At 36.1% G+C, this 62,340-nt stretch overlaps 6 protein-coding genes and 1 long non-coding RNA gene across 12 annotated transcripts; 3 read left to right on the top strand and 4 right to left on the bottom strand.

The window, feature by feature from the left end:
* The first annotated feature begins 2,731 nt into the window (after positions 1-2,731).
* On the top strand, positions 2,732-20,154 carry LOC121975401 (condensin complex subunit 2-like). Its single transcript, XM_042527028.1, has 9 exons — positions 2,732-2,835; positions 2,920-3,117; positions 3,199-3,485; positions 3,554-3,698; positions 3,782-4,035; positions 4,112-4,142; positions 4,881-5,011; positions 6,040-6,150; positions 19,730-20,154. The coding sequence occupies exons 1-9, from the start codon at positions 2,742-2,744 to the stop codon at positions 19,934-19,936; spliced, it is 1,458 nt and encodes a 485-aa protein (XP_042382962.1). The 5' UTR covers positions 2,732-2,741; the 3' UTR covers positions 19,937-20,154.
* An 852-nt stretch (positions 20,155-21,006) lies between these two features.
* Positions 21,007-32,492, bottom strand: LOC121975400 (putative D-cysteine desulfhydrase 2, mitochondrial). 6 transcript variants are annotated; one of them, XM_042527022.1, is made up of 10 exons: positions 32,282-32,492; positions 28,609-30,593; positions 28,215-28,305; positions 27,254-27,510; positions 26,339-26,787; positions 26,203-26,245; positions 25,783-26,115; positions 24,572-24,701; positions 23,645-23,806; positions 21,007-21,533 (listed from the first exon to the last, which is right to left on the bottom strand). In XM_042527022.1, the coding sequence occupies exons 4-10, from the start codon at positions 27,477-27,479 to the stop codon at positions 21,287-21,289; spliced, it is 1,590 nt and encodes a 529-aa protein (XP_042382956.1). In that variant the 5' UTR covers positions 27,480-27,510; positions 28,215-28,305; positions 28,609-30,593; positions 32,282-32,492; the 3' UTR covers positions 21,007-21,286. The 6 variants fall into 6 exon arrangements, with proteins under 6 accessions (XP_042382956.1, XP_042382960.1, XP_042382961.1 ...); XM_042527026.1 differs by lacking the exon at positions 32,282-32,492 and having other exon boundaries at positions 21,007-21,171; positions 21,336-21,533; positions 28,609-28,660; XM_042527027.1 differs by lacking the exon at positions 32,282-32,492 and having other exon boundaries at positions 25,783-25,846; positions 25,931-26,115; positions 28,609-28,660.
* Positions 32,493-33,399: 907 nt separating this feature from the next.
* On the top strand, positions 33,400-34,715 carry LOC121978366 (mitogen-activated protein kinase kinase kinase 18-like). The gene has a single exon (XM_042530721.1). The coding sequence runs from the start codon at positions 33,432-33,434 to the stop codon at positions 34,713-34,715; it is 1,284 nt and encodes a 427-aa protein (XP_042386655.1). The 5' UTR covers positions 33,400-33,431.
* A 2,104-nt stretch (positions 34,716-36,819) lies between these two features.
* On the bottom strand, positions 36,820-37,332 carry LOC121978365. Its single transcript, XM_042530720.1, has one exon. The coding sequence runs from the start codon at positions 37,330-37,332 to the stop codon at positions 36,820-36,822; it is 513 nt and encodes a 170-aa protein (XP_042386654.1).
* Positions 37,333-41,251: 3,919 nt separating this feature from the next.
* On the bottom strand, positions 41,252-42,847 carry LOC121977678. The gene is made up of 3 exons (XR_006110996.1): positions 42,342-42,847; positions 41,662-41,723; positions 41,252-41,588 (listed from the first exon to the last, which is right to left on the bottom strand). It is a non-coding gene; the product is annotated as an uncharacterized LOC121977678 (long non-coding RNA).
* Positions 42,848-49,927: 7,080 nt separating this feature from the next.
* On the top strand, positions 49,928-50,248 carry LOC121978364. Its single transcript, XM_042530719.1, has one exon. It carries the CDS (start codon positions 49,928-49,930, stop codon positions 50,246-50,248), a length of 321 nt encoding a protein of 106 aa, XP_042386653.1.
* Positions 50,249-50,927: 679 nt separating this feature from the next.
* On the bottom strand, positions 50,928-56,674 carry LOC121975399 (U3 small nucleolar ribonucleoprotein protein MPP10-like). Its single transcript, XM_042527021.1, has 13 exons — positions 55,955-56,674; positions 55,115-55,170; positions 54,447-54,591; positions 54,229-54,336; positions 53,929-54,066; positions 53,156-53,224; positions 53,018-53,059; positions 52,849-52,917; positions 52,213-52,284; positions 52,085-52,138; positions 51,858-52,008; positions 51,394-51,456; positions 50,928-51,305 (listed from the first exon to the last, which is right to left on the bottom strand). The coding sequence occupies exons 1-13, from the start codon at positions 56,630-56,632 to the stop codon at positions 51,289-51,291; spliced, it is 1,662 nt and encodes a 553-aa protein (XP_042382955.1). The 5' UTR covers positions 56,633-56,674; the 3' UTR covers positions 50,928-51,288.
* Between the last annotated feature and the right edge of the window lie 5,666 nt (positions 56,675-62,340).

The raw sequence follows: 62,340 nt of genomic DNA, 5'->3' as shown, positions 1-62,340 counted from the left end.
TCTCGAGAGTGTTTTTCATTACTCTACTACGATTATTAAAAGCAAGAATGCTTATCCTTCATCTAGTCACTGATTCATCGGATCGTTATCCCCACAGTGATTGTCTTTCAATTCAATGTAGTTAGGTTGTCCCTTTAAACCTAGTTTTTTGGATCTCTAATCAACATAGGTTGAGTTTCCTTTGCAACTATAGTTGGCATCGGCATTAACATCAAGCTCATTCCTTCCAATGAACTTACAATTAACTCTCTGTTTAATCCTTTGGTTAGTGGATCCACTAGGTTATCTTTTGACCGTACATAGTCAATAATGAGAACTCCCGTTGAGAGTAGTTGTCTAATGATATTATGTATATGACATATATGTCGAGACTTACCATTGTACAAATGACTGTGCTCAACTAATTGTCGACACAGGTTTCGGCCATCTAAGAACATTTTGTAAGAATTATCATAATTTCTCCATATTTTTCAAGAGCTACAAACTCTGACTCTATAGTGGACTTGGTTATTATGGTTTACTTAAAAGATTTCCATGAAATGATTGCACTTCCCAAAGTGAATATATATCCATTTGTGGACTTAAAGTCATTATGTCTAATATCCAATTTGCATTGTATTCTTTAATTACGGTAGGATATCTCGTGTAGTTCATAATCACGAGTATACCACAAGTATCTCAGTACTCTTGTTATCCCTTTCCAGTGCTCAATACCGGGATTACTTGTGTATTTGCTCAATTTACTTATTGTGTAGGCTAAGTCTGGTTGTGTACAACTTATTAAGTATATCAAACTTCCAATCACCCTGAAGTACTCTATCTGAGAGATACTCTCATCTTGATTTTTCGATAGATGTTGACTGATATCTATCGGAGTCCATCTCAACACAGTATCACTTTTATTGAATTTATCAAGAATCTTGTCCACATACTGAGATTGACTAAGAATAGATTATTCTGTTCTAAGAATTTTAATTCTTAAAATCACATCAGTTAGGTTCATATCTTTTATGTCAAATCTTGAGTTCAACACAGCTTTAATGAATTTGATTATCTTATTATTATTTTCAATGATAAGTATGTCATCTAAATAAAGATATAAGATGACATAATTCACCTCAATGTCTTTCACATAAACACACTTGTCACATTAGTTGATCTTAAATCTGTAGGATCGAAAACAAATGTGAGTGGGGTGAATCACGTTTTTAAAACTCTTCCTTTTTTCATTTAAAAACTCATCGGAAAACTAAGTACACAACAGAAATAAAAAAAACATAACGGAAAATAAATATACTTTTGGTTTTATTTGGTTCGAAGCCTTCGAGGACTCTTAATCCAAGGCCCACGATCCTCCAGAACGTATTGATTAAGCAATCCACTAAAATCTCCTCCAAAAAAACTTTAGATAGAGAGGTTGATTACAGAAATGAGGTGTAACAACCTATACTTTCATATGCAAGAATAATAATAATTGAAAATATAATGTTATCGACATTTGTTATAGTTGTAGTTCGTAGTTTGAGGTTGATGTTGCTTTGACTGCAGCAATTAGGCATAGCAGGGTCACAGCAGAGCGATAGCACAAAGACATCGCACCATAACAATCGAGGAAGCTCGTAGAAAAGTTATGTATTTGCTCTTGGTTGAAATTGCCTTATATAGGTCATTGGAGGCACTTCCAATGACCTAGAGCGCCTTTGGTCTTATTTGATGTAAAAGAAATAAAACTTTTGATCCGAGGTGCCTCCAACCCATCTGATCTATCTGAGGCATCTCCAATCACTGGTTTGACACAACAATCTTCCGGAGGTCATATCTTTTGACTCCAGATTCAAAATTAGGCTCTGTTAGTGGCCATGCGTGCAGTGATTTGAAGATTTACGTATGTATCTACAATACATGGTTATAAACATATATGCACGAATATTTTATATATATTTATAAGTTAGATCCTGTCTTATCAAGATTAGGATCTAGTTTCAACTAGGATTTTTAAAATGGATCTAAATTAGACCAACGTCTATAGTTTCACTGGGACTCGTCCTCACTGGATATTTCTCCTTTGGTGCTTACTTCCACTTATCATCTGCAGATTTACTTGATTTTGATATCTTGACCCACTAGGTCTTCTTGTTAGATGCATCATCTGGACTTTAGCTAGTCGTCTGATCCTCCCTGACCCGACTAGACTTTCTACTAGATATCTGGTCCTTTCTAACCCAGGTGGACTTCCTGTCAGTTGTCTGGTCCTCCCTGACCCGACTGAACTTTAATCTGATGTCTGGTCCTCTAGATCCATTAAGTTTTTCAGTCTTGTACACTTGGTAAATAGATTAGATCACATATAATTTAACTTTAACCATTTTTTATGCATCAAAATCTGAGTTTGATTATTAGTGTTGGCTGCACCAACAAAATCCACTTTTCTTTATGTCAGTATCAAACTTTTCATGTCACTACTTTGGAGTTTATTGCAAGACGTATAATGATTTTATTAATCAACAAACCTTGTTTTTTACCTTGGTGCAAAAACCCTTCATATTGTTCCATGTAGATTTCCTCTTCTAAATCTTCATTTAGGAAAACGGTCTTTACATCCATTTGATATATTTTCAAATTCCATAGAGTAACAATAGCCAACAACAATTTGATGGAAGTGATTCTCGATATTGGAGAATACATATCAAAGTAATTAAGTTTTCGCGTTGTCGTACCAGCTCTAGAACTTTCTCTTGCAGATGTTTTCAGCTTACGCTATTTATGAACCACAGCTTTCGCCCTTATCAACATTGGAATCATCTTTTGAAGCCCTTAACATAAAAAAGTTTGATGGTATGACTGAGTGCTATGTTGTGTTTCCTGTTTCAGAATATTTGATGCCCGAGTAGAAATTAATTTAGCAAATTTCATTTTCAGAGGCATTTATTGTGGATCCTCTGTATCATCAGACTTCTGCACAATTTGATGAAGGTGGTGCTAAGGGTCTTCTATTGAACAACCTTGGGGTTTATGGTGGTTGCCGTGTACTTTTTGATTCATTTGAATGTCCAGAAAGGAGCATGTCAACAGTTGAAACTGAGGGACCTGAACTAATTGATCTTTCTTTTGCTAAAGGCATGAATATTGTGACTGTTATGTCTATACATATAATATATAATGTTCACTAATTGGATGAGGACTTCTTTTTTTGTACAGATTACATTGAGAAAATGATGATCTGTATGCTCACGGCAAATGATATTTCACCCACTCTAAAGGATATCCTGAATCAATTTGATGAAGAAAATCGTAGGCCAGATATAAATTATTCACCTCAGGAGCCAATTTCTGAGGATTTTCCCGAAGGAAATGACCAAATCGATGTTGGAGAGAATGGATTTGATGATGATTGTGGAGCTTGGAACCTTGATCATGATGATCGTCTTAGTGTAGCTGATGACAACTCAACTAACATAAACCTAAATTATGCAAATGATCTGGAGGTATGCTTTTTCTGGCTTTGCTTTAACCCATAGAATTTGGTTGTATAAACTTTATCTTTGTGATGCAGGAGGATTTTGAATGCAACTTTAATGGACCTAATGTGGAAGAGAAGTTTGAAAAAATTACTGATTTCTTGTCTGTAGGATTGGGGTTTACTTCAAAATCAAATGCATGGGCAGGACCTGATCATTGGAAATATAGAAAAGCAAAGGGTAGACAGAGAAAAAAAAAACCTCAATTTTATTTTGTCATTCTTTGTATCACATGTTCAATTATTGGAAGAAAATGATTGCAGGTTTAGATCAAAAACAATCATTGGATACGAACACTGAATCAGTAAGCAAGAAATCAAAGAACCGGAAGGATGCTAATGATATTGATTTTACAAAATCACTGGAAATTGATATGCCAAATATCTTTGCACCTCCAAAGAATCCAAAGTCATTGCTATTGCCTGCAAACAAAGCAACATGTATTACTTCGCTCCCTGAAGATTGTCACTATCAACCAGAAAGTCTTGTCAAATTGTTTTTATTACCAAATGTTATGGTAAGACAAACTCAATTGGTTTCTTTGTCAGAATGTTTCATTTCTCTGTATTAATAGAAATTCCTCCATTTTTTAGTGTCTTGGAAAGAAAGGAAGACAGCTTTCTGGTAAGATTGCAATTTCCTTGTAACTCGTGGTCTTTTGCTCTTTGCTTCTATGATTCTTATGATCTTTCTGCTCCTGTGGTTGACAAATCGCTGTACTGGAATCTCTTTATTCTCTTCTATGAAAATGTGCTATTTTAGCTATCTATTGACGAAAGGTATCCAAATCACGTGATTTAGAGATGTGAATATTAATTATTGTCTATTAGTTTGATTAAAATTGATTTTTGGTTCAGGTAAGTTGCTGGTAATAAGCTAAATGATTTGAAGGACCCAACAGAATGCATTTGCATACAAAATATTTCTTCAAATCAACATGGTGTTAGTTGTCATTTCAGTTCTCTTGAATGGAGCTTTTGGCGATATATTTAGAAAAGAAAATACATGGTGTTTTGCTTTCTTTTTTATGCGCTGTAATATGAATCTCATTTTCTTCTTAGAAGTTTTTGAACAACTGCACTCCCGTACATACACCTAGATATGCTATAGTCATTCTATGTGCTTAATCAAAGATCTTTTAAAACAATTGGCTGTCATAAACACCCCAATCCGGAAACACAGTATATTTATTTACTTTTAGTTTTTTCCAAAGGAAAGGAGAGTTCAGTTAGGAATTTGGAGATTCATGTAAAAGGAAAGTCATTCATTCAACTATTCTGGCTGCTGTATTTTTATACGATTAATTCTAATTTACACCTTTTCTTCATCTCAAAGATTATACATCTATTCCCTATTATACAGATGAACCAAGACAAAATGATGGGAGCTATGTGGCATCATGGGAAAATGATAGTACATGTGATAACTTTGATGATGGACTTGCCTTCGGTGATACAGATGATCAAGGGAGTCTTGTTCGTCAACCTCGCCAGGTGCATACATGTTTCTATATTATGGCACAGATCTCTTTGTTGAAAATCATCAAGTTGACCAATATATTAAGTGTGCACTAGTTTACTAGTAGAGAACTTGAGGTTAATGCATGAGTCACAATCACATGCAGCAATACAACCATAGTATCACAGTGTGTACGCAGGCTATGATTCAACTAAAGACTCAGAAATAATACAAGTTCGGAGGTCATCATAACACAAAGTTGATAAATAATTAATAATTAAACAAAACAGAGACCTTCATTATTAAATTATTTAATGTGAGAATGTGTGGATATGGAAGCGTTTATAATCCAAATGAGATTCCAAGAGAAAAAAAAACACAACTACAGCAAAATAGACAATAATATCGTATTACACATGCTACAAATCATTTTTTATTATGTTCAATGAAATCCTCTTAGAAGATAGTTTCAAAGGACCAAATCTGAGTCATGTCAATAGTGGGCATTCCACTTGTGTTGCATCTTTTAAAATTAGGTTTTTTGTTTGACTCTCAATGTCAAGGTTGGAGGGAAATGTGTCTTGTTCGAAAATGACTCATGAAAAACACAGAACGGTTTCTATGGCACATCATCAAAATTATTTGTTCTCAGTAAACCTTCATAGGAGATATTGTTTCAAAAGATCCCAATCAAAATCATGTCATCAGTGGATGCTATCACAGATATTGTTTAACTACCCCATAAATTTTGGCACTAGTTGTATTTAACTCTGCCAGCGTCATGGTTGGGTAGAAGTACGTTTGATGTGAAAATGATATCCGAAAACTAAACATTTCCTAATGGCAAACTAGTGGATGTCCATGTGACAGTTGCAAGTAAGCTGTGCTTAAACAGATCACCAACTCAAAAATTAAAAGAACTTAGGATGTGAAGGCTGTCTTCTTCATTTGGCCATTATATACTAACATAGTTGACATTTAATATTACATTTCCAGGACCACTCCCTTAGCTTTGTAAAAATAATAAAATTTTATACTGACATTTGTCTGTTTTAAACTGAAGGTAAGCAAAATAGACATCCAGTATGACAAAGTATCGAAACAAGTTGATGTTCATGCACTGAAAAATATGCTCTGGAATCATATGCAAAAATCAGTGCAAGTCTCTTATGAGGTAAGTCTTTTCTCCATTATGTATTTTGAACTTAAATTAGTGTAGTGAGGTTGTATCCCTTTTTAGCAGGGTACCTTTAGCTTCAGTCTTGACAATTTTTTGTTGATCCTTTCTTTCTTTTTTCATAAAGAACCCGTATATACCATAGTGTTTCTTAAATGTTATATGCAACTATTTCTTATATAAATCCTCAAAAACGATAAGTAGTCACATATAATCAATGGTGTCTAGCTTCTTTGATTCCTTAATGAGCCAAAATCATGCAAAGCTTCACTACTTTTTAGTTTCTTCTCGGGAAGATTGTATTAGAGCTCTATCCACAATCGTCGGAGGGACGGAGGAACAATGATTACTTATATGTCAAGATGACTTGAGCTGATTATTTTAAGTTGTATGCCTAGCTGAGTAGGTTGATTGTCAACTTCGTTTGGAGCTGCTCAAGTCCGAGTGGGAGAGGGACTTTGTTGAGTCGCCAATTCATCAAATTGTCGAGTCAGTGAGTGCTCTCAGTGTCGAGTCGATGAAGTTGATGCTAAAGGTGTGAGACGGATGTCGAACAAACCCAAAACCTGAGTCCAAGTGGATTGAGTGAGGAGCGTCGATCGAGGAACAAAGATGTTAAGTCCTGCAACGAGACAATCTCCTTAAAATAGATTTATCCCCTTCGATAATGCTAAGAGATCACATTTAAACGTCTATTTTCTAGGATAAAAATGATGAAATCACAAACACAATCTAGCATAGGTCGACGTAACGACCTAAGCGTATACTTGAACACTATCACGGGTATCTCTCTAACAAAGAATTACATAGTAGAATTAAAGAAAAAAAAAAAAGAAATGAGGGGAATTAAAGTCTCTTTCCTTTTGACACTTTCTCTCTTGCTTTATTCTGTATGAAGAACTTCTGCTTTCTTTTGCACACTGAATTGCTTCTGCCTTTTCTTTTGTATGAAGAAAGCTTCACAAGCTTTTCTCATTCATGTTCTACTCAAGATCAACGTGCTTCTCTTTATAAGAGCTTCTTGAGCTACATGTTATGACATGTGGCACACATGTGACATTCTCATGCAAAAGTATATGACAACATGTGGCATCCTCATACAAAAGCATAACATGTGACATGTGTCATTGAGCATGCAAAAGTATGAGGTAAGAAACATGCAAGGCATGTGGCACGTCAGGTGGCACACTCCTACTGAGCCACGCGGCTGAGCACGCAAAAGAGACTCGTGGTAAATTCGGACTAAAGTCACATGGACACACTATCCCCGATCGTGGTCCATTGCGTGCAATAGCATTCACACGAGAACCCTTTGGGTTAGTGTAATCATCCCCTTTTTGCACTATATATCAGTCTTAATGTCACTTTTTCGTTGCGAGACTAATAATCCATGAGTTGTGTTTCCATTCATATTTTTCCAACAATCTCCTATATGAATGTAAACAAGGTGTGTAATAGCCTTCAACAATTAAGTCATGTATAGGATAGGTAGGTATTACCTTTTAAACTTTCCCTTGTGAAAATACGTTTGCTCACCGGTTGATCAGTAGACATAATATTTTTGAACTGTTTTATCGTTTGTGTAAGCATAGATAGATCTCATTTAGGACTCTCCCTAATATAGCTCAGGTTTTATGGGTGTGTTTGTTTGTGGTCGTAAACATGTCTGGTTTTGTGAGAAGTGTTAAGAATTATTTCCAATTCTCTTCAATGCGACCCCACTTCTTTCTTACATAGGTGATCTCTCGAGAGTGTTTTTCATTACTCTACTACGATTATTAAAAGCAAGAATGCTTATCCTTCATCTAGTCACTGATTCATCGGATCGTTATCCCCACAGTGATTGTCTTTCAATTCAATGTAGTTAGGTTGTCCTTTAAACCTAGTTTTTTGGATCTCTAATCAACATAGGTTGAGTTTCCTTTGCAACTATAGTTGGCATCGACATTAACATCAAGCTCATTCCTTCCAATGAACTTACAATTAACTCTCTGTTTAATCCTTTGGTTAGTGGATCCACTAGGTTATCTTTTGACCGTACATAGTCAATAATGAGAACTCCCATTGAGAGTAGTTGTCTAATGATATTATGTATATGACATATATGTCGAGACTTACCATTATACAAATGACTGTGCTCAACTAATTGTCGACACAGGTTTCGGCCATCTAAGAACATTTTGTAAGAATTATCATAATTTCTCCATATTTTTCAAGAGCTACAAACTCTGACTCTATAGTGGACTTGGTTATTATGGTTTACTTAAAAGATTTCCATGAAATGATTGCACTTCCCAAAGTGAATATATATCCATTTGTGGACTTAAAGTCATTATGTCTAATATCCAATTTGCATTGTATTCTTTAATTACGGTAGGATATCTCGTGTAGTTCATAATCACGAGTATACCACAAGTATCTCAGTACTCTTGTTATCCCTTTCCAGTGCTCAATACCGGGATTACTTGTGTATTTGCTCAATTTACTTATTGTGTAGGCTAAGTCTGGTTGTGTACAACTTATTAAGTATATCAAACTTCCAATCACCCTGAAGTACTCTATCTGAGAGATACTCTCATCTTGATTTTTCGATAGATGTTGACTGATATCTATCGGAGTCCATCTCAACACAGTATCACTTTTATTGAATTTATCAAGAATCTTGTCCACATACTGAGATTGACTAAGAATAGATTATTCTGTTCTAAGAATTTTAATTCTTAAAATCACATCAGTTAGGTTCATATCTTTTATGTCAAATCTTGAGTTCAACACAGCTTTAATGAATTTGATTATCTTATTATTATTTTCAATGATAAGTATGTCATCTAAATAAAGATATAAGATGACATAATTCACCTCGATGTCTTTCACATAAACACACTTGTCACATTAGTTGATCTTAAATCTGTAGGATCGAAAACAAATGTGAGTGGGGTGAATCACGTTTTTAAAACTCTTCCTTTTTTCATTTAAAAACTCATCGGAAAACTAAGTACACAACAGAAATAAAAAAAACATAACGGAAAATAAATATACTTTTGGTTTTATTTGGTTCGAAGCCTTCGAGGACTCTTAATCCAAGGCCCACGATCCTCCAGAACGTATTGATTAAGCAATCCACTAAAATCTCCTCCAAAAAAACTTTAGATAGAGAGGTTGATTACAGAAATGAGGTGTAACAACCTATACTTTCATATGCAAGAATAATAATAATTGAAAATATAATGTTATCGACATTTGTTATAGTTGTAGTTCGTAGTTTGAGGTTGATGTTGCTTTGACTGCAGCAATTAGGCATAGCAGGGTCACAGCAGAGCGATAGCACAAAGACATCGCACCATAACAATCGAGGAAGCTCGTAGAAAAGTTATGTATTTGCTCTTGGTTGAAATTGCCTTATATAGGTCATTGGAGGCACTTCCAATGACCTAGAGCGCCTTTGGTCTTATTTGATGTAAAAGAAATAAAACTTTTGATCCGAGGTGCCTCCAACCCATCTGATCTATCTGAGGCATCTCCAATCACTGGTTTGACACAACAATCTTCCGGAGGTCATATCTTTTGACTCCAGATTCAAAATTAGGCTCTGTTAGTGGCCATGCGTGCAGTGATTTGAAGATTTACGTATGTATCTACAATACATGGTTATAAACATATATGCACGAATATTTTATATATATTTATAAGTTAGATCCTGTCTTATCAAGATTAGGATCTAGTTTCAACTAGGATTTTTAAAATGGATCTAAATTAGACCAACGTCTATAGTTTCACTGGGACTCGTCCTCACTGGATATTTCTCCTTTGGTGCTTACTTCCACTTATCATCTGCAGATTTACTTGATTTTGATATCTTGACCCACTAGGTCTTCTTGTTAGATGCATCATCTGGACTTTAGCTAGTCGTCTGATCCTCCCTGACCCGACTAGACTTTCTACTAGATATCTGGTCCTTTCTAACCCAGGTGGACTTCCTGTCAGTTGTCTGGTCCTCCCTGACCCGACTGAACTTTAATCTGATGTCTGGTCCTCTAGATCCATTAAGTTTTTCAGTCTTGTACACTTGGTAAATAGATTAGATCACATATAATTTAACTTTAACCATTTTTTATGCATCAAAATCTGAGTTTGATTATTAGTGTTGGCTGCACCAACAAAATCCACTTTTCTTTATGTCAGTATCAAACTTTTCATGTCACTACTTTGGAGTTTATTGCAAGACGTATAATGATTTTATTAATCAACAAACCTTGTTTTTTACCTTGGTGCAAAAACCCTTCATATTGTTCCATGTAGATTTCCTCTTCTAAATCTTCATTTAGGAAAACGGTCTTTACATCCATTTGATATATTTTCAAATTCCATAGAGTAACAATAGCCAACAACAATTTGATGGAAGTGATTCTCGATATTGGAGAATACATATCAAAGTAATTAAGTTTTTCGCGTTGTCGATAACTTTTAATTACCAATCTTGCCTTTTACTTATTAATCGTGCTATCTGATTCTATTTTCTTCTTGAAATCCACTTACAACTGAAGTAGTAGTTTACTTCCTGTAGGAAGTCACAAGTTCCCAAGTATGATTTTGCAAGATAGAGTCAATTTCAGATGTAATTGTGGCTTTCTATTAGGTCCTTCAGAATAAATTACTGCTTCTGAATAACTTTGGGGATCATTTTCCAATATGAAGGTGATAAAATCTGTTCCGAAGGATTTTTCCACCCGAACTCTTTTTCTTCCTGTGAACTCAACCTCAACAGGTTCATCAACTTCTTCTTGTGATTCCAATGCCCATTTGGAGGAATTTTCTTCCTCTTGAGTCTTATATGGCAATACATGTTCACGAAGCATTTCTCAATTTAATAATCGAGTTCTTGTGTATATTCGGTATTTAAGATTTAAACACAAGGAACTTATAGGCATTGTTGTTATGAGCATATCCAAGAAATATGCAATCAATATTTTTTAATCCTATCTTAATCCTTTTCAGATCGAGAACCAACATTTTGCAAGACAACCTCACATTCGCAAGTATTTGTAGGATAGTTGTCTTCCAGTCCATAACTTATAAGGGTTCTTTTCTATTTTTTTCAAAATACCTTATTTAAAATGTAATTAGCCATTAGCACAACTTTCCCCTTATTTGCTCTAGCAATTTAGAGCTCAATAGAATAACATTTATCATATCATTTGGAGTGTGATTCTTTTGCTAAGCAACACATTTTGTTAAGGAGAAGGAAACTGTTGTTTCATGTCTAATTCCGTGTTTAGCACATAACTCAGCGAATGGTGATATATATATTCACCTCACCTTAATTTTCGTATTAAGTTGGTTTTAACCTTATTCTTATATAGTTTAAATTTATCTATAACTTCATCCTTACTTTGGAGAAGATACATATAACTGTGTTTTGTGTGATCATTTATAAAAGTGATGAAGTACTTATTCTCACTACTTGTTTGTGTGAATTAGGTCGAGTGCTTTAGTGTTTCTTTCACCGTGTTGAAAGGTTGACTTTGTTATTTTTGCTTCAACACAAATCTCACACTTGTGTTTCAGGTCAAGGTGGAATATAGGTATGCTTTGTATGTTAATTAATCTACTTAAAATATCGTAGTTAACATGTTTTAGTCTACCATACTATAAATTGGAAGACTCGAGCATATACATAGAAGAGATTTCGATTTTATTTATCTTAGGTCAAATGGTTATTACATTGAATTTAAACAACCCATCATTTATATAGCCTCTTCCTATAAACATTCCATATTTGGACAACACAATCCAATCTCACTCAAACATAATTCGGAACCCATGCTTGCTAAGAAGCAATACGGATACTAGATTCTTTCAAATCTCTGGAACATACAACACTTTGTTTAGAGTTAGTTCCTTACCTGAGATCATCTTCAACATCACTTTCCCTTGGCCTTTTATGTCCGAGGTTGTTGAATTTCTCATGAATAGCTTGTCTCCATCTTTGACTTCTTTAAAGTTGTGGAGTAGCTCTTTGTTGTAGTAAACATGTCCGGTGGCACACTAATATCAGTCCACCATTATCGTAGGTTTGAACCTATTAGGTTCACTTCAGAAACAACGAAATAGAGGTCCATGTCTAGTTCCTCATTCAGATTGACCTCCGCTTCTTTGACTTTTTACACTCCAAGATGATGACTAACTCGGTCACAATTGTAGCACTTTCCAAAGAATTTCTTTTTGAAATTGTCTCCTCTATGTCCCATCTTTGAAGATTTGGGATTCTTTTATTTTGAGCTTTAACTATGCTTGACAACGTTGGCATTCACAATAGCCTGAACTCTTGTTGTCTTCCTCATTTTAAGTCTAATAATGAATTCTTCCACATTTATCTCCTTTCGCTTATGTTTCAGATAATTCTTGACGTCCTTCCAGTTGGAAGATAGCTTCTCAATGATCGTTGCCACATGTAGTGTTTCACTAGCATCATGCCTTCTGAGTAAATTTCTTACAAGATTAACACAAGCTCTTAGATTTGGTTAATTACCGTCTTGGAGTCAACCAATTATAGTCCAAGAAGCGACCAACAATAAACTTTTTGGCCTCAACATTCTCCAATTTATATTTCTTGTCCAGGGATTCTTACAGCTCCTTTGCCATTTTCTTTATACAGTACACAACGTATAGTGAGTCAACAAAGTTGTTAAGGATGTAGTTTCAGCATAGAAACTTATATTGGTTCCATGTGTCCATGGTTTTCACATCATTTACATCCTCAACATATTTAGGAGATTCCTCGGTCAAGATCCGTATCAGATTTAAACCAGTGAACTTCTTTAGTTTTTCCATATGATTGATTTAAACATTTTCAATCAGGACGGAGGAGGTCAACACATGTTTTGTTGTATCTTAACATCTTCTGTCGCCATCTTAACAGAATAGATTTGTTTTAAGTTTGTTGTTGCTCTATCCATAATCTATCGGAGGGACAGTGATTACTTATCTGTTAAGATGGTTTGAGTTGATTATCTCAAGTTGTCAACCTATCTTAATAAGCTTAATTGCCGAAGTTCGAGTTGGAAAGGGAATTTGCCAAGTCGTTGATTCGTCAACTTGCCGAGTCGGTGTGTGCTTGAGTATCAAGTTGATGCAGAAGGCTTGAGATGGATGCCGAACAAACCCGAAGTCTTGAGTCCGAGTGAGGAGTGTTGCTCGAGGAACAAAGATGGTGAGTCCTACGAGACAGTATCCTTAAAACATATTTGTCACTTTCAGGGATGCTAAGAGGTCACATTTGAATGTTTGTTTCCTAGAATAAAAATGGCGAAATCATGAATATAATCTAGAATAGGTTGACATGAACGAATATCTAAACGGTATCACGAATATCTACTGAGTGAAAAATTGTACGGTAGAACAAAACAACAAAGAAATGAGGGAATTTAAGGAGAAGAGATCTCTCTTTACTTTTGACACCTTTTTTGCTTTATTCTGCTTGAAGAAAAACTTCTGCTTAGAATTGCTTCTGCCTTTTCTTCCATATGAAGAAAGCTTTACAAGCTTTTCTCATTCATGTTCTGCTCAAGATCAACGTGCTTCTCTTTATAAGAGCTTCTTGGGCTACATGTACTGACATGCACACATGTGACATTCTCATATAAAAGCATATGATAACATGTGGCATCCTCGTGCAAAAGCATATGACAGAATGTGACATGAGTCATTGAGTATGCAAAAGCTTGTGATAAGAAACATGCAAGGCATGTGGCGTGCTCCTACTGCCACGCGGTTGAACACACAAAAGAGACTTATGGTAAATTCTGATTGAGTCACATGGACACACTACCCCGACTGTTATTCACTGCGTGCAATAGTATTCACACGAAAACCCTTTGGATTAGTACAATTCGAGTCTTTGATTCACACCTCTTGTACTATATATCAGTGTCATTTTTCCGATGTATCATGTTTTCATTCACATTTCTTTTCTTATGTGTTAGTCATTATTCCAAAAGTTAGTAGTCGTCCGTGATTTATCTCCTCCGTATTGATCCTGAGACGGGTTGACGGGAGCGCTGAGGGCAAATATATTCTCTTTGCCATCATGTTTTCATTCACATTTTCCCAATAGTTTGTTGAGCATGAGCCTCGGCTGAACATGGCTTCGAGATTTGAGTCTTAGTTTCCAAAATTGTTGAGCTCTCACCCCATGTTTAGATATGAATTGAAGAATGCAAACTTTGCCTTGCTCATGACTTTACTTTGACTAATAAACATCAAGCTGTTACTGAGCTCCATTTTGAGCTAGTTCTAAAATGAGTCAATTGAATCGTTCCTCGCTTAGGTTTGCTTGACTGATTTAATCAATTGAAAGGGAATGTTGGTACAATAGTAAAGTTATTGTTATGTAATCTTGAGGTAATGGATTTGAGTTGCGGAAACAGCTTCTTTGAAAATATAAGGTAAGGTTGCGTAAAATATGGTTCGATCCTTCTTTGGGATATGCATGAGTAGGAGCTTCATGTGTGAGACTGCTTTTTCTCGATTAAATCAATTCAATCACAAGAATCTGACTTTTTTGGGTTTCACTAATTTAGAGGTTGAAGTTTTTCATCCTATAGAACTAAACTTGGACTCCCGAATAAGATGCAAAACAAAAGGAATGAGCAGTTTGTCAAAAACAAGGAATTGATTGTGCTTTCTTTTAGAGCAAGTCTGATTAAGTTGTATATAGCTATATTGAAGTCTTATAAAGCTTTTAAGCACCCATTTTGTTATGTAGTAGTTTCTATTTGTATATATATTTTCTTATGTTCCACCTTCTTCCTTCTTTTAGTAATAATCCAAATCACTTCTAAATTCTCCTCCGTTAACTCGTTTGATTTTAGATTAATTACTAGTTATGGTCCGAACTTGAAGCCTTGTACTAAAAAGTTGAATCAAAATTGTAGATGCACCAATTTTTGTAGCCTTTTGGAGCTTATCCAAAATAATCAATAGTCGATCTACAAACATGACATACTTATGCAACTATTTCACGAGCATTTGCCCACTAAGACTGAATTAATTGGTACAACAGCATAAGCTCCAGGAAATTGTAGGTCATTTTTAACATTTAATCTATAATATCCTAATGGCAGGTGCAAATTAATGTTTATTTTGGACACAAACATATGAATATGATTGTTAAATTTTTAAAAAGAAATTGTATATTATTGATACTGGCTGTATTTTTCACAAGCCTCGCAGTTTAGGTCATGTTTTGAAAAAAAAAAAAATCGTTTGATTTATGAGTTCTTGATTCAACAAGTTGGAACAAACTTGAAAGATCAAGTTTCAATCTCTATCCTCTAAAAGATTAAACGATTTCTATATATTTTGACCTTGCATAGAACTTTTTCTTGATCGTATCTTTGGAAGATCAATTAGATTCTTTCCATAAACCAAGTGTAACTTTGATATTCTTTGGCAAGTTTGTTCCCGAACTAGATTGATTTATGTTGCAACCATCACCTTCGAGGTATGATCAAGCAAAGGTCAAAGGCAAGGCAAAAAAAAGGAAAAAAACCTCGGAGCATGAAGTTCCTACCAATGCGGGGTCTCGGGTCCAATGCGAGATCCCGGAGAAAAGTCAAGGCAATGCAATGCAAATATATATATATACAGAAGCATTATTTTTCTTGCAAGATTGTCGGTCAAGGCAATGCAATGCAATGCAATTCGTTAGGTTGTCAGTCAACGTTAAAATTATGACAAATATTCAATAAATGGATCTATTAAATTATTGTACTAATGTTAGGTTGTTCTAAGGAAGGAATGCGTTGCAGGATCCGGTTGTAACGCCTTGGCAAAGATCGCTATATTTCCAGAATTCGGGTGTAGTGTTAAATATGCAAGAATTCACGTTGCAGAGTTCGACTGTAATATATTAGCAAGGATCGTTACATCTCCATGAAAACTTGGGTGTAGTGTTAAATAAGCAAGAGTTCTCACACCATAGGTTGGATATGAACAAATATAATAGGAAAACTAATAGTTTAAGATTTAAAATATGGAGCATAGGAACTCACATTAGTAAATCAGTGGAGGTAGTAGATACGATGCTTGCTAGACAAGAGGATAGTAAGTTACAAATTTTATCTCGGTAGGACATGTATTTCTATTACTATAAAATTAATATTTCTATAACTATGAAATTAATAAATGAAAATGAAGTAGTTAATAGTGGGGTTACCTTTATCCTTTTTCTTGTATGTTTTCCTAAGAAAAGGAATTTGTCCATTTTCTTTTTTGAGGTCTCAAAAAAGGATGTGGAAACACATAGGAACTCTTGAATGAAAATTAAAAAGGAATGTAGTTCTAGTTCCTTCGGAAATGGCAAGATCTTTGGCACAAGAAAAAGGGGTGATTAGAAGAAAAATTAGTATTTTGTGTGTACAAAAGACAAAATGAGTAGGCGAGAAGATAAAGATGATAGAAAACTTAGGTTTTAAATTATAATACATAGGAAAGAGTAAAGCAAGGAATGAAGTGGGTATTGTTGTAGATAGTTCGTTAAAGGATGAAGTTATAGAAGTAGTTAAAAAAGAGGATAGAATTATAGCCCTTAAGAGAATAGTGGTGACAGAGACTATGAACATAGTTAGCGTATATGCATCACAAGCAGGATTAGATGAATCTACTAAATTAAAGTTTTGGAACGACTTAGATGAAGTATTATAAAACATTCCGCCAAATAAAATGATTTTAATATAAGGTGATCTAAATGGGTATGTCGGAGTGAAAAATGAGTAATATGAGATGGTACATAGGGGTTATTGGTTTGAAACGAGAATGAATAAGGGAACCCTATATTAGATTTTACAATAGTATATGACCTTCTATTAACTAAAAAAAATTTTTAAGAAAAAAACACTTGGTCACATTCAAAAGTGGAAATAATAAATCGCAAATTGACTTTCTTATAGTTAGGAAGAAAGATAGAAAGATTTGTAAAGATTGCAAGGTCATCCCTAAAGAAAATTTAATTGCCCAACATAGGTTAGTAGTGTTGGATATACGCCTCAAGTATAATATCAATGAAAAGAAAATATATACGAGTCCTAGAATTAAGTGGTGGAAGTTAAAAGATGGGAAATAAAAAAGAGAAGGTAGAAGTACAAGTATTATGTGAAATATATAGTGACTCTAATATGATATGAGATAAGATGATATCGAAGTTGATAATAGTAGCTAAGAGTCTACTTGATGAGTCAAAGAGACATACACCACTAAGTAAAAAATCTTGATGGTGAAATAAGAAAGTACAAGAGAAGGTGAAGGAAAAAACAATTAACTTAAAAAATTATATATTTGTAAGAATAAGGAAAATTTTAAAAAAATATACAATTGTCAAGAAAGATGCTAAGAAAGTAGCAAATAAAGCAAAGAGTGAAACTTTTGAACAATTATATAAAAAATTAGATACAAGAGAAGGGAAAGAGATATTTATAAAATAGCTAAAATGGGAGAAAGAAAGACAAGAGATCTTATCCAAATAAAATATATTAAAGATGAATGTAATAGGGTACTAGTAAGCGATGGAGAAATAAAAGAGTGGTGGAAGAGGTATTTTCATCAACTTTTTAATGAAGGTTTAGGTGACCGACTTAACTTAGATAATTAAATAGGTCAAATGAGTATAGAAATTTAAATTTTTGTCGTAGAATTTAAACTTCAGAAGTAGAATAAGCTTTAAATGAGATGTACAATAGAAAAGCAGTTGAACCATATGATATTCCAATAGAGATATGAAAGTGCTTAAGAAAACAAGGTATTGAATGACTTACAAAATTATTTAATATAATATTGAAAACGAAAAAAATGTCTCATCAATAGAGGGTAAGTACTCTACTCATATAAGAATAAGGGAGATGTACAAAATTATGTAAACTATATGTGTATTAAACTAATGAACCATACAATGAAACGTTGTGAAAGAGTAATAAAAAAATGATTAAGGAAGGAGACTACGGTGATTGAAAATCAATTTGGGTTCATACATGGAAGGTTGACAATAGAAGCTATATATTTTTCTAGACAATTAATTGAAAAATATCGGGAGCAAAAACAACATCTACATATAATATTCATTGACTTAAAAAAACTTATGATAGAATTCCAAGAGAATTTATATGAAAAATTTTAAAAAAGAGAGGTGTTGGCGTAATATATATTAAACTAATTAAGGATATGTACGAAAATATAACGACCAGAGTAAAGACTTTTGGCGGAGTAACTGAAGCATTTCCAATAAAGATAGGGTTACATCAAGGATTAGTTCTAAGTTCCTATGTTTTTACTAATTATGGATGAACTCACTGCACACATTCAAAACACAGTACTGTAATGTATGTTGTTTGCAGATAATATTATTTTGGTAGATAAAACACGTGAAAGAGTAAATGCTAAGCTGGAATCTTAGTGGGAAACATTAGAAGGGAAAGATTTCAGACTTAGTAGAATAAAGACAAAATATATGAAAGTTAAGTTTAGTAATATTAGACATAATGAGACAATTATTAAGATAGGAGATGACGAGTTGTCCGAAACTGTGAATTTTAAATATTTAGGATCATTTTTAAAAAACGATGGAGAGATTAAGAGAGATGTCTTACATAGAATATAAGTAAAATGGTTGAAATGGAAGAGAGCGTTGAGCGTTTTATGTGACCGTAAAATACCTCTAAAACTTAGAGGAAAGTTTTACAAAATTACAATTAGACCTATTATGTTATATGGAGTTGAATGTTGGGCTATAACTTGAGCACATGAGCAGAATATGAGAGTTACAGAGATGAGGATGATAAGGTGAATGTGTGGACATACGAGGATTGATAAAATAAGAAATGAAAGTATTAGAGAGAAAGTCAGAGTTGTATCTATTGAGAGAAAACTCCGAGAGATACGTTTAAGATGGTACGAGCATGTACTTAGATGATCAATAAATGCTCCTGTTAGACGATGTGAAATTATGATAAACATGCATATCAAACGAGGAAGAGGAAGACAAAAAAAAAAACTTGGTTAGTAACAATAAAAGAATATAAAATTTATTTAAGTATAAATGATGATATAGTAGGAGATAGAGTTCAATGGTGTAAACGAATCCATATAGCCGGCTCGACCTAGTGGAATAAGGCTTGGTTGTTGTATATACAGAAGAGTTATTTTTGTTGGAAAATAATTAATCCATGAAATTTTTAAACGTAACAAACACAGCAGAATGGGGCAACAATCCTGGCCCTATCCATGCCCTGTCTTATGTGCATTTTTGTTTACATCAGATGACCAATCCCTATCATGTAACGTGGATGTGGTGTAAAGAAGCCGTTTGAATATATAGAATTTAGCTGCCAGTTGATGGTAATGTTACCAATCTAATCATTGATTATTTTTCTCTACAAATAAGATACAGATGCCTCTCCAAATTCCGTCTGCTAATGCATTCATCATAAACTTTTGTGTGGAAATTGGACATTTAGCTATGTTGCATTTTCTAAATGCTCTTGATTGTTTTATTATATTCCAACTCGTTTTTGGTTGTTGATTGCAGAGGCAGGATTCTGAAGCCACAGTTTATCTGACACAGATTTTACTCCACCTCCCAATTGACTGCTCTTTAGATTCAGCCAAAGATATATCTCCCCATTTGACTTTCATTTGTCTGCTGCATTTAGCAAATGAGCATTGTTTGCGCATCCATGATTGTCCTACCATGGATGAACTCGAAATTGTCATTCCATCCTCTGCACTAAAATGATGAATACTAACCGTATGGCGCTACCATGGAGTTGGAATATGTAAATTTGCTGGTTTGATATTGTATTTGGAGATGTTTTAGAGAGCGACATTGTATTTGTATACAGTGAAAATCATGGAGCTAATGGAGAATCGTGGAGCACATGATCCATGACAAAATACTTGCTTTGTATTATCGAGGTTAAACCTCTATTTATGAAGACTGCTCTCTTGACTCGATGACAGCAATGCCAAGGATTTTTATGATTAGAAAACCCTAAATATTATCAGTGGTTGTTCAAACCCATGTAGGTTGCAAATTGCATCGAATTGCTTGTAATAGAGAACCCATGGTGCATGTTCATGATGTGTTGTCATGGAGATTCTATATATAGTTATGTTCATCTCTCTGGTTATCACTAGTGTATGTTTTGCCGTCTTTAGGATGGAAGAAATACCAAATCATTTTGTTTTACTACAATGTGCATGGTCTAATCGTGATACATAGAAGAAATTGGCATGCATAGTGTCATCATGGATTGATGTGTGGGTACATACATGAATATTTACTTTATTAAGTTTTGTGATCAATTCTTAACAGATTCAAAAAATGCTTCGTTAGATGTCTAATTTTGCTTATGTAAAGGATCGTTATATTAGAATAAAATAACCTCTTCTTGATTTATTTATTTATATTTTATTATGAGATCAGCGATATTGGGCCATTTGGAATTAATGATATTATTTTTTTGCTCCAAAGACTATTTCATACATTCAGTAAGTGATTTTGATTCGAACAGTTTCCATTTGTTTTGAGAAACGGTCTCTAATTTTGATTTCAAAAGTTCAATCTAAAATGCAAAATACTGAGCACTGGCCCATCTTAATTGAGAGTTAAATGGAACATTATTAGTTTGTCGTTTAAGAAGTTTATTTTACGAAGTCTGCAAATCCCTTGAATCGATACCATAGCCAGTTCGCCAATGAGTATGGTTTAGAAGTACTCATACATCAACAAAACTAGAAACGCTGCTAATGAAGAACAGCCACACGTAATACAGGCTCATTAATACTCGTAAAATGAAGAACGGGGAATCATAAAACTACTGTACTACATATCAAAGATTTCAAGAAGCACATAATTCATGAACGTCATAACAAAAGCAATTATCAAGCCAATTTTGCGTATTCGTAAGAAAGTATTCGAGATGTCAATTAGATAGAGCAGCTCTAGTGCTTTTCAAGTTGGTCTACAATCTGTAAATATCAATGAAGCAACGACCCTCGTTAGCAAACTGAAATGGAAAAACCAGTAGGATCGAGAAACTCAAGAACCGGAAGTCCCAACAACGTATGTCCTTAATCTGGCTCGTTATAAAGCATGCCTGTTGGGTACTGAAGAGCTGAAATCAGAAGCATACCTTTGTGCCAACCCAAACAAACCGAGAGTGCCACCAGTGTGGAGCATCACCACTAGAGAATCCTTCTCATCTTCCGAATCAGCAAATAGGACTGCTTGCTCCCAAGCCGCCAAAGTATAGATAGGATCCAAGGGAACTCCTGTTTGCTGTGCAATTTGTCTGCACAAATCTATTTCCCCATCCAGTACCTTCCCAAACCTTGTAAGTGCAGAATATTGAGTCAAGACAATATCTTGAAGATTTTACAGGAAAAGCAGAGCCTCAAGTAAACAAAAAACCACAATGAAAATTTTAAGTTCGCACTAGAAAGAAAACTGTATGTTTCACATCGATATCTCATCACACCTAAGCTACTTATTCTCCCACGATCATGATCAAAAATAACAAATTTGACACAAGTCTTGGCTGTGCTGCTGGAACTTGTCGAACATTATATCAAAGAAGAAAGTAGCCTAGAGATGGAAAAGAGGCAAATCAACCATGCAGCTTTCATAATTCAGTAGGATCAGATCAAGAGAGAGTAGATGTGTGCACTGGGACAAACAGTAGAAAGTGGAAGAAAATAAGTAATAACTATCGAATAAAGAGAGATTAAGTGTGAGACCAGCCACATTATAATGTTCAAAACTTAAATAAAACAACATCAAACAAGGGAGAAGGAAATGGATATGCATCGAGCAGCACCAATTATCAATTTTCCTAGGAAGGAACAAGTTAACCAACATAGGTGCATCAATGCATGGCCTTAACAACTTCAGAAGCGTTTATCTATGGCAATATTATTTTCTATGTCGCTAAAATCTTAGGCGTGTCTAATCTCAGTAAAACAATCAATGATGAGGTTCGCCAAATTAGAGTCACCAAATGCATGCCGGCATCTTCAAATAAAGCATCATTTGAAACATAAGAAAAATGGGATGCCTAAGCATTTTCCAGGTCATGAAGAATTTTTCCTCTGGTTTTTAAATACTAATATTAAATAGGTGACATCATAGTTGTGAAAAGCATGCCCCTGATTGCATAGCCAGGCACGCCATTTGCGCTTGGGTAGTGACTTAGGCATAATACTTGAAAGAAGCGCGCGCCTTTTGAGAGGTTAAGGCGTGCTTAAGGCGTGATTTCCCTAACCTCATTGAAGTGAGATTTTTTTTTTAAAAGCCTAAGAGCATCCACATCAGTTTATCTATAGTATCTCTAAAATTTGGGATAAACCATCTTTATTAAATTTAGATAATCACTTTTCACTACACACTATATCAGCTACTCTAAAGTTTCCATTATCTTCATTTTTTTATTATTTTCTTCTCTCTCTTCCACTTTTTATTATTTTTTCTCTTTATAATATCTACTTTTCATTACCCAATCAATTCCCTTGATTTTTTCTCTCTCCCAAATTAAATGATATTTTAATGTTTAGGGAATGGATTTCATTCCCTAAATTTAAAAAAGTACTATTCATGAAATCTAAATTTAGGAAATAAATAAGGTGGATGATGCAAAGGTTTTTTTTTACGTAAAATGTAAAATTTAAAATAAATTTTGTGTTTAGGGAAGTTGATGTAGATGCTCTAACCCATACCTTTAATTATCTTTAAATTAATTAGGTTTCATGCATGCGACATATTTTTATAGCATGACTCTCCCTCTCCCCTAGAAAATGAACATCAACCTTTAATTAGCTGGAGTGACTCTTCCTCTCCCCTAGAAAATGAACATCAACCTTTAATTATGTTGCATGCATGCAACATATTTTTATTGCATAACTGCTCCTCTCCCCTAGAAAATGAACATCAACCTCCCTAGCAAACTTATTTCTCTCTACATGGCTCTTTAATATTTGAAGTTTATTTTTTCTTTAATTTGAAGTTTGCTTTTAATTATGAAGATAAACTATTTCAATATTTGAATGTTAGTAAATTTTATATTTACATTATTATTTAATAGTTTATGAATTATAATTTTTTTAGTGAAATATGTTGGTAAAAATTTCCTATATATGTTTGAATTGTATAAATTTATACCCACACACCTTACTTCGGTAAGGCGTGCGCCTTACCTTGCGCCTAGTGCCTCAGGCCCCATATCACCTATGCACTTTTAGGCGTCTCACACCTTAAATAACCATAGGTGACATTCTCTAGATCAACTCTTAAGATTATCGTGTTGTTACTTGCTATGTTCACACAAACAAAGAATTAGCATGAATAGATGCATCAAGAACCAAATACATAAGAATATCAACCTCCTAAATGCAGCAAATAATTTCAATACCAACAACATGCACTCCAGTTGTCCATATATGTCAATACCTTCTTGGATGGAGTCGTTCGACCCATTGCACAATTCCCTCATCGTCTTCAAGAGATTCTAACCCATAAACCCTCTTAAAGTTAGATACAAGGCATTTTTCACATTCCTCGTACTTTTCTTTAGTATCAGCAAGCATGACTGCAACAACTTTCCATGGAAGCCTACAAGGAAAAACGAGGTTTTGGACAGCTCAGATATGTGTCAGGGAAAGCATGGAAAAATTCATAAAACTTCAAAATTGTAACCTAAAGCATTCCAATATTGTCAAAGTAGATGGAGCAGGAACATGAAAGTAGACAGATATAGGTAGTCTTTTCTTGTGATTTTTCCAGCTCAAACTGATGAATTTCGTGGGTTCACTTAACTTGAAAATGAGTTTGAAGATAGAAATTGGCATACTAATAATCAGATATTGAGGATCAGATTAGGAAGTGCCTCGAGTAACTCCCACTGAACAGACTAACAAGGACAATCCTTATGTTATCACTGTACTATTTGAGTTAACCAGCTTCAGTAGCGTCATTTAAATAAGCTAAGCTAATCCTTCAACAAGTCTACAATGTTCATTTTTGGATGTGGTGGATTAAGAACTGTGCTACCTTTACATTTTTACTTGATTTAAGTTTCAGGTGTATATAAGGTTCCAAGAGATGACAGAATTATCCCACGTGCAAGCAATTTTTATGTTGCCAATTCAATTGTGGTAAAGAATGTGTGATAATACAGGAGCATGGAAAAGTAACAGAGCAACAGGAAAGCAACAGCAGTTAAACCGACTAACCAAGACATTTTATGAGAACATTTTCAAAATGTCTTATTAGTGCACTGCAATACAATGAATAATTTTGGGCAAAAGCTGGATGACAACTTTAGGCAGAGTAAAGAAGTATCTATAAAGCAAAGGTTTAGTAAGATTTTGAACTCACCCCAAATATGCAATGCCCAGAGCCAAACCAACAGCTGTTGTCCCAGTACCAGCATCTACTACTAAAGCAATCTTCTGGTCTGTTCCAAATATGTGGGTTTGAGAAAGATATTCTACAAGCCGAATGAGACCTACAAAATGAAAATCAAACCTGATATTCTAATACTAAAGGATAAATCATTTGATTCTTGATGTATAGAACTGGCATTGCAACAAGACACACTAGGAGCCATGTGGATGTTTGTGTACAAAATAATCCAAAAGAAGAAGAAACAAGTCCAGTTACTATAGCAAGCGATGAGAGAGCTTCCAACGATGAACTAGCAAAAGATGAACACTGTCAGAGCCAGCAAGGATTATAGAACTTCCAATGATGATTTAACATATAGAAGGTGAAAACACAAAATCAGAGTAGGTTGGTTGCATAAACATCATTACAATCCAATAAGTTACTAGTTGTTTATGGATAAAATTCAAGAACAGTGGTCAATTCTACTATGTTCACCCACAGCCACTATTAAGTCACTGTTATTCTTGACTTCTCGATGTTATACATGGAGACAGAACTAAGATTGAGGCTCTACTAGAACCCTTAGTTTTTGGTGCTCACAAGATATGTAATATAGAAAGGATCATACACAAAGGTAATGGAAGCAGAATTAAATGGTAGAGTGATAATTTATGCGACAGATTGATTAATAACAAAGTACTAACCTCATGAAAATATAAGCTTTACTCCAACTGCATCTCTCCTACAATATCCCTGTTAGCAAAAACCTGCTGGCATCATAAGCCAAGATGGAACACCCACTAACAAACACTTCACCATCTCAAAACCCTAAACCCTAATTCAACCAAACAAGGACAAGATTTTAGCTGAGGACGGTAATATTTATGTAAACTATTTTTTTTCAGAGGTTATGTAGACTATGCAAAAGAGGAGAAGCAAGGAGATAGATTTTCTCCTGAAATGTGTTCTCATAATTAATAACAAATGCAGTTAAAAAGCCAAGGTATCTGAGAGTTGAAATGTGCAGCACAAACACATGCACATTTGTAACTTCATACATGGAATGAACCTGGTTAAGCAGTGAATGATCGAAGACAGTTGTATTGCATAAAGGATAAAGAAGAAAACATGTTGATTCACAAGTATAAAAAAAAAAATGCCATTGATCATTTGGTTCCATGATTATGATCGAATCAACCTACCCAATAGTGCTGCTACACTGCCAGCACCCTCATTAACAATCACAACTCTTCTAACATTCCCAACCTTCCAAAGAGGAGTTCCATTGTCGTTCAAAGACAGCTCATCATTCTCTAAATTCAGAATATCATCTGCCCAAACCACATTTACCTGATCACCTGCCACCAACTCAGCATGTTTCATAAGCATTTCATTCCTATTAGCGTATACTGATCTTGGGACATAACTCACACTCCCATACATCAAAGACACCAGATTGTAGCCCGTGGGCACTGCCGGCTGTTCACCTCGGAGCAATAGGTGCGCCCTCATCCCCCTCTCTGCGCAACATACAGCTGCACCAAAACCCACCTCGTTAAGCATAATTTCACCTAAACCACCTATATAGATAGATAGATAGATAGATAGATAGATAATGGTACCAAGAGCTGCCGTATGAGCACTCTGGACACCTCCGCAGGTAATCTATCAAAGAAAAAATGTAAAAGATCAAGACTTGCATCCAAATGACGGAAGAAACGCGCGATGGAGAAGAAGAAAAGTAGGCGTGCGACTAACGAGGTCTGTGGCGGCGTGGCGCAGGATGAGCGGAATGATGGCGTCGAGCTTTCTCGCCTTGTTTCCATTGACCAATGGGTGCAAGAGGTCGTCTCGGATCAAATAGAAGGATGAGGAAGGTTTAGCTTCCTCCGCGGATCTAAGATGGGAGACGCTGAGCCCGTTAGAGTAGTAGGTAAAGGAAGAAGTGGAGGGTTTGGTGAACGAAATGGCGTGGATTGGAGAGGACGGGGACGACAGCATCCACTGGCGGCGGAGGAGAGGGGAGGGTTTGGAGTTGGAATAGCAGCGGCGGCAGGGTGCGACTCTTAATCTCGGAAGTTGAGGCGGTGTTTGAAGAGGAGGAGGGAGTGGGGCTGCGACTGTGATGGTCACGCGGCGCAGTGACATCTCCTCCTTCCCTTCCCTTCCCTCCTGCCCTTCGCCGGTGCACCGCCGGCCTTCTGGCGCTACACAAGATTAGGTCTGGAGTTTAAACTCATTAAAAGATAATTTCACTAGTGCAGAATGAAATTAAACTTTTTTTAAAAAATAAAATTATATAAATTTTAAAAATATTAATATTTTTTTTAAAAAAATTATCTTAACAAATGGATCAATTTGTGTCAAAACATTTATATATTCAAGTAGTGTTAGTGTTACTTTAAAATTTTAATTTTGTTACTTATGCTTAAGAATTAAGATCATGTAAAAAATTGTGTCCAGTATTATCACATTCCTAACTTTGTTACTGGAATAGAACATCATCTACCAACTAATTTGATCGGTCCAGCCCATGAAAATTTTCGACCTACCATCGAGATAAATAAAAAAATATTTAACTCATCCAAACCGTCAGCCTTCTTATTATATTATTGACCTTATATTCAATGATAAACTCCTAGTCACAATAGAACTCCACAAGAGGTCTCATACCTTTATTCTGCATGCTGTCCAATATGCACAAACATTTTGCACAATGGATGATCACAATAATTGTTTGATTCAAAAAATGATGAACATGGTTATGAGACTCTGCAGAGATAAAGCAGCAGCTCACAGCAGGAAACAAAGAGGATGCAAACTTAAGCAGAGGCTGGGTCAAATGCATTTTTTGATCAAGAACTACTGATTCTTGAGGACACTCCCCAGTGATATTCATGAGCTGCTCCTGGATGAAATATCATGATTCCCTGTAGCACAATATGGATAAATTTAGATACGGTGCTGTATCAAAACTACCCCGCCAATATGCGAACATCATAACTATTGTAAATGATGTATTAATGTTAAGTCATTCGAAATTCTGAGCAGAGGGAGCATAGGCAAGGTATTTACGCTCATCTGCTTCATTAGTAAACAGCTTCACGACAGAGATAACATCAAATGTCTTGGCACAAGGGATAAAATGAGTAATACTGGACAACCTATCTTCTTTTTTTTTCAGTATATACTAGCTGAGGTGAAAATCAATTTTAAAGAGTTGAAATAACACGAAAAAGCCTTGTAGAAAGAGGACAGACCTATCCCTTTCTGTGTACTTGTCCACTAAAGAATCAATGTGTTTTCCAGCATTTGCCCCCCATATCAATCTTGAAAATAAACTTGTTTTCTGTTAAATTTGGCAACACAGTTTTCCTGCCAATATATGCTGTGATCTTACTGCATGAGATTCACCTTTGTATCCTTCAGTTGTCTCATGGCATGAATTGGCAGGAATACTGAAACTTTTGTGTCGACAAAAACTTTTTTATACAACTCACTGTGTACACAAAAGCAACATTTTAAACATAAATATACAGCATTCTTTACCTCAACGTCTAAAATGCTGCGGTTCCCAGTATGTCATTTTAAAAACACATGCAAAAGAAATCTTCAAGGCATGAAACTTTCGTACCATCAACATTTCCCAGCTTATATCAGCTGGCAACAACTGAGAGCTCAGAGCTCATATATCATCTGTCTTGATCTCCATCATGCTAGCAATTCTGTACCAAAAAGAGCCGGGTCTGAGGTACAATGCAACAATAAAAGATGGGTTTTGCAATGCCTAGAAGTTCTCTCGATCTTATAGTTATGGAAGTCAAAATATTCTAGCACATATTGTTATTTTAATCAATCAGAAGATTGGTGGACTTTTTGCTTTTACATACCACTGAAACATTATCAATTTCATAAATGTAGATTTTCCTGCATAAACCATTATTTCCATCTTTATAAATGACAATAGAGAACAACACTATAACCCTTCAGATTCTTATCGCAAAATAGGTTAAGCCAACTGAACTTACTTTTCTCTGATGCGGAGTACATCCTTCAGAATCTCACATAACTCTAGTTTTGCATTCACCTGCACTTCTTTGCTTTCTTCTGTTTGGGCGCTTAAGAAATTATCTATGTCAGCTTCTACCGAACAAAGTTTCAGATCAATTTGTTCAAACATATGCTTGAGCAAGGTCTCTGAACTTCCTGAACTTGATTTTTCATAAGTTTCTTCATTTAGGCTGATGAAATGAATTTGTTGATGAGAGTCCAACTGGTTATCTACAGGTGGAATGGCAACTTGTCCAATTAGTTGTGTTTCCTTTAGAGAAATTGCCTGAAAGCAGTCACTGTTTCAAATAAATCCACCATATAGAGAACCTTTACCTTGTGAAATTACATGTCATTAACAACTTATAGAACAATTCCTTTAGCAATAAGTTAACTCCATAAATAATGAACCTAAGATAAACACAAAACACTAATAATATTTTAATGACATACTAGTTTCTAAAAAAAATATTATGTCTATAATAAGAAGAGTAAGCTTTTCATTGAGAATATTAACATCCTCAGAAAGTCACCACACGAATCCAAGATTGTAGATATATATAATGGAGAATATACAAAAAAGAATAATACTCAAAAGGATTCACCACACATTACTTTGCCACCCTCTCAATTTTGTTTCCATATATTAATAGCTACTTTTTCTTGGAAAATCTGAATCTTAATCCTACAAAATCCAATTCAACTGGTAGATAATTGTAGTTAAAAAAAATACTTGGAAATATTCTTTTTTCAAGTGAAAATGACCCTTCAAGTCACATTTGACAGAAATTTATCATTCTTGAACACTATGACTGTCTTTACTTGTGGGAAAAAGAAGGGGAAAGAAATAGAACGTATGAAAATGGATAGAAAAGAGTTTCCCTGTTCTTTTGGACAGAAAGAAAGCATTGGAGGGAGTGAGATAGATAATTTTTCTCCAATTTCTCCCATTTTCTTTTGCCCAAATTGAACAGCAGACTACTCAACAGGCAACAGCTAGTTGTTTTAGAAAAAGAAATCATTAACTCAATTTATATGTCAATTTTCTATATTTTTTAAAAAAACATACTAAATTTAATTTTATTCTTCTTTCTTTCCCTTCCCTTCCCTTCAAGGAAACAATGAGACAGAAAGTTTACATTTTTTTTTCCCTTCTAAGGAAACCACATCTCCACATGAGAGACTCACTTTATAGCTTCTCTCTATCCACCTTTTCTAAAAATCATTGTTTCTTTCTCATTTTCACCTATTCCTAAAACACACAGCCTATACTATGTTGTGAACAAAGAGAGAAGATGCAAAACAATAAACAGTAGCTCTCCAATAAAAAAAACTAGGCTAAATGTTGCAATTATGCATCTTCCAGCCTAGTAGGATTATTCACAATGAATCAGGGAAAGGAAAGCCAACCTGATCTGGTTCGAGTGATGGAGAAATTCTAGTTGAACCTAATTTTAGCTTGGTTGAACTGGAAGAACTAGTGATCAGTTAGGCCAGTGGTTCACCCACTTGCCCAATTTTGAAAATGTTGCTTGGTTAGATATTGTTAATTTCCTGGATCTCTCTTGTATTATCTACTTTTCTAGAATTGATATTGTTGCTAGAGCTCAAGGTTACTTAAACTGGTTAATGGAGAAAACTTCAAAAATAAATATAACAGCCACAGATCTATAGATCTTAGCACTTAGCAGAGTAAGATAAGTAATCAATAATGAGGTGAATATACTCAATTAGCCTGCAGAAATAGATATTTGATTTTCCACCTCAGTAACCTTTGCTGAAAGTTTGTCAAGCACCTCAATTCGATTCTTTGATTTCTCCAATGCTTGCAACAACTTCTTCTTTTGTATTAGCAATTCCCTTGCTTCATTTTCCTTACCGACTTGGATGCTTTTAGCAGCTCTTTTTTGGAGATTTTCAGCTGCCTCTGTAAGACGCATAAGCCTCAATCGCGCATTATTTGCTGGCGAAATATGTGATATTTTAGAATGACAATAAACCACATATACGAGAAATGAATATTGCTTGCTCCAGTTCAAAACAGGGTAAGTTAATGAATACTAAGAAGACTACCACATAACGTAAAGCAATCAGTGAATTATACAACTATTTGAGGTCTGCATTAGAATTCTCTCTTGTGACATTGTAAAGTAATGTCTACCAAGGAAAGAATGGAATCAAGATGTTCAAACTTGAGGTTAAGGTAAGAGAAATGAGGGGAAATTAAAAAAAAAAAAAAAAGCATGATATTATGCTATAAATGGAACTATAAAATTATCAGGTTATAGTAGTCATCTTTAGAAAAGAATAAAAATAAATTATTTGATATCAACCACAAGTTCCAGTAGTCCATGAGTTATGGGTCAATGCATAGAGGTCTTATTGCTGATTAAATCACATTGAGGTAATTGCAAAATGTATTATTTTATAATCTAATTTTGTATTGTTAAATGATTTTTCTTGATACCCAACTTACTCTTTCTATATGATTTCAATGTTGAGAACGCTAAGAGAGATGTGTGAAGCTTATGGAAAGTTAAAATCAACAACAATAAAATATGAGAAGCTGAATTGATTAGCAGCGAAATGTGAGGATAGAGGGAAAAAAAGAAGATTTTTTTTTTAACATAATTAACGATGATTTAAATGATCTTAGATCTCAATAGTGATATACCCTCGGATGAATTTCCCTTAATGGCGGTTGACCTAAGAACATTTGACTGATTGGTCGTCTGCTATGAGCGTTTCTTAATTTACCCTAGTGGCTGGTGAGAAACTTCCGTAAGGTTGGGCCGGTCACCCTCGAGATTAGTCTAAACTAGATACATGGTGTCAACCAAAAAAAACAAATTGGCGGGAACCTTATGGTGGACCTCAAGAAGCTTAGTCTAACAAGAATTGCCGATGTTAGCTCCTCTTGATTTTATAAATGCTAATCTAACAAATGGTTTACAGCCCAAAACGGCCACTCAAATAGTCTAAGTACTAATACAATAATTCTATTAAGAAAACCACGTTTGATTGATTCTTAAGTCTTAACCTTCTAGCCCCCCGGGCTTGGCACAGATGGTAAGCGCATGGTATTCAGTCTGAATCGGGCAGGGGTCAATCCCAAGGTTTCATCGCTTGGAGAGGTCCTACCATGCGCTTGCCACCTGTGCTCCTGTTGAACCTCCCTCCATACGACGTGGGCCATTGTAGGGGGTTGTTAATGTGACGGTTTGACATTTTTTTTAGTCTTAACCTTCTAGAATTTGTGGCTTAAAATGGACCAAAATTCTAATATTTTTTTTTATTGATTTCCTATGTTTGAGATATTTTAAAAAAAAAAAAATCGCCTATTCACAAACCCCTATACCTCAGAAGCGGGTTGCTCTTTGGAATTTTTCTTTATATCCAAAGATTTCAATCTTTTATATGTTCTTCATTTCCATTCTATAGTTCACCACAAAACCACAATTCTTCTGTTTTTCTTCCGCCAAAACCAACATGCCACAAGATCAAAACAGCTCCCTCAGCCCAAACGGATCAAGTATCAGAATGCTCATCGAGCTTTCGTGAGACCATAAAGAAAAGATCATTTCTAAGCATAATAAACCCTTGCGCCATCTTGTCCTACCGAACAAAGAAAGGGCAAGGAAACGAGAGAACCTTTTGAGCGGGTGATCTCGGCCTCGGCGCGCAGTTGGTCCAGCTGAATCCGCAGATGGTCGGAACCCACGAGGCGGTGCCGCGGATGGTTGAAGGCCACCACGGAGGGAAAACCCATCCGGCAAGGGATCGCCGGGGAGCCATGGACGGACCACGGGCGGAGGACGACTCCACATCGCAAGCTCATCTCATCTCGATCTCCCCGAACGCCACCCGTCCGCGATAGCGTAGTCGAGTCCGATCCGTCACTCCGCGACTTAACTGGGCCGGGCCGGTCCAGACACGGACACGATCAGTGGCCCACGCACCTGGGGCGTGTTCGGCCCAGCCAAAGACTATAATAGTTTACGCCTTAAATTTATTTTGAAAAGTATTATAATAAATCATAAAATAAGGAGAATAAAATTGGACTAATTATCCACCCAAATATTATAATATATCATTAAAAAAAGAAGATATTCCCTCTTCATAGAATTCCATCCCAGTAAACCCGCCTAATTACCTTCCCACAAGTGTTTGGCAAAGGCCTCGTTTTGTTAGATTAGATTGCGTTGAAAATGGAAAAAATCGAAGATATAAAGTCAAACCAAATCATTTTAGGCGTCGAGTCAACTGTTGGATTGTTCACCCAAAGTCATCTCCCGACTGCGTTTGGTGCAACCGTTGCCTACTCACCTAATATTCCCTTTCACCCTCCACGACTCACTTATCCACAACTTAATTATGTACTTAACTAAGATTATGTAAACTTTATAAAAGTTAAATCAACTAATCTTTAGACTATTCCAAATTTAAACCTTTTACCGTATTTTTCTGAATCACAAAGTTAGACTGTTCTGACTTCCTATTACAAGTCCATGCAGAGTCAACTGCTCCCTCTGTGAAGATTTTTTTAGATTTGTCGAACGCGGACAATTGCAACTGGTTGAAGAAGCTGTGCCGTGTCCGGCCTCGAGACAGCGATTTGTCTTCGCCGTCAACCCTCGTCGAGGTCTCCACATGTGATCGAGGTTGACCTGTGCTTCCACCGCTCCGCCGAACGCAAGTACCAAGGATCCCTGAAAGTCAACTCTCACTTGTATATAAAGCCCTTTGTTCTCTTCTCAGTCGAGATCCGGTAGAGCTTCACCTAATTCCGTATTCGATTCCGATGGCCATCGGAGAGTGGCGTCGAGGCCCGACCATCGGCCGCGGTTCTACCGCCACTGTCTCCGCCGCGGTAGCGTCCCCCTCCGGCCTCGTCTTCGCCGTCAAGTCCGCCGACCTCTGCTTCTCCGCCCCCCTGCAACGAGAGCAGGCAATTCTCTCATCCCTCCGCCGCCACCCTAACGTCGTCTCCTGCCTTGGCTCCGACGTCGCCGCCGGAGTCTACAACCTCTTCCTCGAGTACGCCCCTCTAGGCTCTCTCTACGACCGCATAGCGGCGCGCGGCGGCAGAATCAAGGAGGCGGAGATTCGCTCCTACGCCGGAGACCTCCTACACGGCCTCGCTCACCTCCACGCTGCCGGCGTCGCTCACTGCGACGTCAAAACCCGGAACGTCCTGCTCTGGCCCGGAGGCGGCGCGAAGCTGGCGGACTTCGGGTGCGCGCGGCGGACTTCTGGGGCGGCGCCGTCGGTGGCAGGGACGCCGATGTACATGGCGCCGGAGGCCGCGCGCGGCGAGGAGCAGGGAGCGCCGGCCGACGTGTGGGCGCTCGGGTGTACGGTAGTCGAGATGGCCACGGGGCGGCCGCCGTGGCCCGACATCACCGACCCGGTCGCGGCCCTGCACCGCGCCGGGTTCACGGCGGACGTCCCCGAGTGCCCCGGATGGTTGTCGCCGGAGGCCAGGGACTTCGTGGCGAAGTGTTTGAGGAGGGACGCGCGGGAGCGGTGGACGGCGGAGAAGCTGCTGCGGCACCCGTTCGTCTCCAAGACGACTTGCTCGCCGGAAAACACCTCCCCTCCAGCCGACCAAGTTTGGGTCTCCCCGAAGAGCACGCTGGAGCAGGGAATGTGGGACTCCCAAGAAGAAGAAGAAGAAGAGAACCACTCCGACAGACCGAGGGAGAGGCTCCGGCGACTCGCCGGCAACGTCTCTCAGGCGATCAATTGGGAAACCGATGGCTATTGGATCACAGTGAGATCCAACGAGGATGAATCTGCCGCAGCGACAGCAAAAGCCGATCTCATTGCTTCAGAACCACAGTCCTTCGATTCAATTCAATCGGAAATTCCAGCAAACACAAACGATCCATTTGCCGGAGAATCTATGAATCAAACTGTAGAACAGACACATAATTCCCCTCTTGACACTAGTAGTAAAAACACAATCTTTTTCTCAAATTCTCAGCGCTTCAATTATGTTCTTCGTTCTCTCAAAAAAACAGAAAAATGTAATCATATTCCTTCAAGATATCATCAAAAGAGGGACGCCATTTCCAAGAAGTAACCAGCTATTTTGTCGATGAGATGGAGCATAAATTTAGGACGATTAGCTTAAGCTGGAAGCATACGGATAAAAAAGAAGAACAAAGCGTGCTTTGTTAGTGACTGATTAATTTGGTGGACCACAGGCGTAAATTGTAGTTGCGTGCGGTGGACAGTTGGAGATGCGAGTCGTCAGTGGGTCATGCTCATGCTCTACCTTTGCTTGCGGTGACTTTTCAGTTTTGACGGCGCAGTTGCATGTCCGCTCCAGCTCCCACCTACTGCGCTCCAACGCTACCCACCGTGCTCGACTTTGGATCGGTTCGGATCGAACCGGATCGGCCGGTTCGGCCGATATGGTTAGCTCGATAATCCAAAGGAAAGCCAGATGCCGCGTCTGATGGGAACCAGACCGGTCTGGTTGTAAATTAAGGGGGTAAAAAAAATAAATAAATAAATAAATAAATTCGATCCGATAATTCGACATGAATCGATAAAAAAAAATAGGTTTGAATTGAAAATTTTTAAATTCAGATTGAGTTTGGATTGAAGAAATTTTGGATTGAAATATTTTGGGTCGAATATGGATCGATCCGATTTAACCTGAATTTAGAGTTTCATTAGTTAGTGGGTATTTTTTTAAGTTAAATAAAATTTTATTTCTAAAATTAAGATAATTTTATTTATAGCGATATCAATCTTTTGAATTGGGTTTTCAGATTATTTGGATCGAGTTTAGATTTAGGTTTAAAGATTTCAAATTGAATTTGGGTTCGGATCGAATTCTGATTGAGACTTAAAAAAAAATTCCTAATCCAATATGAATCCGATTTAATTTGATCTATCTAAATTGCCATCTAAGTAACGGTCTCGAGTTCACGACTAATCTCTCCTTTAGTAGGTTTTTAATTTAAATTTTTTAGTTAATATTCAGTTTTACTTTCATATTAACTTGATTATTGAAGGTGAGAACGGGCAGTGAGAAAAAAAAATATATTATTCAATGTTATAAGAAGTAAACTTTATATTTCTTTGGGGTAGAAAGATGTAAATTTGGGAATTAATCACCACACAGCATTATTTGGGCGAGTGTTTTGGTTTTAAAAAATAAAAAGAAAAAAGAAAAAAACAGAGAGCATCTATATGAGTGTTATAATATTTAGTTAGTATTTATAATCAATATGTGAATGTTATAGCATCTATATATTAACAATATTCAATTTAAAAAACATTTTATAAAAAAAATCAAAAAATAAAAAATTCTCAACTGTCTGACCAAATTATATATATATATATGGTCTTTAAATGATTAAATTTTATATAAAAAAATCGATAAATTCCAATCGGCTAATTTAAGCAATTTTGTGAATTCTTAAAATATGCCGGAATTAGTATTTTATATATTTCCGAACGTTTAATTTATATGTTATTTTAATTTTATGTAACTATGATTTTTTTTTCTAGGTTGTACTGTTTTCAAATTTATAATAAATTTTATTTTTAAATAACAACACTGGTAAGAGAAGATAAATTTTTTTTAGTAATAAATATATTTAAAATAATAATATTATGGAATTACGAGTATACATTTAAAATTTATTTTATTTATTTAATATACAATAAGACTAAATATGAATTTGAGTGGGTGTTAACATTAAAATTAATGATGGTGTTCAAATGCCCGAAATCAATAATAGGAAATCAAAACCAACGCATTTTAAACAATTACAGACAGAAATATCAATCAGAAACGCATTCAAATGTGTTTTTTTGCTCCGATCCTGTTACGATCCTATCGATCCTGTTCCGATCCTACCGATCCTATCGATCCTGCTGCGATCCTGCTGTAAAACTCGATTCTATACGATCCTGGATCGATTTTGGGTCTTAGGATCGTAGGATCGTACGATCCTACGAACCGGATCGCGATTTTACAAACTATGTGATGTACAAAATTTTTAAATATGAACAGAAACTACAACAATTAGTTTTGTAGTAGCAAGAAATTAATGAATCAAACTCATTGCCCTAAATTGAAATTAAAGCAGAGAAGAGAGTAAGGAGATTCATCGGCGGCCAACTATCACCGGCTGGTTGAGATCGATGCCTAGTCGCTTCTTCGGCGATCACTCCATAAGTGAAGTCGATGGCATCGCTATTGATCTTCTCGCCTTCACGTGTCGCTGCTTTTCCGACGGGGGGCTAGGCGCTGGGCGTTTCCGGTGGTGGCTGCTTTTGTGGCCGCCAAGGGCCTGGTACGAAGTGAATCCTCTGCCGCATTCTGAACACTTGTAGAGGCGCAGATCATCGGTCGAAGGCGTTGGAGGAGGAAGCGGCTCCTTCTTCCGATGCTGTTTCAGCGCCGGGGACAAGAGCAGAGACTGCTCTTGCTGCTGTATCGTCGGCGGAGGCGACGATCGGGTAAGAAGCGCTGGCTGTTGCTTTGGTTCTGTCGGCTGCTGAACCCCGCCGTGAGGGGCGAGCGGGGCACGCGACAGCTTGAGGAGGCCGAGGATGCAGTCCTCCTCATCTTGACTGAGGACAGGAGACGGCGGAGGCGAAGAGCGACGGCGCTCCGTTCGCCGGCGCTTTCTGGCCCACAAGGCTGGCAGCGAGAAATGGAGAAATCCAGCGGCCATTGGAACCCTCTCTCTCTGTTTTTTTTGGAGGAAGCGAGACGAGGAAGGGTTTTGAATGAACAGAGCAAAGTATTGAGTATTTATTTGTACATAGAAAATGAAAGAATTTGCCGGGAACGGATCCATTCGAACCCGCCATTTTTCATTAATATTCAAAATTAATTAATACTTTAGTAATTAATTACTTACAGTGTGTATGTGTGATTGATTAAGGGTTTACTGGTGTTTTACAAAATTTAAACATCTCATGTTAAGCCATTAGTCTAAACAAAAACTTTTGTGGGATCACGGTTTAAAAGTCAGACCCTCTAATAAATAACTAAGTCATGCAATAGATGATGTGGAGTTTTCGAGTTAGGTAAAAATTAATAGGATTGATTGACATGACGGTCAAAGTTAAGGAAATATCAATCTTTGAAGTTAGTACAGTCAATCATCGTGGCCGAGAGGTAATCTGACCGGACCATTTGGATCGGTTGGACGTCGAGCACATTAGGTTATCTGACCAGACCATTGGGTTTATCGGACGTCGAGTCTCTAAATATTGACGAATAACTCAAGACGAGTCAACACTCTCTAGAGCCAAGACTTATTTGTCAATTGAAAAATAACACGATTATAATTAACTAGGTCGAGTAGTCCAGCCGATTGGATCTATAGTCCAATCTAACAGAATAGATGTCCGGTCTGATTAAATCCTTTGGCTAAACAAATAGGTCGAGTGAATGACGAGTTGTTGACAACACTTTACAAGTCCAATTGACTGAATCCTTATGAGCGATTATCGATCAGGTCATAGGAGGAACTCGATCGGTTTGACATGTAAGCATACAACCCCTCAATCCAACGGTCTCATATTCCTTTTTGGTGTCTTATGGCACGCATGACAGAAAATATTCTACATGCAAACTGTATAGTAGAAGTTTCCTCTGTGCCAAACACAGAGCTTGTGGGTTCATTTTAGGAAAAGTGTCAGAATATTTTTATAGTCTATCATTTTTTTGAAATACTTTAAGATTCGTGCACAGACAAATAATTGTTGAATAAGTGTGAATGGAGAAGAGGAGGAAGAGAAGAAGCTCTATTGTGCATGAGACTTTAGTCCCATATTGGGAGTTTCTTGGCATCTTTGTTGGTTTATGTTGATTCACATACATTGAGGATGTGAACAAATGCATGGGGAGAGGCTCTCCCTCACGCGTGGGTGCGCAGGGGGGTGCAAATCCAAGGCCCAGATTGCACTGAACCAAGTTGACTCGTGCGCGAGCGCGACCTACGCACACGAATGTCGGACCGGTAGGGACAAGATTTGCCCAAGTGGAATAACCAACATCAAAAAGGTGGAACCCAACATCAAAAAGGTGGAACCGCCACCTTAGCGGTCCCCCTAGGTCCGGCCCCACAGATGTCCAGAGGGGGTAAATCACGGTTAAGCTGGGCGGGAGGGGTAACTGGGGGTTGAGTGGAATTTAAGCAACCGAGGTTTTACACCCGTGTGCAGCTGGCAACCCTCGACCCTACGACCTTCGATGCAAGCGTCCAAGCACCCTACCAGCTGATCCAGCCGTGGGGGCTAAATTGTATGAGTAAACTTTTTATAGTTACAGACACTACCGCCGAAACGACCCCTTATCAGAAACCCCCGAAGAGATTTTTGGGTGAACGGTACCACTTAATTGATAAGAGCCTGCGCAGGGGGGTGCTCGAACCTGGCACCTCAGTCAAAGAGCACAACGTCATAACCAGAGCACCCCTGGTTCTATTGTTGTCCTTTGGTCTTGAGCTCCTATATAAGGAGGCTGCGACCACAGGCAAAAGGTTACGCAGATAACACAGCGAAGAAGGCAGAAGCTCTCCTCCACATTCCCCTCCTCTATCGTGCAACTCTTGCTCGGCAGAGTGCTCGTGGTAGTATTCGGGTGCCACTCAATTCGTCGTGACCACCAATGCTTGGTGGAGTTCACGGTTGATCGTTATATCCTGGGAAACAGACGACCCAAGTAAACCTCGAATCACAGCCGAAGGTGGGTGAATCTGTTTCAAGGAAACTGCTACTCGCAGGCCTCGGTCAGCTTGCCTGGTCGCTGTCTGGTCTGTCCCACTGCAGACCTGGTCTTCCTTTCTGCAGACCTGCTCGAACAGACCTGGTATTCCTTTCTGCAGACCTGGTCATTCTGCTCTACAGACCTGGTCTTCCTTTCTGCAGACCTAGTCTTCCTTTTTGCAGACCTGGTCATTCTGCTCTGCAGACCTGGTCTTCCTTTCTGCAGACTTGGTCATTCTGCTATGTAGATCTGGTCTTCCTTTCTGCAGACCTACTGATCTGGTCTACCACTCTGTAGATCTGTTCTGCTACTCTGGTCTGTCACTCTGCAGACTTGCCCTGCCACTCTGGTCTTCCGCACTGCAGCGCTGGTCTGCTGCTCTGCCCTGCCATTTTGCAGACCTGCCCTGCCGTTCTGGTCTGTTGCTCTGCAGACCTGCCCTGCTCTTCTGCTCTGCAGACTTGGCTTGGCCTGTCGCTCTGGTCTGCCGCTCTGCAGACCTGCTCTACCGCTTTGGAGACCCGCCCTATCGCTCAACTCTACTACGTTACGGAAACCAGCCCCTGCTAGCAACCTGAGATTATCTGTTCAGGTCATTTCGACTGTAAGTTGAATTTAAATTCGGTGTAAGTTTTAAATTCAACTAAGTCCCCTAAAATCTCCGACAACAGATTGTTTGGTTTCTAACAATAATAACACTATAAAAGGGGGTCTCCATCTACAGACGAATGTATGTGATCCTATGTAATTTTATACACGCATAACTACTGTTCATCCTACTGTTCATATATTCAACTCGATCACTGATTTAAATGTTGGAGAGCCTACATCGGGACCCTTTGCCCCGACCAGTAACGCTTCTTTTGACACGCAAAACTGTTCGGAGTCACTTTTTGTTGAATCGAAGTCTTCAGACAGTCAACATCAAAGTCACCTTCTCAATCAACCATCTTCTCTGCTTTCAGACAGGATCACTAAGAAATTTAATATTTGAGTCTCGCTTATGGGATACTGTAGAAGTTTTTCCCCTCAAGTGAAAAGCATATCTAAAAATATTGGTCATCTAGATAATGCTTCATAAATACTTCCTGATTTACTGTTTTCCCTAATAAAAAAAATTATAGGACTAAACCCATCCCCTCTCAAATTAATTAGTTGGACGATCTGTATAAATTAACAAACAAAAATAATCTAAACCAAAAAAAGCACTTCCGCGTATATTGAACTTGTGTGAGTTAATATATAGAGAGCAAAATATTTTATTTTATTTTTTATGATTAGCTATAAACAAATTACAATATTAGATATGGAAGAATATGGATCGTGGATAAGTAGGTACATTATTATATATTCGTAATATTTAATTTGAGGTATTAGTTTTATCTGTGATCAACTACAGCAAGAACATCAAAATTTAGCTACGAAATTTTTCCATAGCTAAACTCATTATTTCTTCGCTAACCATCGTTTGCGGCGAAAACCGTTGCTATGATCGTTATAATAAACTTGTCGTAAATCATATTTGGCGACGATTATTAATATTTCATCGCTAAAATTAACGACATATCATAAAATATCGTTAAGATTAATATAGTCACTGCTAAGATACACATTGGTTAGCGACGAATTTTACTTAACTCGTCGCTAATATAATTAGTTAGCGATGATTTAACAATAAATTCATAGCAAACCCTTTTTTAGAAAATTTATTGGGTATCGACGGTTAGCAATGATTTTAGAGAAAATCACCGCTAAAATTGTTGTTAGCAATGATTTTCTCCAAAATCGTCGCTAACTATTGTTTTAAAAAAATATATATATTTTTTAAAAAAATATTTATTTTCATTCATATCCTATATACAAACTCATAAAGAAACTCACAAATAACTCATATTTCAATATGATCAAGTTCACAAAACATTCACAACTCTAACAATATTCAGTAACAACTCTAACAACAACACAACAAATAAATAACACAACTCTATCACCAATTAACAAATTCACAATTCTAACAACAAATAACACAACAAATAAAAATCATACCATCAAGTTTACATCCAAAGAACTTACTACGACGGAGCATTTCTGCCTACGACGTTGTCTCAGCTGGCGCAACTTCAACGAAACCCATTCAGGAATGTTCCAAGTACTAAGCCGTAAAGTTTCAACAGTCTCCTTGTGCTAAAAATCAAGATATTTCTCGTTTGGCTACATATTAAGGGGGAAAAAAGAATAAAAAATGATGCACTAAAATAAATATCATATTAATTGATGATTATACCTTCGTTGATATGTAGTCCCACCAGTCCTTTGGATTATCGATTAGGTTCTTTCATGAATTTTCTGTCAATGGAAACTTAAAGTTAAAGTCAAGAAAATAAACAAAAAATCAACTTACAAACTGTTTCACAAATCTAATGGTTATTAAAAACTATGATTTACTTCAACTGAATCTAAGTCTCTTAGATCCAAGTGACGATATTTTCTTCTCAATAAAATCTAATTAATCATTAAAGAAAAATCTATTGATGATGTAAATTAATGAATAACAAAGTAAGTATTAAACTTAACCTAATGAACAAAAGACAATAGAATAAATGAATAGCAAAGCAAGTATTACTAAACCTAATGAATGGTAATCTTAAAGCATTCAACAAAAACCTAATCTAATCTAACATACTTCATCTAACTTAATCACAAGAACAAACATCAACAAAACAAGAATTGCATGAAATTAAACTAGCATAATTGCAACAAATGTAGGGGCAAAAGTGGTTGAGAAATTTCATCGAACACCTAATATGCATCTACCAATTCAAGCCTAAAGCATGCAATTTGAAACATGGGAGATTAATGTCATTACAATTCAACAATCAACTCAACATTAATCAACCATCAACACATCAATAATCAACACTCAACACATAAAGATATCACCCAAGTTTACGGGAGTGAACGGACACAGTTACGGATGGAGCTTCGGAAGGGGCTGATTGAAGCACGGATGAAGGAGGACCTCTTCTCTTCTAACCTGAAGAGAAGAGGGGTTGTCGGAAGATAAAGTGGATGTCCACTCCTCTTCTAACCCGAAGAGGAGAGGAAAGAAGGGTTGTCATATGCGGATCAGAACGGAGGACGAATCCTCCTCTTCTAACCCAAAGAGGTGGAGCTATCGGGTCTCCTTCTCCTAACCAGAAGAGGTAGATGGACGGATGATGAAGGAACTTCTCTTCTCTTCTAACCCGAAGAGAAGAAGGGGCTGTGGATGTGGAGTCAGTGGTGGAAATGAAGCTTTCCGAAGGTGGCGGCTGGTTTTCCTTCTTTTAATTCGAAGAGGAGAGGTGGCAGGATGGTGGTGATAAATTTGATAAATTCGTTGCTTAATCTTGATATTAGTGGCGAATTAGATAAACTCGTCGCTAATGTTTGTTTTCTTAGCGACAAATTGACAAACTCATCGCTAATGTTAACTCAACAAGCACGTTGCTAATGTTTGTTTTATTAGCGACGAATTTATATTTCGCTGTTAATAATAATATTTAGCTATCGCTATTTTCCTTATTTCTTGTGATATTATTAATTTTGATAGAATTAAATATTTTAAATTATTATAATAATTAATTTGTCTTATGGTTAATCATGACTAAAGACTCATTCCATTCTTATATTTCTTTACCATTTGAGCATTTGAGAGTTGTATAAGTTTTTTAAAGATTATTCTGCTCTTCATTTCTTTGTACTGTAACTCACCCGTCTTGTCAATAAATCAAATATTTATAAACAATTTTAGCATTCAACCTCATAAAAACTTATTTATATTTATTTAATACATATAAATTATTTAGTTGAATAAATTTGGATATGTGACTCAATTAATATTTATAAATAGGAATTATAATTCCAAGACTACCGTGCAACGATAAGAAATTTTCATAGTTAATGAGATATTCATAGATCAATTTTTAACTATGGTACACTGTAAATTAATTTTCTCATATGAGAAGATAACTCGTTGTGAAACTACACACTGCTCAAATAATTAGATATCTGAATTATTAAAAATTTAAATAAAAATAAAAATAAAAATTTTAAATTATTGGTGAATAATATTCATCAATCATTAATAAAATTTTAATCAAAATAAATAAGAAAGTTTTATTATTAAACTTAATAATCAATTAAATAAGTTTAAAATTTTTAAATAATCAAGCTCATTCTCTTAAAAAATATTGGGTAAAAATTAAAATGACGTTTCAAATTAATAGAAACATTATATAAACATCACTCCCTTTTTAAATAAAAAAATAAGTCAAATGAGGATCGATTCAATTATTTTATCAAATAAATTTGAATATTATAAAATTAATTTAATTTAGTTTGTTTCCAAACTTACCGTCAATCTTTTTTTATTATTACTTCGATTATGATTACGAACTAAATTAATGTGTCCATTTTAGGATATATATATGTTGGTGCAACCTTAGGTCAAGGTTGACCTGGTTGACCCGACTCGAGTTGACTTGACTCGAGTTGTATTTTGATGTTTGACTTGGGAAGATTGTTGATGCAACTTTAGGTCAAGATTGACCTAGTTGAGTTGCATGTTGATGTTTGACACTCGTGAGAGAGTTCTATTCTTGATATGGGACAAGATTAGATGTTTGGGAGATTATTGGTGCAACCGTAGGTCAAGGTTGACCTGGTTGACCTGATTCGGGAAAAAGTCCAAGTATGGAGACTTGGCAACGGAAAAGTCCAAGCAGGGAGCTTGGCACGGGAAAAGTCCAAGTATGGAGACTTGCTGGAAAAGTCAAGCAGGAGCTTGCACGTGGGAAAGTCCTAAGCGGGATGTTAGGCGGTGTGGAAAGTCCCGGTGAGGAGCCAGGCGGTGGGAAAGTCCTAACAGGATGTTAGGCGGTGTGGAAAGTCCCGGTGAGTGAAGCCGGTGGGAAAGTCTAAGCGGGATGTTAGGCGGTTGGAAAGTCTGGTGAGTGAAACAGGCAAGGAAAATCCAGATGGATCGGGGATGATCGACTTCGGTGTTGGAAAGTCCAAGTAGGTCAAGAGAGTGATCGGATACTTGGCACGAAGAGGAAAATCCGGATGGATCGGGGATGATCGGACGTCTGGTGTGGAAAAGTCCAAGTAGGTCGAAGGATTGGCCGGACACTTGGTGGAGAGTCTTAGCAGGTCGAGGGTGACTGGATGCTAAGCATGATATACCAACAGTCAGGTTGACCGGATGTTGGCTTGGGAGACTTGGGACTTGGTTTGGGCAAAAACCAAGCTCGATCGATCTGCGACCGATCGATGATCTGATTGAGTATCGATCGGTGCGGTGACCGTCGGATAACCAACAAGCGATCATGGTTACATGGGCTTCGATCGGTGCGGGACCGATCGACATGGAGCTGATCGGTCCGGGACCGATCGGGGGCGAGTGGGATCGGTCGAGGACCGATCAGATTCCACACAGAGTTGGGCAACTCTCTAATCTGATCGGTGCGGGGACCGATCAGACCGATCCCCACGACCGATCGAGCACGATAGCGGAGTTCGGAGAAAGCGATCGATGCGTGGACCGATCGGGCACTCTGATCGGTCCGCACCGATCGGTGACGATCCACTTCCTCACGATCGGTGCGACCGATCAGGTTCTAGCTGACGCGCGGCTAGTTTTCTCATTGTCTTCTTCGCGGTATAAAAGGATCGAGGCATCTTACGTGCGAGAACTCTTCTTCCTCCTTCCTGTTGCTAAGTTCTGCTATGCTTGAGTTTTGTTGAGCTCGTCCAAAGCTTCGCGTGAGCTTCAACAGCTACTGCTGTTAGAGTTTTTGAAGCTGCTGCTTCATCCGGACTCCAGTCGACGAGAAAGCAAGATTGGTAGAGTGCTTGTGTATTCTTATTGTATTTCTTGCTTACTCTTTGTTCTTGTACTCTTTGTTTGCTGTTGCAAACGTTTGTGGCGAGGTTTCTCCACCCACAAGGAGTATATTGTATTAGCCGGTTCTCCGGGGACTCATCCACCGACGGATTGACTGGACTCGTCCACCTTACGGACACGCCGAGGAGTAGGAGCCCTAATCTCCGAACCTCGTTACATCCTCGTGTTAAGGTTTGGTTTTCTTCTTTTACGTTTCTTTGTATTTTCCGCTGCGCTAACGAATTGTAGGAAGAAACGCGAGAGATTTGGGGTCGGCTATTCACACCCCCCTCTCTAGCCGTACGAAGGATCCTAACAATATACACACATTATACTAATCCACCCCTAAACCCTTCTATATGACACGATTTATTGATAAAACATAATATTTTTTTCAAAAAAATAATGAAAATTTTATACTATTTTTTCTACTGTTTTGGTAAAAAAACAACGATCGCACTTCCTTATTTACTATAAAAAAACACTTAAATTTTAAAATTATTAAAAAGAATACTAAAAATGATATTAATCCATTCTTACCTCTTCCACCAACCTCCTAAATCTTACATTATTTTTCATATCAAATTCCACATGTATGATGTGGAAAAATATTAGACCCAAACTGGATCTGATATGAAAAATATCAAACCTACTCTATGCTTGATATGAAAAATATCAAACTCAACGTGAGCCTAAAATGAAAAAATATCAAATCTATCATGAACTTGATATGAGATCATATTAAATTCAATAGTGAACCTAATATGAAAACATATAAGACCTTTTTAATTCTGGAGTGAGAAGAAGCATTGAAAAATGACGAGAAAGAAAGACTTTTGGAGATTAACATGAAGAATAGGAAGGGAATAACATCAATTTTTTTATAATTTTAAAATTAAGATACTCTTTTACATAAAAAAAATAAAAAATAAAAATGTGACCACTAGTTTTTTTTTTATATAAATTTTTTTTTCTACTTTTCTAAAAGATATAATAAAAACTATTAAACATTTAAAAAAAATAAAAAACTGCGTTTTATATTTCAACAAAATATTACAACCGTGTCAGTGTTATAGCATATGCATACACCACCGAAATCAGATCAATTATTTATTTTTATCCTTTTTCTTTTGTTAGCCCTTTTGTGTGCATTGTGCAGTCTTATTTCTTGAGCAATAAATCGTGTCACTTCATTACTCTAGATATGGCTCCAGTTAGGCTTAATCGAAAGTTTTTTAACACCATGGGTCATTTGTAATCGCTCCCAATAGTTGATATTCAATCCATTTAGCCCTTTTCCATTTTCTCCATCAAAATCAAAAGAGAGAGAAAGAAAGCTGAAGACCAAAATAGAATCATAAACGCGGAGAGACTAAAACAAATGAAATCTAGTATCAATTATAATCTAACAACACACCACATTTAGTAAAGTCAAAGTTCATAGATCTGCAAAAAAAAAAAAAAAAAAAGTTAATTAAATCGAGCGAAATTCACCCAAAGTCAAGCCGTCAAATTGAAAAAGATGAACGGAAACGCAACATATATGCTAGCTTTGCATTGGCTTTCATCAAAAAGCCGTCGGCGACCTTCAACACGTCAAGGTGAGTTGAAGGTCAGGAAGTAAGCCAGCAATAGATCTGTGCAAAAGGTGGGCGGACTGCTCACTGCATGACGCCGCAGCCCGTTTGGAAGATTTTGCACAAAAATATCAAAAAAAAAAAAACATAAACACGAAAATATGAATGAAGAATTCAAGATCTTGCACCCAAACAAAAACCCAAAAAAAAATAATAATAATGAGGAAGGTCACTGACGGCGAGGAGCGGGCATGGTATCATTTATAGAGCAAGAGATCTACCGAGCATTAGGGTTTTGGCAGCCTTATTTCTCGAGTCAGGAAATATTAATTTATGTGCAAGTTGTCAACTTGCTTCTGAGCATTAAAAGAGAGCAATTATTAACAATTATGACTTTCTGTTCATCAAGATAATCATTCCCTAATTTATTTTGAGAACTGCTTTTCCCACCCCTAATCCTCACCCCTCCTGGTCCCACATTTATTTTTTTACCTTTATACCCTTATGCTTATTCTCTCATTCACGTTGTGTTTTTTTTGTTTTTTTTTTATTTTTTTAAGTTTTGTTTTTTTATTGATTTTATTTTTTTATTTTTTTTTATCAGTTTTATTCTTTTTAAATAATTTTTATTATATATTTGCAATCTTTTATTTAAGGGTAGATAATTTAAATGGAAGAAAGGTTCTGATTTATGTCAAGGGTTGAATGAGATAATTTAAAGGGATGTAGGTGTTTTGACAAGAATTAGAGTTTGGGTAATTTAAATAGAGTAAGAAGTTCTGATATGTGCCAAGAGATAGAAGGAGAGTAATTTAAAAGGAGGAGAGGTTCTGACATGTGTCAAGAGTTGGAAAAGGGTAATTTAAAAGAATAGGGATGTTTTGACATGTGTCAAGGGTTGGAGAATGGATAATTTAAAGAGAGAGAATATTCTAATCTATGTCAAGAGTTGAAGATGGGTAATTTAAAAGGGAGGGTGTTTTGTCAGATGTCAAGGATTGAAGGGTCGGTAATTTAAGGAGAGAGAGGCTCTGACATGTGTTGTCAAATGTTAGAGGTGGGTAATTTAAAGGGAGGAGAGGTTCTATCATATATCAAGAATTAGATGGGGTAATTTTAATATCAAATTAGGAAAGTAATTTAAAGGGAAAGAGAGATTCTGACGTATATTAAGAATTATATAAAATAAAAAAAAACAAAAAAAATTGATAAAAAAAGTAATAAATAAAATTGTTTGAAAATAAAATTAAATAAAATTGAAAAAAATACAAGTATAAAATAAAAAATAATAATAAATTGATTAAAAAATAAAATTAAATAGAAATTAAATAAAATTGAAAAAAATATAAGTATAAAATAAAAAAATAAAAAAATTGATGAAAAAAATAATAAATAAAATTGATTAGAAAATATAAATAAATAAAATTGAAAAAAATACAAGTATAAAATAAAAAAATAAAAAATTGATTAAAAATTAAATTAAATAAAATTGGAAAAAAAAAATATAAGTATAAAATAAAAAATTTTGATGAGAAAAATAATAAATAAAATTGTTAAAAAATAAAACTAAATAAAAATTAAATACAATAAAAAATACAAATAAAGGAATTAGGGGTATAAAAGTCATTTGCATATAGGACAAAACCTGAAAAGGGGAGGGGGGCGGTGTCAAGGAGGGGGAGAAGCAATTTACATTTATTTTAGAAGTAAAGGTTTTCTTTATTTATTATATATTTTTAAAAAGATTAAGTTTTTAGTACGCTATTTAAGCATAGTAAATTACTTCTCTCATCCCTCTAACACCACACCTCCCTTTTAAAATGACTTTTATACTCCTCTATTTATATTTTATGATTTATATGATAATTAATATTATAATTAATAATAATAAAAAAAAAATCTTTAATTAATTTCAATCAATTAAAATTTATTAATCGTTTACAGTACAATAACCTCGACAACTTCGATAATAATAACTTTTTTTCTTTTTTTATCGACGGTAATATTTTCGATAATATTAATCGGTGACGGTCTAACTTCGATAATATTAATGATAGTAAGGTAAAATTACTATTTGTTCGTTTTATTTTTATTTTATTTTTTCTCCTTTTTTAATTTTTTTTCTCTTCCGTTTCTGTTAGAAAAAAAAAAACACACAAAAACAGAGAAAAAAAAAGTGAAAAAAAATATCTTCACTCAAGTCTTATTTTTCTCTCTTTTTACTACCCTTTCTCCTAACGTTATTCTTTTATTAATTAGTCTCGAGTTTCTTGACTTTTAAAGAAGCAACTTACAATCTCTCATTTGAGTATCGAAGTTGAATATAAAATTATTACTAACGTAACATCGAAAATTATTTAGTTACAATATCTTCTTTCAGAATTATATTTTTTCCCAACTGCTACGCCTAAAATATGGTGTGATAATATTGGAGCAACTTATCTTACGACAAATCCTGTTTTTCATGCTCGTACCAAATATGTAGAGATTGATTTTTATTTTGTTCGCGAATGTGTGACGACTCGACAACTTTCAATTTCTTATATCTCTACGGAAGATCAAATTGCTTATATATTTATTAAGTCATTATCTAGACAACGTTTCACCAAGTTAGCACTCAAACTCAACGTTCAGGCACTTCGGTTGAGTTTTGTCAGGGGTAATAATAATAATGGAAATAATCTCTAATCGATTTAAATCAATTGAGATTTATTATATTTGACACACAATCAAGATCAACATGAATTAAATAGTAAAAATAATATTTCTAAGTATATTATATTACTATGTTTATAATTATTATGATTGGATGTCTTATTTAATTTTTTCATTATTATATTTGACAATTTGTATAAATAAATCTATTGATTTTAGTAATAAGATTATCAAAAAATTTTATATTATTTCTTTCCTTTACCTATTAATTTCAACAGTAATATCATCCTTTAAACTAGATCGCAGAGAGCTCCGGCCATCTCCTCCTCTTCAAGCTCTGCCCTCCAGAGGAGGACCGCCACGGTCGTCACGCCGCAATCCTCGAGGCTCACATGGACGCCGCCAAGCACGACGTCTTCCACCTCTCCTACCTCCTCCTCGCCTTCCACAGCCTCTCCTTCACGCTCCTCTTCATTGCCTCCGTCGTCGGCGCCTCCTGTCGCGGCTGGTGGCTCCCTTGCAGCCTCTCCCTGACCACCTCTCTGGCGGTGACCGTCGCGGTGCAGGTCGTCATGCGCACCTACTGGCGGATATTGCGACGGCTGGAGAGGGAGCACGAGGATAAGCGGGCTCTCACGCAGTGCGTGCGAGAGATGCGGATGAAGGGTGCAGACTTCAACCTCTCCAAGGAGCCACAAAAAAGCTCGAAGTGAATGAAAAGTTCGAGCGTGGAGGTCAAGTGGAGGCCGCTCGCTTGGTGCTCACACAACCTCGTCATCATTTGCCTCCTTGCCGTCGTCAGAATCTTCTTCCCCACCGTCTGATTCGTACCCTACGATTGATGCTTCACCAAAAAGCTATTCTTTTCCCCACTCCAATGCTCTGTTTTGCTCGCGAGTACGACCATGTTTTTGCTATTTTGGCAATTTCAATTGCCAACTTGTAATTCAACTGTTCTTTCTCAGTTTGTGTTTAATTAGACGATCTTATCCGAAAAAAAACTCGAATTTTTATCCAATAAATCTATTCTTGTTTATCTTCAGTTGATTAAAGATCGACTGATATACAAGATGACCTTTTTCATTTGATCTAAGATGAACTAACAGATGTCCTTTTTCATAATAAAATAATTCAAAAACAAAAACAGATGAAATATATCTAACAAATATGAAATTTTACAGATGAAATATATCTAACAAATATGAAACTTTAATCAAATATTTAACGTAAAACTAAGGAAAGCCAATGTGAATTGAAAACGACATCACGATTACAGATAAACTATCATCTACTGAAACAAATTAGGAATCAAACTGAGAAAAAAATCTGAAGCCAATATTTACAGCCACCAATCTTTGGCTTCACAGCCACCAATCTCAAGAGAGAAGTATATTCAGGGGAGGTGCAAAAAGCACATCTCTTAAGCATAGCAAAGAAACATATAACAATATTTGCAACACAAATATAAGCTGGCCATCAAATAACACATGGTAATTAAAATATTAGAAAGAATTGGAGAAAAATAGTTCCAGTAGCACATTTAGGTGGTCGAAGCCACAAAAAACAGTCACATACACCATATGAAAACAAGTGGGTTGTATTCGAGTAAAAATATCGTGCCTTCCTCTTTCCGTGCAAAAGGATTTGCCCAGTAATCTCTTTGTTCGAACGACTAGCGAATCCTGAATACTTACTCCATTGGATAGGGAATGGCTCAAAGAGTAAAACTCCAAAGATCACTAACAATTCGTGTTCATGAATCTGGTTTCTCTGCAAATTTTTTTCCCCATGGAATATCAGGAAGGAGCTCGAAGCTAAAGGACTATGCTGTTTGATTAGTCGTGTAAGCATCAGTTACCATTAGTAGCACCGGGCACTGCACTTTGACCGGTTTTTTGCGCTGCTTTCTTAGATGTTTCAGCTGTCAAAATGCAAATAAATACAAGTTCAATATCCCTTCAATCTACTAAGGAACATTTTCGCCAAGAACAGAGATAAATGAAAATTTGGCTATAGAATCTTAAAAGGATTGTGACAAACCAAAGGGAAAATTCTTACCTCACCTTTTTCCATTACTAGTTCTTTTTGGAAGGCAAACCACCACCCACTGATAAATCAAGTTGGGTGATGAGTTCGTTAAGTGATAAAACATTCTGATGGTTTCATTTGCTTATGCTAAGTTTCATATACATAAAGAACTATGTAATTCTAAGTGGTGGATCATGTCTGTCACAAGTTCGCCAATACCTTTTTTGACCATTATGCACAGATTGTAGACGAGCATGAAAAGCAGAACCATAAATATAAGCGAATAAAGGATACCTTTCAATCTTCTAAATCTTCTTTTCTGGTTGGCCCGTCTCCTTTTCCTCTCTTCTTTTGTTAATTCTGCCTCTTCTTTGATATTTCCTTTTCCATGAAAAATCTCCTCAGGAGCAAGCATAGCGGCATCTGAGACGGCCAATGGAGCAACCTGCAAAACCATTGTATTTCAGTGACTCGGAACTTTTTTACCATAAACTAAAAAAACCTTCAAAAGATATTTTTACCTCTTCCATTGCTAGAGCAGGTACATTGACTTGTATAGACATATCCTCAATAACCTACATCATAACTTATGGTCAATCAAAAAATAAATACTAAAGGAATTAAACACTTGATAAGCTTTATTGCTAACCGGCTTTGGAGCAAAATGGAAGTGAGACAGCGAATCCAACTTCAAGGAAATCTTTTTCAATAGCATTGTTGCCTGCAGGCATAAAAGAAAAAAGTGTGGGATGAGAAAAGCTGAGAAGCTACACAAGCAACCAGATATGTTATTGCAGATCAATACAATAGATCTAGTGGATCTGTATTATTAACAAATTCAGATTGCAGATATCCCAATGTCAGTTTTTTTTGGCTATAAAGTAAATTCATTATATGCATCAGTAAGAAAGACATCTGTCGATAATATAACCTTCCATCAGGACTTCTGAGAAAGAGGGAGTTTCCCAGGCAAACAAAGAAAAAGGAGGGAAACCCAAAGAGCTTGAGAGGTTTCTATATAATTGCTCAATGGTGAGCATACAACAGTTGAGCTTAAAGAAAATGAGTCGATGAAGACTTGTAAACTGACACCTAAGACATACAAATTCTCATTCTCATCAATCACTAAACTATGATTAACTATCCTACCAGCTGCTGATATTACAAATTGAAAAAAATGTAGAAAATTTTGGTAAAAATAGCTACTAAATGCAAGGGTTCAGTTTGAATTTTTATGACAAAATTTACCATACAGGAATAGTAAATACGTAGACAAGTAAAATACCTCAGTCTTAAGTTTATCAGAAGTAGAAAGAAGAGCTGGAGCTAAACCCGTCTTCTGTGCATATTCTTCCTAAATTACAAAAAAAAAAATAGAGAGTGAAGTGAGTATAGTCTATGTATCACGCATTAACTAATTAATAAAAATTATTTGCATGAATGAAACAGCAAACCTCATATATCTCGGCAAGACCCTTCTTGCTCTTATTTTCATCCTGTTAAAAAGTCCATTATGACATTGTTCCCACTTAGAAGTGTTCAATTTATATATCATAATGTTGCCAAATTTAGAGACAGAACAAGAAAATCACCATCTCTTTGGTCTCCTTAGGGGGTTTAGATGGCAAGATAGGAGCTCTTTCAACGTCATCAAAATGACCCTGGAAGCAATCATTAACTTGAATTAGATTGATGATGGCACAAAAATAGTATCCACAATCCTGCAACTGACACTGATTGACTAGACTTAAACTGAATCTTTTAATATTAATTAAAAAACAGAGATGAACACTAAGACTAGGTATGCACAATGACCGGTTAGCCAGATTGGATAGTTCATCTGCTAAGAAAATTAACATCAACAGAGGATAAATACTTTTGTAAACAAAAGTCCAAGAATAAAAGGTTGTAAAGATAATTACTTAACACTTCTGTTACTTAAATAAAAAAAATATAGAAATTAATTCCACAAATTTGTCTAAACATAATGTTATAGCACTGAGAAATGCACTTCCTAAATGTTGTTAAATTGTAAAATGAGTGATTTCAGCAAATAAACCTCATATCTCTGACTCCTGACAAACTAGATGTGTTATCACACATTTTCAGTAAAACTCTTACAACAACTAGCACATTTAATTGCTCTGCTTGCACTATTGTACACTCACAAAGAACATTCTTCATCGAGCTGAAATCTAACTTTAGAATATCTCAATCATTTTAGTAAGGACTGAAGAGTGAAGAGAGTTAGTTGATCATTAAAGACAAATGATAACAGTTTCATTCTGCTCTTTTTATGAATGACTATGCACATTGGTGGAAAACAAATATCTAATGCTGTTAATATTGTACACAATGAAACTACCTCGATGATCCTTTTTTTGATTATATCTTCAAGGGAAGCAGTAACTTCCTCTGTGATTACTGGAGCAGGTCTTACATTGTGCTCAAAATCAAGGTCCACTTCCAAAGCACTATTCTTCGGCCTTTTAGCAGCAGTAACCTATCGCAAGAAGTAAATTGTTAAACCCAATGTCTAGTCTTCAATATAATTCAAAATGCAACTGAAATAAAATTATTTTCTTTCTTGTAAATGCAAAATAAACAACAACTCTTGGTTCTTTTATATAGATCTTTCTATAAATATATAAATAAAATGGTGTACCTCTCCCTGCATGGTCCAGGATTTAGGATCCAAGTTTGCTTTCTCCATTTCCTCTATTTTTGAACGCATCTTTTGAAGCTCCTTTTCATGAGTTGAGAGAAACTTTTGCTGTTGTATCAAAGGAAATTGCAAAAATAAACACACATGCCTAACAAAATGTCAAACTCATTCTAATAGTTGAATCAGAGAAATTAAGCACAATGTCTAGAATTTGTGACCTCGCTATCATTCTTCTCAACATCTTCATCAGTGTTCTCAAAATGATCAACAGCATCCAGTTCAGTGGAAGAGCGTTTTCTCTTTCCAACAGTACCACCCTTTTTTTGTTGTTTTTTCTTGTTGCCCCCAAAAAAATCCTCATACCTGGAAAGCATTTTATTGATGAGAAAAAGTAATAAAAGAACAATTAATGCCAATTTTGAAAAGAAAAATATTAAATGGGAATTTGAAATAACTAGAATAGTGCTAGTACATACACAGGCTTAAGGACTTGGGAACATCTAAATATCTAAGTAATCTAGCTAGGAGTTAGATTTAGAACTTTCAAACATGCATGTTCACTTCCTCAATTATTGGTTTTAGCAACTGCCAGTCCTAATATCCTCACATCACATATATAGTCTTCAACATCAAAAAATGAGAAGGCTAGTACTGATGGCATACAAACAAACCATACAACAAAAATACTTAAAATATGGGCAAATGAAAGACAATGACTTGACAGTTAGTTTCATTTTCCATGTCCCATCTTGCTTCTCTTTCTAATTTTTAAGAGAATATCTTTGGTTTCTCTCAGATTTTATAACCGTTGTCTAGAAAAGAAGAAAACTGACACAGCTGTTTCCAAATATAAATTTAAAAATGTAAATCATTCCAGTACACAAACCTAGCATTTGCACCTAGTTCTGCATCTTCATCCCCGTCACTATCAAAATCTTCAAGCTGAAAGTTCAGACAAACATAAAGCATGAAAAGGAATACAGCAGTTAGATATTCTTACTGTTCTTGACATGTAAATTTAGAAAGAAAAAAAAAAACTTTATCTATAAAACAAGCTTTGGTTATGCTTTTGGTGCCTAACCCATATAAATGAAAAAGAAGCAAAAAGAGCAGAAGTAATGTTTTTCAAATAATTAAATAACATGAAAAGATAATTGCAAACATATTGACATTTTTTTCTGAGGAAGGAACAAGAACTATGAAAAAGGAACTAAGGAAAATTTTCTCAAGCATCTCTCGGGTACAACAGCTAGCATCCTGTTAAGAATGCAAAGGGAATTGCATTCAGTACTTCAAAACTCTAGCTCTCATGAAGAATGAGAAATTATCTAGATAAAACTCATTCATTAATTCAAAAACTGACCAAAACACAGCAAGATTTTGTCTAACAAAACGTAGACCACATGATTCTCTCATATATTACGCTCCAACATAGAAGGCAAAGTGAACTGCATTAAGAATCCTCAGATGCATTCTGAACTAGAAGTTTGTACTTGTGATTAGATTACTGTAAGATAGGAACTTTCGTAGGTATGAATATGTTAAATCAAAAGAAAGAATCTTTTGAGACCATCATGTACAAATGGCAAAGCAACTTGCAGAATAGCAAACAATTCATAAGTTTACTGAGATGTTATATTCAGAATTACAAAATGTATTCTTAAAGCAAGAACTAACAACCAAATTCATGATCATAAACTAGTAACATGGAAAAAAATAACCTTACATCCATATCATCTTCCTCCTCCTCGGTGTCATCATCCTTCTCCTTCCGTCCGCTTCCTTTCTTCACAGGGTGCCCATACTCTTTCGCTTCGGCATTCTCCAAATAGTTCTCCAAGTCCTGCATCTTCAAAAATTTATCTTCAACCACGTTCCCTTTTGCTTCGCCTGCTTCTTCCTCTTCCTCCTCATCTCCCTCTCCATCATCTTCGTCGTCATCCTCGCCATCTTCCTCGTCTTCCGACCCTTTTTCCTCGCTTTCATCTCCATCCTCTTCATCGCCTTCGTCATCCACAGAGATTTCGTCCTTCTCCACCACCATCTCTTCCCCGTCTCCGTCAGCGTCTATAGTGCTTAAACCTGCCCGTGAATGGTGCTCTTCCTCGAGTCGTTTGAACTCCCGGCGGACAGTAGAGAGCAAGGGTCGCGAGAGAAGGTCGATTTGATACCATATTTGCTCTGCATCGAAACCCTCAACGAGCAAGCGATCTATAGGAAGCTTAGTGCAGAAGGGGACCAGGGATGAGAAGAGAAAGCAGGAGGCGGCTCGAGCGTCCCGGGCAAACTCCGATGACTGCATAAGATAGAGCGGCGGATCAGCTGACCTAAGACGTTCAAGCGCTTCCTCTCCCTTTTTCATCGGTGATTCCTCTTCCTTCTCCATCTCCACCGCCGCAGCCATCGATATGGGGACCTCCAGAAACCTAAAACGTAAAACGGGGGACCTAAATTTATGCAGAAGTTAGAAACAGTTTGTCTATAAAAGAAAAAACATTGTTTAATAAAATAATTTTTTAGACATTATTGTATTTTACATATTGTAGAAATATTATGAGTTAATAAAATATTTTATCTATGCGTTTAAGAATACTCAATTTTGATATAAAAATATTCAATTTGACTACTACATATATTAGAGATTTTTTTTTTATAAGTTTAATGTAATTTTTTATACATAAGTATATGATTTTTCTTAATAAAACCACAATCATATGCCACATTAAAAAAAATATTCAATCTAAGATAACTATATAAAAAAAAATTTATCAGTTATAAAAATAAATCAGAAAGTATTCATATTAATATCTAAAAATCTTATATCCTAGGATTATATGACTCATTTGGAAAAAAAAATATATAAATATATTATATTTAGGGAGTAAATTGTTAATATTTAAATGATAATATGGTATCTTTCCATTATACAGTAATCTAAGGATAGAATTATACGTGTTATAGTTAGGGTCTCGCCCTCATCAAAATTCAGATATCTCATTATTGCTTGAAAATTTTAAATATTCTTCTATAAATAATCATCATCTTCCATTGCACGTGAAGGAAGTTCCTGATCTTTCTTTATAACAAACCTATGATGGGATATATGAAGAATATGTGATCTCCTTTGCATTTATCATTCTTATCCTCTATAAACGATAAATGATATGTGGAGGCATGACTATGTTAGACATATGATTCCTATATAGTGGACTGTTGACCTATAGTTGTTTGATCTTTGTTCTCTTGTAGTATTGGTTAGTATTAACTTATACTATTAATTATTAGATGATTAATATTAGTATTTTTTATTATATTTATTAATTAATAAAAAAATAAAGTTAGTTATTATTTATTTCAGTTCAGTACCGAATGAATAAATATAATAATATTCTAGAATAGTACGTTTTAGTTTATAACATATCAATTGGTTGAATTGATAGTGGAATATTATAAATATATATAGAATGTTACTCTTAACTAGTTCTAGTTAGTTATTAATATACAAGGATAATATTAATGCGTTGAAACTAGCATCTACGTCAATGGATGACTTAATCTGACAAGTCATGGATATAAGATATCAGGTTGACACATGAGTATATATATATATATATATATATATATATATATATATATATATATATATATATATATATATATATATATATATATATATATATATATATATATATGTATTGATTTAATGCCATGAGAATGTTTCATAGATCGTTGTATTAGTGTCATGAACATTCTCACGGTGACTATTAGTATAAATAGTCCTTAGACCTGAAGTCACTGTGGTTCCCTACACAAGGAGTAGTATATTTTGATATCAACGAATGTCATCTGTAATAGGGTGAACTATAAAGTCGATTATTGGGTATGCAATAAGTTATGCAAAGGGATGTGAGTAATGTAAATGAGATCTATCCCTTTTTTCATATGACAAAAGTGATATTTGTAGGCCCCTTGATTAGTAGGACACAAATATGCACGGTCATGTTCAAATTAGTTAATATGATATATTGAACTTATTTGATTGAGTGTGTCTACTTAGATATCAAGAAATACAAAGATTAATAAGAGGATAACACGGTCTATACCTTATTGATCAATCTAGATATTAAAGATAGAAGGATTCAGTCATATAAGATAATAGACACTGAAAGGTTAGGTCGGATCTCGATATTCTTATTACTTTGGTAGCAATGATGTCTTGCTATATGTCATTCATTGCTTTTGTATCTAAAATAGTTTTAGAAATATTACCAATGTTACGAGAACCTATTGGGTCACACACAAAGAACATGTTAATTTGGAGATGGATTCATATGATGAATCATTGGATTAAGTCTAACCTAAATTGGAATCATTGAGTTATACTTAATTGGATTCAATTATTGAATTAAGTACAATTCAAATTAAACTCATTGAGTTAATTCGGATTGATGAGGATCAATAAGTTAGACTCATTGAGTGATTTGGTGAATTCGAATTCACCAAGGAAGAGGAATGGTCAATTTTTAATTAATCATGCATTGGATGATGATCAAAAGACATATTGGATTAATGGAATATTAATGCCAATTAAGACAATTGATTGAATGAATACAAAAGGGGTTTTGATTCATTTTCATGAATATACTTGTGTTCTTATTTGTCTTCTCCTTCTTCTTCCTCCTTGGTCGAGACCCCTTAGTTGGTTGCTAGCACAATCTTAGGTGGTTCTTTTTCTCTAAGTTTGTGAGTTTGTAAGACGAATAGAATACATTCGTGTGGACACTGGAAGAGCAGCAAATACTTGATCGTGCTAAGATCCACTGAGGACAAAGTTGTTGTCGGGAGTTCGTGTTTACACAATAAAGGTAGAACTCTTAATTCAACTAGTATATAGTTTCTTTCACATGAAGCTTCTGGAAAGGATCTTGATAATATTTCGTTGAGCTTGTGTTGTTTTGTGCTCAAGATCCTAACAGTATTCATGAGCTCTATGAACTCGTTTACCTACTTGGGTGAACCAGATTGCAAGTCTATTGGATGTTACTGTTATTGATCCCTCTCGGTTCAATATCCCATTTTTTATGTGTAAAAGCTTTTACTTAATGGCAAGTCGATATGCCTTACCCCAATAAGTTCATAAGTCTACATGCCTTATATTTACGTGTGATAAATCCATTTAATTCATAACGAGTTTTATACTTTTGCTTGTCATGGATAGCTATAAGACCTAGGACCGTAACATCTCAATGCCTTTAGGTCCCAAAGTCCATAGTCTCTTTTCTCTTTCAACATGCAAATATCTGCTCAAGATATAGTGCATAAATTCGATTGATGATGACATACAACTACGATAGAGAATCAGACACACTCAACTTCTTGCAAAAATAATATTAGCAGGTATAATTTACCTATATATGTAAAATATGACTTGCTCATCTCAAACATTCTTCATTGTCAATCTCATAATGAGACGAAGGGAATACATAATGATGATCGAATAACTCTAAGCAAGAGAAATTTTATTCTCCAACTGATTGTTCCTGTAAAAAATTCAATCCTTATTGCCCAATACCAATTGTACATATGAAAGTATATATCACAATCATCGAGGAGTGAACAACTTAGGGCATGCTCAATCATCTCTATTAATAAATTCATACTAAATTGATAAATTATTTTCATATTTGATAAATTGAATAAAAAAGAAAAAGTTGAACTGAGTTACTTCAACGCAATTTACTACTATGATAAATGATCATGTCTGAAAGTGAGAAAGATGGTATACTGAATAGGTGACTTCGATGTTTACTATGAGAAGACGAAGACTCTGGTGATGCGGATAACCTGCATAGCAAAAAAAGGATCTGGGAGAAGAAAACGTTAGTTGCCAGGCGAGGGAGGGGGTCCCTTGCGCGTGCACTCCGACGTTCAAGTTAGAATAGTAGCACCGGCAAAAAGGGTGGAAGAAGATGAATAGGAGTACAATAGTGTGGATGCACTCCTATGTGCATACACGTGAGTATGCGTATATATGCGTACTTGGCCAACGGAAAGGACCCCCTTTTTATACTGATCCTCATAACTCTCGTAATAATGAGGCGTCAAAGAATATCTAGTGTCAGAATATATCAAGTAATGAAGCATGTACAACAGTCCTCCTCTAGGCAGAGGAAGGTTCTATTGCATGTATATGCCAGAATAAGGAAATATTTTCTAATGATCAGTAGTTGTTATTCTCTGACAGATTATTATGATTCTTTGACAATGTTGTCTCCTAGAGAAAATTTGACCGGCTCTGGGGCAGGGTGGATGTAACAGAGAGTCGTGCCAAATTTAATCCTGTTGGAAAGAGAGGAAGATGGTGCGTTGGCTAGGTGTTTCCAATGTTAACCACGAGAAGATAAAAACCCTGATGACACAGATGAACCTGTGTAGCCAAAATAGGAACTAAGAGAAGAAAGTGTTAGTTACTAGATCAAGAAGGGGGTCCCTGGTGCAGACACTCCAACGCTCAAGTTAAAATAGTAGCACTAACAAAAAGGTTGGAAGAAGATAAACAGTAGTACAATAGTGTGGATGTGTACTTGTGTATATACATATAAGTATACATATGTAAGCGTATTTGGCCAATGGAGAGAACCTCTTTTTATACTAACCCTCATAACCGCCGCAATAATGAGACATCATAGAATATTTTGTGTTAGAATATGTTGAGCAATGGAGTATGTACAGTAGTTCTCCTCTAGGCAGAGGAAGACTCTATTGCGTGTATATATTAGAATAAGGGAATATTCTCTGATAAATAGTTGTTATTCTCTAATAAATTGTTGTGATTCTCTAGTAATACTATCTCCTAAAGAAGATCAGAACGACTCTGGGGTTCGACAGATGTAACTGGGAGTCGCGTTAAATTTGATCCTGTCTAAAAGTGAGAAAAATGGTGTACTGACAAGGTGGCTCCGATGTTGACCGCGAGAAGATGAATACCTTGGTGACACAGATGAATCTGCGCAGTAAAAACATGAATTGGGAGAAGAAAGCGTTAATTATCAGGCCAGGGAGGGGGTTCTTGGAGCAGGTACTCTAACGCTCAAGTCAGAATAGTAGCAACGGTGAAAATGGTGGAAGAAGATGAACAATAATACAATAGTGTGGATGCATTCGTGTGTGTATACACTGAGTATACGTATGTAAGCGTACTTGGCCAACGGAGAGGACCCCTTTTTATACTGACCATCATAACCTCCGCAATAATGAGACATTAGAGAATGTTGTGTCAGAATATGTTAGGTGATGAAGTATGTATAACAATCCTCCTCTAGGTATAGGAAGGTTCTATTACGTGTGTATGCCAGAATAAGAGAATATTCTCTGGTGGGTAGATGTTATTCTCTAATAGATTGTTGTAATTTTTTAAGAATGATGTCTCCTAGAGAAGATTTAACTAGCTCATGGGCTGAGTGAATGTAATTGGGAGCCGTGCCCAAGAGAGATGAGGAACTAAGTTTAGAAGTCCGATCGACTCTGGGGTTGAGTGGATATACGTTGGGAGCCGCACTTAGGAGAGATGATGAACTAAGTCTGAAGGTTTGATTGACTCCAGGGGTCGGGCGAATATATATGGGGAGTTACGCCTATGAGAGATGAGGAACTAAATTTGGAGGTCAAAAAGGCTTAGGGCCGGATGGCTGCAACTGGGAGTCACACTCAGGAGAGATGAGGAACTGAGTTTGGAGGTCTAACCAACTCTAGGACTGGTGGATATATGCTAGGAGTCGGGCCTAGCAGAGATGAGAAACTGAGTATAGAGATCTGGCCGGCTCTGGGGTCGGACGGATATATGTTGGGAGTCATGCCCAAGAGAGATGAGGAATTAAGTATAGAGGTTCGACCGGCTCTGGGGTCGGGCGGATACATGATGCTCGTTCTACTTTGAGGCCGACTGACTATAGACTGGGAGTCATGCCCAAGGAATGGGGAACTAGACCTCGGATTTTGATCAACTCTAGGGCCGACTGGGTTCTTCCTGGGAGTCCTGCCCATGAGAAGTGGTTCGTTCAGCCACGTACACCTTGATTTTGACCACTCTTTCACCTTGATTGAGATTGTCAC

This window comes from Zingiber officinale, chromosome 4B (assembly GCF_018446385.1).
Source record: "Zingiber officinale cultivar Zhangliang chromosome 4B, Zo_v1.1, whole genome shotgun sequence".
NCBI classification, from domain to species: Eukaryota; Viridiplantae; Streptophyta; class Magnoliopsida; order Zingiberales; family Zingiberaceae; genus Zingiber; species Zingiber officinale.
The sequence above is the reverse complement of the archived record's forward strand: the minus strand, read 5'-3'. Positions and strand labels throughout refer to the sequence as shown.

What these genes read in the sequence shown, in the direction of transcription:
- LOC121975401 (XM_042527028.1), top strand. Translation starts at nt 2,742, where the DNA reads ATGTTTTCAGCTTACGCTATTTATGAACCACAGCTTTCGCCCTTATCA. An exon ending in TTTTATTACCAAATGTTATG is followed by an intron (nt 4,036 to 4,111) that starts GTAAGACAAACT and finishes TCCATTTTTTAG; the next exon opens with TGTCTTGGAAAGAAAGGAAG. An exon ending in CAGTGCAAGTCTCTTATGAG is followed by an intron (nt 6,151 to 19,729) that starts GTAAGTCTTTTC and finishes TGTTGATTGCAG; the next exon opens with AGGCAGGATTCTGAAGCCAC.
- LOC121975400 (XM_042527022.1), bottom strand. Translation starts at nt 27,479, where the DNA reads ATGAATATCACTGGGGAGTGTCCTCAAGAATCAGTAGTTCTTGATCAA. An exon ending in GCCACGCCGCCACAGACCTC is followed by an intron (nt 26,246 to 26,338) that starts GTTAGTCGCACG and finishes TTTCTTTGATAG; the next exon opens with ATTACCTGCGGAGGTGTCCA. An exon ending in CTGGGCATTGCATATTTGGG is followed by an intron (nt 23,807 to 24,571) that starts GTGAGTTCAAAA and finishes TTTTCCTTGTAG; the next exon opens with GCTTCCATGGAAAGTTGTTG.
- LOC121978366 (XM_042530721.1), top strand. Translation starts at nt 33,432, where the DNA reads ATGGCCATCGGAGAGTGGCGTCGAGGCCCGACCATCGGCCGCGGTTCT.
- LOC121978365 (XM_042530720.1), bottom strand. Translation starts at nt 37,332, where the DNA reads ATGGCCGCTGGATTTCTCCATTTCTCGCTGCCAGCCTTGTGGGCCAGA.
- LOC121978364 (XM_042530719.1), top strand. Translation starts at nt 49,928, where the DNA reads ATGGACGCCGCCAAGCACGACGTCTTCCACCTCTCCTACCTCCTCCTC.
- LOC121975399 (XM_042527021.1), bottom strand. Translation starts at nt 56,632, where the DNA reads ATGGCTGCGGCGGTGGAGATGGAGAAGGAAGAGGAATCACCGATGAAA. An exon ending in TCAAAAAAAGGATCATCGAG is followed by an intron (nt 53,225 to 53,928) that starts GTAGTTTCATTG and finishes GATTGCTTCCAG; the next exon opens with GGTCATTTTGATGACGTTGA. An exon ending in CTAAGGAGACCAAAGAGATG is followed by an intron (nt 53,060 to 53,155) that starts GTGATTTTCTTG and finishes ACTTTTTAACAG; the next exon opens with GATGAAAATAAGAGCAAGAA.